At 39.3% G+C, this 72,089-nt stretch overlaps 1 protein-coding gene across 1 annotated transcript; it reads left to right on the forward strand.

Annotated features, from left to right (window-relative positions):
• The first annotated feature begins 14,029 nt into the window (after positions 1-14,029).
• PEAK1 (pseudopodium-enriched atypical kinase 1) lies at positions 14,030-48,435 on the forward strand. The gene is made up of 4 exons (XM_009886673.1): positions 14,030-17,193; positions 27,443-27,639; positions 36,924-37,672; positions 47,278-48,435. Exons 1-4 carry the CDS (start codon positions 14,030-14,032, stop codon positions 48,433-48,435), a joined length of 5,268 nt encoding a protein of 1,755 aa, XP_009884975.1.
• The last annotated feature ends 23,654 nt before the right edge of the window (positions 48,436-72,089 follow it).

Below are 72,089 nucleotides of genomic sequence, written 5' to 3' on the forward strand. Positions count from 1 at the left end.
TGACTTGAAAAAGCTGACGCTTTTCTGAGTGGTTGTTAAATGAGAAATTATTTGAGTAGGGGGTACTTAAAACAGCTATAGAAGGTAAAGTTAATAGTGATTAATTTTCCGGCTATGCCAAAAAATATTTTTACAAATACGTTTGGAAATCTGAAAAATTAAACCTTGACTCTTTATGCAAATTGCTCAGACTTTTTTTCTGTTGAATAACTGCCTGATACTATTGCAAGCCAAAAGGTTTGCTTTTTAAAATAGCTTTAAAATGAAACACCAATTCATTGTATTTGCAAAACCACGTGTCCTCTCTTCCTCATGCCTCTTTATGTCTTCTTTCCAGATGCTGAATTTTAGTGAGCTATGAATGGGTATCTTTGTTAACAAGTATACAAAAGGCTAAATTAACTTTGAAATATAGTATGTTTTAATTTAATTTCATATTTTGCTATATTGTTATTAAGAAACTAAAATGATAGAAGTGCAGTATGTATTATGTGGATTAGGCCTGGCTATAGGCGATAGGTCTGGAACTGATAGTGAGTAGGAAGTTGTTACTGAGTTGGCGAGATGCTATGTATTCATCTTTGTCGTAAAATTAGTCAAGGGGTTTTTTATGAGTAGTCTGAAAGAAAATGTAAATAGGGAAAGCAGGAAATTTAAAAGCAGAGGTACTGATTACATCGAAAAAAGGCTTGAGCAAATATTTTGTATTTATTATGTGCAATTTTATACTGGGAACCAAGAGTTTGGACCAGGCTTGCCTCACTCCACTGAGAGAAGCGAAGATCCTCAGAAGCTTGTGGAAGTCCTGACCACCCCGTTATCATGAGTTCTGGCTAACAGTCTGGACTTAAAAGGACAGTGCCTGGTCTCCACATCTCCACAGGAGGAATCTATTTCGAGAGTAGGAAGGGTTTGTTTCTACTGTGTTTGTCACCGGTGTGAAGCTCCAGGAATGTTGTGTTGTCTTTTGGAGTGCAGCAGTCCAAGGGTGCTCATAACAATTCACAGAAGTCACTAATGATGAAAGGTTTGAGCGGCTTCTTTTACAGAGAAGACTTGAGAGGTCGTTTTGCTCATTTTATTTAAAAAATGCAAAGTAGAACCAATAGTATGAGGACAAAAGAAATGAGTAACACTGTTGCATAGCTGTTCAATTACCATTGCAGTTCACCATTTGACTAACAGTTGGGATCCCATATACTGTTTATATAACGATAACATATGCCACCATGTGTTATTAAGCCAAGTTTGAGCCCATAACCTTGAAATCTGCCGTACAGATTTTTTTCTGTATAAATTACAAGATTAAGTACGGCCGAGAGCATGTAGTCTTTTCTGTGCACCGTACTTGGGAGACCTCGCATACACATCACCTCCTTGTGCATAGCGTTGGGGAAGAGTGATTTAGATTCCTGAGCAATTTCCGTCATTCGATGGAGTATTTATAATGTCTCCTGACCTTTCTATAGAGAGTGAGCCCAGGACCTCAGCAGGGAGCAGTGGGAAGAGTATTGCTACTGCCTTGCAACTTGATGCTGCTTATACAGATGGGGGAGTAGGTCTCGGTCTCTCAGTTTCTCTTAGTCCACATTAGAATGTTTCTTAGTGTTGTTAACAGTTTAGTTCAAAATGGCATAGTGTTGCATACGGTAGGAATCAAACCTCCCTCCAGAATCCCCAGGAGGGCAGGTAATAGTGGCCTTTTGTATTGTACTCGGGTTGGCAGCGACAGAACGTGATTCCCCTGCGTGTAGGGTGGTTTCTGTGAAATACGTTCCTCCACAATGGTGGACTCGTTCCTCCACAATGGTGGACTCGTACCAGCCCTGCGTGCTAATAGAATATACTGTCAGAAAAACCTTGTTTGAAAGGCAAAGAATTCAGATGAGCGTGATTCTACTTTTACCATCAGATCCCTGTAAATTAGTATTGAGTCATCTTAGCGGTACAAGTCTAGAAAATTCACATGGTGTTTTTTTCTGGATAGAAAAAGCTTTGCCTTTTTAGGATTCTGCCAAGCACAAGTAGCAAAATTTATGTTTGGCAATCAGCTCCTTTAGGAAAATGTTTATATCTGTAAAGAAGAACTAAAGAAAGAATTTAAGAATACTATTTCTGAAAACAGTTGTTCGTGTTGATTTTCTTTCCCTTTCCTTTGCTAGAGCTTGTTTACAGTGCTCCAGTTTTGTTGTTTCATACTGTGTCCTGACCCATGAATGAGCGCTGGCGAGGTTTCAAGCTAGTTATTTTCAAGTATGATCAGCAGCCTCTTAATTAGTATCTGAGCGCTCTGACAGCATGGCTGTTCATAGGTGGAAGGAACAGCTTCGTGGGGACCCTGGGCTCACAGGCCGGCTCGGAGCAGGGGGGGCTGTGGGGGGTGCGCCAGCCTCCACTCGGGCTGCTGGTGCTCTTTGTGATAAGCCACCTCTGGTTTTTAAGTGGCTTGATGCAGCTGGATGCTCCTGCTGCCCACAAAGCAGCTTGGTGCTTAGGGTGGGGTTTGCCCGCACGAAGTCAGCCTTCTCAGAAGCAGTAAGCGATTCCTTCGTTCCCTTTCATTGTTTTATAGCGTTGGGGTAAAAATTATAGTGGTTTACATACTCGATAGGCTTAAACATCTACCTTTGAAAATAAAGGCTATTTCTTCTCTCATGAAGTAAACAGAGCAAATTCCCGAGCTGCAAAGAACAGTCCTTGAATGTAAAGATAAAAACTAATACAGAATTTCTGTTACATTTCCTTTCTGATTCTGTCCTTGATGATATTTAATGATGCTTTCACTGCATGGCTCCTCCATGTACGGATTATTTTTAAGTCACGGAATCAGATTTTGTGGACTGAAATAAATTACTGGTTGGTTGGTTTGTTTTTACCCTGCCCTATATCGTGTCTTTTTTGGTAGCCTAAAAATATGATTACTGACTGTTAGATGCCCTGTGTTGTGCTGTAAGTCCTTTTCTGTCACCATGGAGGGATACAGCTGCATCGCCGAGTCCCTCCCAAGGTGCCTGGAACAGTGGTGTGTTGTGGACTTCGAAGATTTTCCAGGGGCTGTGATACTGCTAACTCAATAATCAGGCTAAAGAGCACGAAAACTACAGGGTTCTTCTCAGTGGTCCACAACACAATGTTTTAAATGAAGTAAGGTATTGATTTTCTTGGCTTTTGGGGCTGTTTCCACACCGCTGTTACAAGCACACAAGGATTTTATACTTGGTGAATTATTTATAATGTAGGTAGCTGTATTTGATAACATTATGGTAAATCCGCTTTGCTACGAAATGGTAAAAAGAAGCAGAAGGCTCTCCATTAGCAGAAGCCTTTTTTGTCTGTACAGCTGAGTTCTCTGTGAGAACCTGTGCGCACAGTTACGCAATAGTATCTTTTCCCAAGTCTGACTGCGAGCAGCATAGTGTAGGGGAAATCTGTACAGGTAACGCATGGAGACACTACAGAGAACGCAATCCGAGTGTTTGGGGTGTGTTATCCTAAAAGACAGTCAGATACAACACTTACTCATCTGGTAAGTAAAAAAAAAAATAATTCTTGTTTATTACGAAAGCTAAAAGCATACAATTTCAGTATCTGCTCATTCCTTTTCTAAACAAAATTTCATCTATAATGGTGCTTTTCATCCCTAATAGCATTCTCATCAGTGGTGGCTTCCCATTTTATGGGGATGGATTGTAGGGGAAGCATAAGGAGTACCTAAGAATATCTCTTGTACAGCGTCATTGTTGTTTTCTTTTTAACTTCAACACTAGTAAACAATTACATCGTTAACCTTCTGACTTACAGCTCATCACTCATTTCACTGCTGTGGCTTATGACTGCAGATTAAAATTTCTTGCATTCATCATGCCTGGTAAAGTAGCTTATTGGGATGAATAAATGACATACTAATTAGAAGAGTAGTTTGAGTGAGAATAAGCTGCTTGAACTAGTTTTGATGGCCCAAAAATTACCTGTAGCTAGTTTCTCAAGATTATCAGAGATCCTCAAATTAGAATGTCTGCCTTTGATCGTAGACGCAAGGAACAAGGCAAAATGACTGCACTGCGTGAAAGGCAGCAGGAGGAGAAGGTTGCTGGGGAATGGCAAACTGAAGGAGTTTTTACAAAGATTCAAGCCCTGTCCAGGCACCTGCTCCACCAAATAGGGCATGAGATATCAGTATGTGGCTTACTTTTATTTCTATTTTCCATCATAAGCTATTAATGTATGTGTGAAAGTTAATTTGTTTAAGTTAGTTTAGAGAAAAATCCCTTTTATATCATTCCTTTGTCATCTTCTATCTTGTAGTATGACAACATTCAAACAGTACTAATCTTTTGTAAGACTTCCATCTGGCTTCCTGACCTTTGTGAGTACCACCGTCTTACTTATGCATTGCTACGGATTTGTGTGGATCATTGCGAGCGTAACACGCAGTCGCTTGGCCCAGGTCGTCTATACCCTGAGGTCCCGGTTGCCCAATATCAAATGTGACTGTGTAGTCATAAAATGTAGAAATGAACACAAAGAATGTTGCCAGAGCTGAGATGTAAGCCTGGAACAAGAGCGACAAAACAAAGTGCGGGAGGAGAAGAGAAAGGCCTTACCACTGGGAGATAACAGGATATTAGTATTATTTCAACATTTAGTTATTTTGCTGTATTAAACTAAAAACGCTGAAAGGAAAGAGTAGGATCTGATAAAAAAAGAAAAAAACTGACTCATGTTGTTATCAAAGAGATCAATTTTGAGAAGGGCCTTGCTAAAGGAAGGTTTATATAGGTAAAATCCTAAACAAAGGGACGTGCCATAGAGGGATACGTGGTGCGGGTTGGATGGAAGAGTAGAGACCAGGACTCTTTAAGACAGTGTCTTGCATTCTGTGCTTCTTCAGTGGGTCAGACGTGGTGACGTGGGAGAAGGGGCTCTGTGAAGAGACTGACCAGCGGTGCACCGTTCCCTGGGGCAGGTACCCTGCGCGCAGCGTAGCGCCAGGTAGCGTGCTGCAGTGACCCGGTGCTGGCTGTGGGCTGGTGCTCCCGCTCCAGCAGCAGCCCCCCCCCCCCCTGGGGACCAGAGGAGAAATATTTCTATAAGAGAGGTGAGAGTTTTTGTCTCTACTCAACTAGTTAATGCTTTGTTTAAGCACTGAAATGAGAAGCTTTGCATTTACCCCACCTAATACAAATGTCAATGTCTCATCCGATGTATAAATCTCTAATTGTTTTCTGAATTCAGCTGACCTATTGATCTCAGTGCCAGATTGTTTCAGGAAACATTTTATATGGAATAACATTCTTTTTACTGATTTAAATAATGATGCATTGGGTTTGTTTCTCTTTTTTTTTTTTTTTTGAGAGGGAGAAAGACACGCTAAATGGGAACACCTAGTCTATCTTCTTTGTGATGGATCATTTAATATAATATTATTTTATTTGTCTCAATTCTGAACTAAACTATCCTAATCTTTTTGTTTCACTTAATATGGAAAGCTTTTCATCCCTTAAAATATTTTTGTGGTTGTTTTATGCTGCATTTCATCCTGAGATGTCATAAACAGAACCGATCACAATATTCAGTAAGTCATGTCATTGATTTTTCTTACACTGTAAGCATGTAATCTGCTGGTTGCCTTGTGTATTCTGTTGCACCATTTGCATGTCCTGCAGTTAGTAATTTGTGAGAACTTCTGAAAAATGTCAAATAAATTTGTGCCATTTCTCTTTTGCCCGTTATTTCATTGTTTGGTAGGAAGAAGAGCAAGTTTCCTTCACAGAAGTCAGGATACAACCATGTCCCATTCCTACGGTGCTTAGCTCCTTGCTGTACTGGTGCTGATGATAAGGGGCCACATAATTTTATGTGTAGCTCAGCCACCTGGCTCTCAAGTTTCTCCACAGTTCTTGGCTTTACACAGTCCAGTCCTACTGTGCTGATGCTCTTAGTTTATTAGTTATTTTTAGTATCTCATTTCTTATAACAGCTGATCGTGGTATATTTTTCATAGAATAGCTTAGGTTGGAAGGGACTTTAAAGATCATCTCGTTCCACTCCCCTGCCCCGGGCAGGGACACCTCCCCCCAGCCCAGGTTGCTCCAAGCCCCCTCCAACCTGGCCTTGAACACCTCCAGGGATGGGGCAGCCACAGCTTCTCGGGGCAACCTGCCCCAGGGGCTCATCACCCGCACAGGGAAACATTTCTTCCTCATATCTCATCTAAATCTCCCCTCTTTCAATTTAGAACTGTTACCTCTCATCCTTTTTAAACTTAAGTCTCTCAAGTCTTTATTTAATAACTCATAAGCATCTTGGGGAGGAAGTTGAGACTGATGGAGAGTAATCATCTGGCTTCTCTGCAGTGTGTTTTATCTTCTGTATTATAGCTGACCTCTGACACTGGCTGCAATCCACTAATTTTCTCAGAAGTTATCTGCTCCTGATACTACAGTCTTCTGTTTGTCTTTGGCTAGTTTTGAGTAAGATTCTTCACATCCTTTCTAATGCTATTTTGTATTTTGCTATCCACAAGTTACTTTGCAAAACTGAAATTGATATATTTTTGACTATTGTGGGTTTTGCTGCATCAGGGGTTCAGGGTAAAGATCTTTGGAGCCCGAGGTTGCAGTAGTCCAAGGGAGAGAGTTTTAAGTAAATTGAAGTTGCAGAATGGATGGATTCAATAATGCAGAGATGACATACACTGTTTTCCTTCTCAAGCTGTGCTCAGCAGAAGAATAACCACAACCATTACTGGGGTTTGTAACTGTAGAAGCAGTGTAATGTTTTTCAGGTATTTCATTGTTTATTGTGAATACATTCTGAAGAGGTTTAGTAAACGTTTGGGGAAGTTTATTCTTCTAGATGTTTTTGTGTGCTTAAATAAGAGGCAAAAAAGATCAAAGGGCAGGATTTGAAGTGAGCCCAAGAAAGGTAAATCGAAGATAATGAGATTGGTCAAGGTATAGTTGTACTGGTGCATTTTTGATGTGCTGTGAAGGGCTTAATTCTCACAATTTTGCTTAAACAGAGTTGGGAAAAATTTAAATGCACTGAAATTGAGGATTTTTTTTCTTTTAATTATCATTATTATGCTTGTTCCTGTCAGCTGATGCACTTACCCTTAATTTGCTGCTAGGTCAGAATGTTGTACACAGCCCTTTTCAGGAAGCAAGATAAACAAACTATTTATAAGTCTGGCTTATCTTACTGGGGTTTTCTTTTAAAAAAGTAAAAAATGAAAACTCATTTTCTGTGCAAGTAAAAAGTATCCCTAAAGAATATACTGTGCAGCACTGTCTGAATGATCATTATAATATGATCATATATGTATACATGTCTGTATAGTCTTTATAAATTTAATTTTTATTAATGCTAAATGATGATTTTTTTTTTCCAAAAGGAAAAAAGTATAACAGTTTTCTCCAGCGAAGAGTCTCCTCTTCTCATTGGAACTCAGAAGAGTTCCTATTCAAATACGTGCCTTGGCTGGTCTGCTGGGCCTCAACACCAAACGTGAGAGCTTGTCCTTGTTATTGGGGTTTGCGTTCTCAGTGTGATGATGCAGAATCTAATTAGATTACCCGGGTAGATCCTGAGGATATTTCTTACCTTTTCCCAGCTCTGTGGCATTATCTGTTTGGGTTAGGTAAATTGTAAAGAACTGCCTGTTTTCTTCTGAAGCATTACAGATTGTCTAGCCCTAGGCAGGTTTTTGCTCCAGTTCATTGGTTATTTCTATCATGTTTTATTCTTACAGGTTTTAGGTAGAAAAAACATTCAATGGTTTCCTTCACTCAGTTAGTTTTATGAAATATTTATGTAATTGAAACTCTTTTACCTCTTTTAAACGAGGTAAAATACAGCATGGGAGGTCAAAAACCAGAAATAGTTGGCAGTTGTTTTCCTGATTGTTTCGTACTGTCTTGCAGCAAGTTTGCAACTAGGGGTTTTTTCAGCACTTCAGGTGGAAGCTTTGTCCTCTCCATCCATCCATCATACCCCTTATATCTCAGCAGCACAGCACCACGGTGCTGAAGAGTGGTTCTAAAGTAAGTTGTCAGCTTTTTAGTCTAGGTCATTGCCTCCTCAATATCCGCTGCAGATTCACTGCATTTGCTGCAGAACTGTTATTTTACGGCCTTGGACGGTTCCCAGGGCACTCGGTTCTGACTGGAAGGAAAGAAGAAAAAACTTATCCGCAACAAGATAGAACTTTTCTTTCTGTAACAGAAATGATAATGTCTAGCATTTATGGAAATTTCCATCTGTGCTATCTGCCATAGTAACAGTTCTGGCTTGTTACAACAATGATCCAATATTTGGTGAATATTAGTCTGCTTGGGGAATAAAATCGTGGCAGTCCATAATGCTTTTTGTCGTTACTTAGTTTCACATTTTTTCCTGGCGTACCTCATGTGAAGTAAGTGCTGTGACTGAACAGGGCATCACACTTAAAATTCACGGTCTGTTTCTTGATCTTTCACCAAATTGTGAGTCACTGTTCCTCTCTACAAAAATCTACATTATAAAATACTCATTCACCTTTGTGAAGTGCTGTGGGACCTGTTAGTGCGCTACTCCCATTTTTTAATATCGATACTTTAGCTTTTATTTCCAAACTCTGCTGTGGTACTATACAGCATCTTTTCCCTTCTTTTTTTCTCCCCCTAGTTTGATTGCCATTTCATTAATAAGTGCTACAAGGTTATTCAAAGCACAGTGTTTCCACATACGGAATGTAACCAAGTGTGCTTCTCAACACTCCTTCAGATTGGGACCGTGATTCTCTGGCGGTGAAGCTCTTCTCTCTGCGTTGTATTTCGTGCATCTAACAGATTTTGCAGTTAGCTTCACTTGGGGTTTTGCTTTCCTTTGAATTTGGACAAATGATGTAAAATTTAAGAAAAACTTTTTTTTTTTTATGGCATGAAGAACAAAAAAAAACCTAATTAGCATGTCACGTTTGTTTGTGGTCCCATTTATCTGTGCTAGATGGTTCAGTGGCTCCAAGTCAATAAATCTCAACGCTGTCTGGGAGATGGAGCGTTTCTACAGCCCGTTGCCACCCAAGCAGGACCATATGTGGGAAGCAATGTGGAGCGTTTCCATTTTTCCAAAAAGTCTCTTAAAATGTTTACAATTATGTTCGAGTTTAAAAGAAACAGAAATCAGATACTGGCAAAGAATAACCACAACTTTATTCTTATTCTGTTGGACTTACACCATTGTTTATGATGATCGGTGACCGTCCAGATCCCTGTAAGTGGTTCAGACAAAACCACAAAGCCGTAGTGGTTTTGTGGTGTTTGGGCACTCCTACGTAGGAAACCTAGCCTGGATTGCCATTGCTGAGTTTTTCCGCCTGAGGACATGCCTGTCAATGGCAAGAGGTCGGTGGGTTGTTCAGTAGCAATTTAGTGGCTGTTGTCTGATAAGAAGGCCGATCAATGCGATTTATTCTGCAGCATAAAAATTGCAGTGCATTTTCATGGATAGCAAAGCTAAAGCGAAATGCCTTTTCTCTGGAGGAAGACAAACAAAAGGAAATCTGTACCAAGTATCTCGTGATCTAAGACGAGATCAAAGAGTGATGGTGTTACAGTTAGAAATGATGAAATGCACACTTCTGCATATTGCTCAGTAATATAGCAGGCATTCATTTAAGGGGAGTTTTTTTGCAGCATACAGCATTGAAAACACATGTCTAATAGGTGCATTCATTTTAATATGCTCATTCATTGAGCAGGCCTGATTAATTAGTGCGTGTCACCATCTGGTACTTACTGAGACTATTCATTTTTAAAATGTTGAAATTGTAGGGAATGTTGCACACCAATTAAGTTCCTTTTAATTGGATTATGTTAGTATAAAGTATTACTGGAGAAGGCCTTCATTGTGATTCAGCCAGCATGCATCTAAGGGAGACCCGCCAGCCTGAAATTACTTAGAACAAAGGGAAAATGCCTGAAATGCGTGTTTATTGCTATCTTTGTGCACTCAACAAAGATGATGTCCACAAATAAGAGCCACAAAAATACTTCTGCATTTCTACGCAGGGTTCAGTTTCCTGACATGAGGGTACCTCAGCTGATTACTTCATCCCTGCACTGCAACTCTGCATCTGTCATCTTCTCCCTCTGACCTGGAAAGTGAAATACGCTTTTGCGTTTCTGTTTGTTCGATATCAACTTAACAGGGCCAGACTGAGCCCTCCTGTGTGCAGTTGTGTATCTGCTGAAATGAGGAGCATTATTCTCATTTACAGAAAGAGTGATTTGGCCTTTAAAGCTGATAAACTGTCTGTGCTGACTCAACCATTTAGTGAATGAAGTATCACGATCTGCTGGCTGCAGCACCACATTAGGAGCAGAACTTGTCTGTCTGTACTTGTTCCTGTCACTGACTCACTTGGTGAATTTTAGTTACTTAGCGTCACTGCACTGCAGTGTTTCCGTGTATAAATTGTGAATAGTTATGTTTATCAACTTACAGAAAAGGCTTTGAGATACAGGGATGAAATGCACAATGTTGATATTGCGTATTTACTGCTAATGCTTTCTTTAGAAGCTTAATGCTGTTTTGTATTTAACATCTGAGGTTGTTACCGCCTTGGTTTTGCGGCAGTTGAGTATCTTCAAGTAAGTTCTGTCATCCGAACTACTCATTTCAGAAGAGGCAGGAGCTCTGCAGAGAATACATTCCCCTTCCGTAGCAGTTACATGGGCTGTCATGGAAGCAGGGAAGTTACAGAAGAAAAGAAACATGATCACTGTAGCAGCTTAAGAGATCTGATGTGTGACCGCCTGGATCTCTTGTTGACCTTCTTTGTTTTGGAGAGAAGGGTAAGAATCTAGACATGAACAATGACAGGATATTTTTTTCTTGCTGTATTTGTGTGCATTTTCATCACCTTTGATGGACTCTGCTGCCCCCTGCCAAGATGCAGCTGCTGTTGACAGGAACGGAAGCAATAGCCTGAACACGTGAAGAATATTTTACATTTTTTAATACTGAAAGAAGTATTTGTTTCTCTTATCGCTCATAATCACTCTCACTATAATTATCACTCATCATAGGGAATCTGTAGTTGAAACAGTAAATGTACTTTCTTTAATGGGAGGGAAAAACATCAGAAAAATCATTTTTAGTTCTACAGTAATGAAGAAATTGCCTGAATTTTTTTTTAGAATGCAAATACTCGTTTAGACATACAAAGGTCACTACGAATTTAATTCGTAGTAGCATAGGAGTGCTTCTGATTTCAAAGTATGAAAGTAATACAATGTTGGCATTCTTTTGGTTGTTTTCTTAAGATACATTTCCTCTCGTTTGAAGGTGCGTATTTCCTCTTTTTGCCACTGCCTGCAGCTGTAAGGGCATGCTGCAGGAACTGCTCATCCTGCCCCTGCTGAAGCCAGCTGGAAACCCAGCTGTAGTTTACAATCCTGAGAAGTCAGTGGCTTGTCTGTTTCAGACTGTGTCAAAAGTCACGTTAGAGAGCGTGGTTGTGATTAAACCCTTTCCATTAGGTGCTGAAGAGTGAAAAATCTGAAATGTCTACACGTCTTATGTATTTTTCTGTGTACAAGTTACATGTCTGCATTTACACAGATATGTCAACACGTATTTTATTTTTAAGCTAAATTGCGGCAGGTGGTACTCCTGGGATGTATGTTTGCACAGAGCTATGACTGTGCAGTAGTTTTTACTCCAGCTGGAGCGTTGTGCTGCGGTTCTGCTAAGTTCCTTGTAGTTCACATTGATAAGTTGAGCGTAGCACTCATTTGGGTTAGAGGAAAACTGATCAGTAGCAGTGTATCTGAGCAAATGAGGGTGAGTACAGCCCATGGGAAAACATAAAAATGTAGTCATACGAAGGTGTGCAATAGAGTGCTGTCTCATTTCTACCCCAGCGTTATTAGCAGGAAATGCTTAGCCTGGAAGGCCGTAAACCTGTCTGGTTTGTGATAGGATTCTACAGCAAGTGCAGTTTCTGCAATTTTGGAGAAATAATATCACCCAGTTAAATCTTAAAAACCACACATATATGCACTAACCCTCTTGTTTAAATTGTTTGTTCAGAGGTTTTATGTAATGGAGAAATATATTTTCCAAAAAAAATTTCATTTAGATTCCCATTAGTGCAACTTTACTCCTTCTGTCTGTTAAATACATGAAAAGAAGGAGCTAACTGGAATATAAAATTCTAGTATGTGTGCGATCCTGCTCTCTCTCTCTCGGATTTTAGGGGAAATATTTCTTAATGTAATTTTTCTCCTTACAATATTTGGGCTTGCAAAGTGTTGAAGCAACAAATCTTGGCAGAGATCAAAATAAATACAAAGGCATTTTACTCTGTATATATAAAACAAAGGCTGAAAATTTGGGCAGATCTCTATCTGGCAGACTTTCTATCTCTTACGTCATACAGAGAAAGCTTTTGGCACTGACTTTTTGGCAAAAAGCTTTGTCTGGAAACATATTTAGTCAGCATATGAAATATGATAGCCCTGGTATACCACGGATGTGTCTGAAGATACTCTAATAGAGTTAGACTTCAGCCCCATCTGGTGTTGGAACAGGATTGCTATATTGGAGTTTTCCAGCATAGGACAGCCCTTTGCCAAAACACAGAGCAGTACGTGAGGAGACTGACAAATTCATACAAGTGTCAGTTTTACTAATGGTTTCTATTGTTTGCTACGCTGATGAAAACCAGTTGTGCCCGTGGTGAATTCCAGCATAGCTGTCCTGCTGCTGAGTTACGAACCAGAGCTCTGTAGAGAGCTGCATCTTTAACTGAATGAGTTTATTAATACCCATTCGGTGTACCTGTGTGATCAGCAAGTATATTTTCACCTGAAGCCTGTAAGAATATAAAATTATTGATTTTCAATGCCTGTGTTTACAGAAGTAGCAGTGGACATACAAATTCTTTCACCTCAGTGAAATGTCTCCAATAATTTGAGTTATGAAACAGTGGCGAAGAGACAAGACTTGTGGATTTGGCTTAGAGGGCTTAAAATCTTCAGGCATTAATTCATTAAACTCTCAAATCCTGGATACTCCAATGACTATAAAGCACAGCAGATTCGTGTTTGGTTTTTACTTAAGGCTGATCATTTCAGAAAATAAAAAGGTTCTGTTTGAAAGAGATTCTCAGTTCTTTTTCAATTGTTATTTCTGGAGGGGTTAGGTAGAAAAGCTACACATGAAACAAATCAGGGACTAAAAATCCACAGCTTTGTTTTGAGGATATAAGAATGGTTTATTGTCACTATTGTAAGCCAAAGGAGAAGAAATAGTGACTTTCTAGAAAGGTTTCCCCAGCATTTTTATCTGACTTTTCCACGATTGCAGCCCAGCCTGTCCCTTCAACCAAGATACCTGTCCGGTTTGACTCTGATGAAGAAAGCGCCAAAATGGCAGGGTTTGGAATTGCTTGAACATATTTTGTCACTTAAGCTGATCTCATTCACATGTGAAGCTAAAACAAATGATCATAGTTGCATTTAGGAGAGTAAGCATACTCTTACGTTCCTGTCTCGTGTTTAAGTAGTTATGTTGAAAGCAATGTGCAGTAACCTTTGGTTTTTTATCCTCTTCCTGGCATTTGTTTTATTGGGCAAAATTAAAGGTCAATTGTCCTGAACTAGTCATTGCCACTTCTCTCTTTCTTTCCCCGCTTTCAGTAATACAGGGCCTAGCTGCCAAAGTTTTCATTCTTTATGTATGAGAAGAATGATGTTTGCAACTTTTTTGCGTTTCAGTTACATAGTTCTGTAAACTTACATAAAAAGAGCCAAGACATCAGGAAAAGGCTACTTGCTTATTCCAGGTCGTTCATAGTGTAGAAAATGTAAGTATAACGCTCAACCTGTTTTTCCCCCGTTCTTATCCTCATTCTCTTTTGTGTTTCAGAATGATCACTGCTCTAAACAGTAGCCATACTAAGAGAACAGAGAGGAAGCATATGGATGAAATTCTTACCATGCACTGAACAGCACAGCATCAAGCACAAAGCGCTGGGAAAATGTCTGCTTGCAACACTTTCACTGAACACGTCTGGAAACCTGGTGAATGTAAGAACTGCTTCAAGCCTAAAAGCTTGCATCAGTTACCCCCAGTTTCTGAAAAAAAAACCCTCTCGCATGGAAATCTGAAAACCAATGCAAACCAAAGTAACAGCCATCGTGGGAGAAATACAGGGAATTTCCGACCACCTGTGGCAAAGAAACCCACTATAGCTGTGAAACCCACCATGATGGTAGTAGATGGGCAGGGTGTATGTGGCGAAATGAGCACACCGGATCATTGTGAGAATAAAACAGTGCCTGCAGGTTGGAACCGAAACAAAGCCATCTCGAACAAAAAACCACTGAACAATAATAATGAAGATGAAATTGAAGGTTATAGCCAAGTTCATAGGCCTTATGGCAACAACGACGGTGTAGGTAAGATACCAAATAACAATAACAATGGACTGACAGAAGTTTTGAAGGAGATTGCGGGTTTGGATACCACACCTCAGCTAACTGGAAATGAAACGAACTCAAGAGAAACCTTCTTGGGAAGAATAAATAATTGTTATAAAAGATCGTTGGAAAGAAAGATCCCTCCAAGCTGCATGATGGGCGGAATGAAGGATTCACACAGTAAGCACGTTATTCTGAGTGGAAGCACTGAAGTAATAAGTAATGAAGGTGGACGTTTCTGTTATCCAGAGTTCTCTAGCGGAGATGAGAGTGAGGATGACGCGTTTTTTGGCAGCATGCAAGAAGAGCATGAGAGCTGGGATGAAAGTGATGAGGAGTTGCTAGCAATGGAAATTCGTATGAGGGGCCAACCTCGCTTTGCTAATTTTAGAGCTAACACCCTATCTCCTGTTCAGTTCTGTGTTGACAAAAAATGGAATACTGTGCCTCTTAGAAACAAGTCTCTCCAGCGGATCTGTGCAGTAGATTATGACGACAGTTACGATGAAATTTTAAATGGTTATGGGGAAGAGACTGTGATTTTTTATGGGCAAGAGAGCATGCAGAGCATGGTATCTTCTGATTCTACATCTCCTGATTCTTCCTTGACAGAAGAGTCTCATTCTGGAACAACCAGCAGTTCTTCACAGAGGCTCTGCAATGGAGGGTTATCTCCTAGTACTCCTCAGGACCTCAAAGTGATTGAACCAGAATATGAAAGTCTTTGTGATAATCAACAAGTGAAGGATGTGTCAAAAGCTCCCAGAACGGTTCCAAAAAGTCTAGAAACTCATAAGGCGGTACTCGCGCTTCGACTGGAAGAGAAGGATGGCAAAATTGCTGTGCAGACTGATAAGCCAGAGAATAAAAGTTCTTCAGATGTTGCTGGTCAAGCTGTAACTATAAATTTGGTGCCTGTGGAAGAGCAAGCTAAACCTTACAGGGTGGTAAATATGGAACAACCAGTCTGCAAGCCATATACCGTAGTAGATGTATCAGCTGCCATGACCAATGAATGTAAGGAGAATCAGACTGAAACCTCAGAAACCAAAACTACATCATCTAACCCAAGCTCACCAGTAACTCCGGGCACACCTATTACATCCTCTGCAGCATCACCTGTACGAGTAAATGCTAATCTGAAAAAATCCAGTGCAATCAGATATCAAGAAGTGTGGACTTCTAGTACTAGTCCAAGGCAGAAGATACCTAAGGTGGAGCTAACTGCTAACAGCTCAGGACCTTCTGTTCCTCCCAGGAAGACAAGCCACAAGTCAGCTCCTACTTCACCTACAGCTACAAACATTTCTTCAAAAACTATCCCAGTTAAATCTCCCAATTTGTCGGAGATAAAATTCAACAGCTACAACAATGCTGGCATGCCACCTTTTCCTATTATCATTCATGATGAGCCCACTTACGCTAAGAGTTCCAAAAATGCTATTAAAGTTCCCATTGTAATCAATCCAAATGCATATGATAACCTGGCTATCTACAAAAGTTTTCTAGGGACCAGTGGAGAGCTATCCATCAAAGATAAAACTACTAGTGTAATAAGCCACACATATGAAGAAATAGAAACAGAAAGCAAAATGACGGAAGCCACAGGAAGTAAACCCACTGAATTTTCCCAAGCAAAGGGGGTGACTAATAGCTCTGAATGCAGGCTGGGTTCTGTGGCTCAAAAGGTCCAAGAGTTTAATAGCTGTCTCAGTAAAAGTCAGATATCGCCACAGAGAAGTCATAGTTCTGACCACAGCTCCCCATCAAGAGTTCAAAAGACAACACAAGAGCCTGCAGCAAAAATAGACGTAACGCCAGAGGCTTCTGTTGGCAGCAGCAGTGGTAGAGAGAATGCAAGCACGGTGCTTTCACAGATTGTGGCTTCTATCCAGCCTCCGCAGTCTCCTCCAGAAACGCCTCAGTCTGGACCCAAGTCTTGCAGTGTGGAAGAACTGTATTCCTTACCCCCGGATGCAGATGCTACTAAAAACACCCTGGTACGACCCAAATCTCTGTTTACTTCACAGTCTGAAATAGAGTCATCCAAGACGGTGGAAAATGCTGCCATTAAAATGCAAAAAGATTCACTTTCACAGCCAGTTGCCACTCACTCTCCAAAGCCAGTGAGAGCTATCCCAAATACCACAAGTCCCAAAACAGAGCAAGCACCGCCGTTTCCTCCTCCACGGTCCACTTCTTCACCCTATCATGCAAGTAACTTGTTGCAAAAACATTTCAGCAATTGGACCAAACCAAACAGTCCTACCAGGTCGACAGAGGCTGAGTCAATCCTTCATTCAGAAGGTCGTCGAGCTGCTGATGCGAAACCCAAACGGTGGATATCGTTTAAGAGCTTCTTCCGCCGCAGAAAAACTGACGATGAGGAAGACAAAGAGAAAGAAAGAGAGAAAGGAAAATTGGTGGGTCTTGATGGAACTGTTATCCATATGCTCCCCCCTCCTCCAGTTCAACGTCATCACTGGTTCAGTGAGGCAAAGTCAGACTCCAGTGAGAAGCCGTCGATTGTTTTCATGTATAGATGTGAACCGGCCCAAGCTGAACCAAAGGCCGATCATCACAACAGGAGCGGAGCGGAGTCTGCTATCGCAGGTGCACTAGCAAAAGACCAAGAAGAAATGCAGGAAAAATCTCCAGAGAGCTCTGAACAGAAAGTAGCGAGCCATTCATCACCACCTCAGATTCCCAAGAAAATCCCCAGGTAATCTGCTCATCTTTTTCAGTCACTTACTCAGTTGTGAACTTTCCTGTATATACTGCTGAAAAGGGGAGAAATTAAGGAGTTTTGTTGCATTAGGTGTAAATTTTTCAAAGTATATTTATTTTAGGTAACTTAAAGCATATTTTTAAAATCTTTGCATTACACTGGATATCCTAAAAGATTAAAAAGAATGACGAGAAACAGTCATATTTGGAGTTTGTATTGCAGGTTCACTAATATGTCAAAATAGACATGTTACATTGAATCAGATACATTTTCCTGAATTTCTAGTTTAAGAAAGTGTTCTTATGTTATAGGAAACTAAAGAATTTCTCTGCAGAAATAGAAGGCAGCTATTGAAAAGTATAATAGAAATTAAAAGATCTGTGACTCATAAAAGGTGGTGTGCTAACTTTATCTCCATACCCAAGAATACAAGAGATGCTAATTAACTTGATGCTACACTGCAATATCACTGCATCACTCCGAAAATAATCCATGTTAAAAAGTAGTAATAGAATAAGATTATCTATAAAATAATCTATCTCCATTTTGCAAGGCGTTTAGCGATGAATATACTTTGTTCTCTAACAGTATTGGACTCAGTAGAGCTGGTCGCTCCTTTTCTGCCTGACAAGTTTGTTCAGTGATTTATTTTTTTAAAAAAAAACAGAATTTACTAAAATGATTTGTTGTTTCAATTTCTGTGAAAGTATTTGGCCAGTAGATAGTTATTTTACTCCGATAAGTTCTGACAGTTGAACGTTTTAGGTCTGTTGGTTTAAAGGTCTGTTTGTTCCCTTATCAAGGGTACACGTGCTTTCTTGGTTGTCTCTGAACACGAAGAACCACGTTTATTTCCAAATTTTCGACATACCACTGAGTTCGTGCAGCTCATGACAGTGCATAAGAGGGCCGGAGACATTTGTTGAAGTCACGTGGGCACAGTATGCATTTCACTGAGTACAGACTGCAGCTGTGGATGTATTAAAACATGTCTTCCAATGTTATTATACAAACCCATTCTAAAACAGCTTCAAACTTACATTATTTCATTCATTATAACAATAACCTAGTGGGAGGAAATTAAAAATTTTGTAAAGTTTGAGCTATGTGTGAGCCTCAGAAAATGTATCACGGCAGTGTTCTTTGGTTTTCTTTCTCTCTTGTCTATACAAGACAGTTGCAGTAATTTTTAGTTAAAATGGTTTTAAAGTTGACTTAAACTAATAGAAATCTGCGTGAGCATAGTTTGTGTTTACTATAAACTGACTGCTGTTTCTCTTGAAGTAAAATAACTATGTCTTAAACTAACCAAGAGTGATCATTTGCACCAAGTGTAATTAGATCACTTTTAAATCACATCTTGGGAACACTGATAGAGCATTCTCATGAAGATCAGGACTACTTTTCAGACTGTTTGCCTTTTGTCAGATGTGGACAGTTTTGGGTTTTGTAATGTAAGGTGGTGATAGGGTTTATCATAGTGTGATGTAAAGCTGGTTTCTGTAGATTTACATTTTAAGTAATTGCCCTAAATACAAGATAGGATGGTGTCCAAAACCTTAGTGTAGCATCTGTTTCTGCAGACTTGGTGAATGGCAATCTCAGGGTCAGGAATTTTATTTAAGAAAAAAGTACATGAAAATTAAAAAGTAGCATTTTTAAAAAATCCCAATACAAACAGTGCGTGTGAGTTTCAGAAACATCAAGCACTTTCACAAACTACTGAAGTCAGTAGAAACTGTAAACATTCCGCATCTCTGCAACATGTACAGTACCGCAGTAATACAGGGGTGTGGGCCATGACAAAAGGGGGGTGTCCCTGTATCTCCAGTGCATATTAAAGCTGAAGACAGTGGAGAGTGTACCCAGGGCTGGAATAACCCTTGATAGGAGTCTAGTCTCTCTAGACGTACCCTAAATTAAATGGGAAAAGGTAGGCAGCTTTAGAGAGCAAGTTAAAGCTCTCAACCCCCCTTTAGAGGAACCCATTTTTTCTGTTATCTCCAGGGGAACCTAGAGAAAATGAGGTTGTACCACCCTTTTCTTTAGCAGCATTGCCACATACATTGCCATCAAGAGATTCACTTGCTCCCACCTCCTTAGTGCCCCGCTCTTGTGCTAGCAAGACAGTTCATGTTGTCACCTATCGTGACCCAGACTGGGGAAGTGATCCAAGGGAAAAATAACTTTGCACTTATTTTTGAGCCAGATCAATTCGCTGATGTGACAGGGGGACCAGTCAGGAAGGAGCAGCTGCTTATCTCCATGGTAAAATGGCAGTAAGAGGCTAATGGCTGTGGTCATAGTTGGCACTTGTTCTTAGACTACCCTAGAGATGGTGCTGTTCTAATGGTTTTTTAGTATTTTTGCACTATTAACTGGAATACTTCTGCCCTTACTGTTGAAGGCAGTTGGTCATTCTCTCCTGTCTCATTCACTTACTCCAAAAAGTATGTTTACTCTTTATTTTTCTGCAAGTCATGATGATGTTGGCTAAAACCGTATCTCACAATTTTCCCTGGTGAAAATTGGAATTTTCAAAAAGTTAGAATTGGAATTTCTTCTTTCTAACAATATTGTTCTATGGTTTCGACAAATTTAAAAAAAAAATACACTGAGGTGCTGAGAAATATGTTGTGGGAACACTGGACAGTGGATATCTTTATCCTTCAGTTGTTATATTCAGTTACCTTGATGCAATTTGATGCCTTAAGTTATTTGGGTTCTTACTTATTTTTTTAACATTGTTAAAGAGACCAAGCGAAACCTTATAGTGCCAAAAAATGAAGTTAATTTTTTTTGTTTAAGGGTTTTGTCCTCAGTAGGTGAGAATCAGGATTGTCACCTTTCATTTTTGCACAAGCAGGAGACTTAACAGAGGAGATGCTATACTTGTTTTGTGTTAACACTTCAGGTATTAGTAAGAGGTTAGTGTTAATTCAGGCTAAAATACGTGCCTGGAAAAGACATTTCAGATCTTCAGTTAAGCTTGCAGAGGCTTCGAGGAAAACAGAAGACATGAAGATAACAATCAATGAACGTGACACTTCTAACTCAGAACGCCAACAATAGTAAGCTCACCGAAAAACTAAACTGATGACCTGGAAAAGAAGATAAGCTTTAAAAATGTCAGAGTACTGGGGGGTCTTGAAAGCAAATTAAATGAAGATACAATATTTCCTTACTTTGCAATGGATTACAAAGCTGCTAAAGATTGATAACATAACCACAAAACAGGGCTGAAGGTATTTAAAGTTATCACTAGAAAGGTCAGTTTTTCCCTTTGAACAGCACTTGCAAAATACTCAGTTCTTTGGAAAGCTGAAAACGATCTATAACAATACAAAAGAACTTGGTTTTGTTTCATCCTTGTAATTGTTTCTTTCTGTTTGATGCCAGGATGCGCATATGGTGGTTCAAAAGGAGCTAGCAAATCCCAATGTATTAAATTTACCAAAAATTTGTAGACAAACTAATTTTTGCTAAAACCCAGCAGTCATATCAGCTTTATCATTAATTGGAATGAAAAGCAGGTTGTTAAAACACCTGGAGTTCAAGATGCAGCAGTTGTTCTCAGGCAAAACCGAAAACTGACCTCTAAAAAGATAACATGATATTTCTGGCCTAAGTCACTGTAATTGATGAAGGTGGTACAGCACAGTGTGGAATCCACACAGGCGTTTAAAAAAAAAGATTCTTCAAAGGCTTTGTTATCTAGCGGATCAGACTGTTGCTACTGGAGTTTCACAAGATAAAGGTTTCTCTTCTCCTTCACTGAGAGAGCACTGCTTATGACCCAGTAGAAGCTTTTTTAGATTGAGACATTTCCTAAAAGAAAACTGCAGCACAGCCTTCTGATTCTTCCTATCTTCATAAACCACATCAGAGCTGAACTAAAACCTCATTCAGCGCTGGTTTAGATGACAGTGCCTTTATAAGTCAAGGTACAACTGATTTGTGCACAGCTATTTCCATTTCAGTTATGTATTAAACTGAAGAGTTTTGTTTCATAGCTACTAGTCAGCCATAACTTTTCCTTTATAGGGTCTTTGGGCCACGCTTGGATGAACTAAAGATAAAACTGTATGTTTACTGAAATACTTCCTTGTAGTGAGGTCTGTATATTCATTCCATTCTGTTTTAGATAAAAAACCACTTCTTCATAGCTAAAGTTGAGATTACCAATCTAATTCCTAAAATGATGGTAACTTTGTCAAAAGGATTTGAGCTTAAAATCGATATGTATGAGTTCTGTTGTTCCGTAGCTACAGAAGATCACTATCCTGTTGTTTTATCTTGTTTCCAAAAGGAGTTAAATGCTTATACATATTTTAAAGACTTGTTTTGCGCCTTTTTTCTTAAAAAGCATGCTTCTCTGTTGCAGTTACACACTACCTCAGCAATTTGCATCCTTTTAAGGCTATTTTTTGTTAAAATAGCCCCTGGGCATTTCACTTGATGCTTTCATGGAGTCTGTAGTTATCAGAGGATGTACATATCAGAGCTTTTAGAAATGTCTTGTTTTTCTTCAAATCTTACCCCAGTGCCACACTCATAGTGCAAGCAGTTCACCTTGAGTAACTTCCAGCCAGATTGCTGCTCCGGAAATTAACATGAATGTCAGTGACAGATGAGAAAATTCGCCAAAAACTTGCACAGTTCCTGCCGGCCATGGAAGCACTGCAGTACTATAAGTGATCCTCAAATGCTTCTTGCTGTGCTGATTGCCTTGAGGTTGCTGATGACTGTTCACACTGTTTGCCTTAAATTACAGTAGGCCAAATGTGATCTCAAGAATCTGAGTTAGACATTGAATTTCCATATACAGGCAATGGAGAAAGATAACTCCAGTGAGGTGATTTAGAGCGCTGAGACTTAAAAGGCCCCAAATGCGTAATCTCTTCAGTGGGTTTTTTAGTAATTTCTGTTATGCCACTAACTGTTATTTAAGGAAAAGAAATATAGGTGACCAGGCTAGGGGTGTGCCACAGCACACATCATCTGTGGCCTGGACCTTGAGAACCTGAACAGCGTAGGGAATGGAGCTTACGTGTAGGCTGTCTTGATTCAGTGGGACAGGCACCACAAAGTTGCACTGAGTGCTCTGTATATCTAGAGGAATATGAATGTTGTAACAGATTACTCAGTAAAAACAAGTGGAATCATTGTTCTTCAAAAATGCAGTCATATATTAAGATCAGGATCACATCCAGAGACAGGCAGGAATAACCACCACTACCACATTCCACTTTCTCATTGTCGTTGATCCAATCCTGCAGATTCCACAGCTGCTTCAGAAACTACTTGAGAAGAGAACAAAATCTTTTAAATCACAGTAGGGCTCTGTTTAAAACAAAGTCCTTCCCAGTTTAGAGGACCTCTTGTGTAAGTCTTAAGGTAAGGTTCTCACCTGCATCCAAAATCTTTTAAATGCACCTTGCATAACTTGGTGAGGAGAATTCAAGGATGTCACAGCTGAAAAGAAATTTCTTGCTTGAGCAAGTCTACTGGAATGGGAGAAATTCTCACCTGAAAATTTCAGGTGGAACTGTCAACTCCCCCTTTGCAAATCTATGTTGATTTGCTTTTTTCTAGATATCTGCAAGGTTTATTTACCTTACTCAGCAGTGCTCTACAGTGCTTTTAAAAGCATTAACCATCTGTCTTACTCTGTTTCATCAATGAAAAACTTTTGTGAGATTTTTCTGTAGAACATTTCTACGCTAACAGAATTGGAAATTATGCATGTTCGTTAAGCAAGAAAATTGGTAACATTTTATGTGAAAATTTTTAAACACCGAGCACTCTTAAGGAACCAAGTAGAAGGAATTTTACCATAAATTATTTTATACATTTAGATTAAGAAATGATAAATCACGTATTATTGTTCTTAACTCCTCTAATACAGTCTGTAAAATGGAAAGACTGAGAACTTAAAATGGATAAAGAAAAACGTATTTTTTTATGATGCACAGGTAGTCTGTGGAACTCATTGCCATTAAGTTTCACTGACACTAAAAAGCTTAGCAGGATGTCTTTACTGGATTATCAGACGTATCCCCTTTATCCATGCAAACATCGCATTATACAAGATTTAAAAAAAAATATATAAATTCTCTTGCTTCAAGACTAAGACAACTTCTAAATAATAAGAATTAGGAATAAACTTTATGGTTTAGTTATTTCAGATTGTCATTTGAGAAGTTTCTTTCACTTTCCTCTGAAGTGCCTATTTCTGGCTAATGGTGGTGCTGAGGAACCGAACTGCATGACTCACTGGAACGCGTGTTCTGTACCCGTAATGTACTCTGACTGAAACCTGGGCACTCATCATCTTTGCTCCGTGTTTTGCAGATATAAAGTGGTCTGTGTTCTGAGTAGAAGTTCCTGTGTAAGGTGGCCTTTGACCGCCCTCAGGCCATTAACCTCCCTGCGTTTTTCCTCAAGCCTTGTTCAGTCAATGGAGGCTTTATATTAGCTTTATTAGCTTAAAAGTGTAGGGCCTGAGGGCATCTCAAAGGGATCTTTTTGAAACTAAATGTATCTACAAATTACACAGGTTTTTTGTGTAATACTAAGTCATCTTCCTTGTCTGGCGCTCTCATCTCAAACTGTATGACTACCATTGATTACTGCTTTGCTGTTGTCCACTCAGGGAGGAGATCAGTCTCAGCTGGGTCTAAGGCCACATCGGCTTTTCTCCGTTTCTGTCACTAAGTTCTGCCACTTGGATTTATGTGCTGTCTTACAGAGAACTGTACTCCCTCAGCTTGACCTCTAGATCTGACCCTAATTCGGGAATGCACTCTCAGAATCACTTCTTATAAGTATTCCACTTTATCTCCCTCATATCTCTGCTGTATTAATCACTCTAATTGAGAAGGTGTGCTCTGAATAGAGGTAAATACAGGTCACACAGTAGCTGTGATTCCGCTGTCCTTAAAAAAATTAACATACTACACAGGCTGTTTCTGGATTTTTACTATTCTCAAAAGATCGAGGCAAGTTAGACCACATCATCTTTTGGCCATCTTCCAAAAACTGTGAAGGAGGAGAGCTTGAGGGAGGGAGTTAGGGGCATTTGTCCCTGCAGAAAAAAAGCACTTTAAAAACAATTTTGAGCTTGTACACATGTGAATGATAAGTATGTGAATTCAATGGGATGTTATCGGAAGGACAGTCATTTTTATGGCAAGTTTTTTTTGCTGCACATAATCTCAGCTTCTTAAGAAAACAAATGCATTCTGTATGTGCAGAGGGCTGCTCCCTCCGCTAACTGAATAGTTGTTTAGTTTCAGCCACACGTGCCCGAGGAGCAGAGTTCTCTAAGGTAATTCATTTCCTATGAAGTTTGGTTTTGAAATAAAAAAGGAAAAAGAAAAAGGCTTGGACAGAGGAGACTGCGCCCACTATGGTAAAAGCTAATTATGTGCTCTTATGCAAGGCATCAAAGAATCCATCCTGGCAAAATGGCTATAAATATCCCAAATAAGGAGATAGCTTGAAGTATCGCTTGCTATCAACAAGCAGATACAAAGTTACACCAAATCAGGCTTTAATTATTCTAATCTGGGAGAACTGCTTCTTTATCAGCTGCTCCACTTTTCTCTAGTTAAAACGAGTAGTTTTACCTGTTCAGGCTATTTCATGAAGCAAAAGCAATTGGGACTTCGGTTCTTGTAGCTTACAGGGTGAGGACGTTTTCCCCTTTTGTTCCTCCTGTTTTCTGTTGGTGCTGATTATGGGTTGGCAATTTGCTCGTTGAGTCACTGCACTGCGTATGTGTGCTTCATCTCTCCGTCTTTACCGTGAAGATACAGGGAAGCATTTCCCAACCAGACTTCACGGCCTGACATCTAATTGCTGTGATTTAAAATGTATTAGATTCAGACACTAAAACTGGTTGGAATACAGATTTGAGATATTCACTTACTTTTAACAGTAGGTTAGTCAAAGTTCTTAAAACTCCTCTTGAAATTTGAACCTGCTTTTCCTTAACTAATTAACATGACTAAGACCATAGCTGTCATACCAAAACAGTGATGTAGTAGAGCGTGAACTATTTTTCAAGCACGAAGGCAGTGGAAGAGTTAAGAGGGCAGGGCTGTAACTAAAGTGGTTTCCTGGGGCGCTTTGGCAAGTCCCCCGGACCAACCCCCTAAGGTAAACATTAAGGTGCAGTAGGTGTATCACTCTGTGCAGAGTTCAGCCCTGTTGCTTACAGCTTGCACAACTTGTAGCACATCAGAACACTGTGGAATCAATGGCTCGCCAGAGTTTCAAGACATGATTAAAAGACTCAAGAAGGCCCTGAAAGAATTTCCTTTAATGGGGAATTGTGTGAGTGAGTACAGTGGGTGAGTTGGTATTTTTTTCTTTCTTCCTTTCTAGTTGTTGGTTTACTTTGGCAAAATGCTTCTGAGCTTAGGTTTAGTGTATGTGCTTGCATGTGTCTGGTTTGGAAAATGAGTCTGTTCTGTACCTCACCAATCGATACTAAAAAATTACTCTGAGATGTGATAATTCCTGGTTTGTGGCAATGACAGAACTGTAAAGCTACTAGAAACTACTTCTTAAAGAAAACATTCTTATTGGGGAATGCAGGTATGTATATGATTTACAGCAACTACAAGTCTTTAATGTCTCATCATCTTGAGAGCCTTGTTACTGCTTTAATTTTATCTATGCTTTACTCTGAAATTATAGTAGGTTAACTCTTTAATGTGGATATATTTACGGCACATGGAATGTTCTTCACACTGTTCCTATGCATGGTACTAAAAATGAACAAAACGTTTTATGCTGATTAAAGATTACATCTTTTTGAACTTATGCCATTTTTTCTCTTTTACTAACAAGTTCTAATGAGTTTTGTTTGTATCGGCCTGCAGTTAAAATTCATGAGTCTGAGTAGAAACAGCATGTGCGCGCTGCACCGTACATGGGGTCTTGTGTTATGCAAAGTATTGGCATGTTTTAACCTTTGCAGTCTGGGATTGCTAGAAGATTGTGTATCGTGATTTTCAGTATTTTGGCTTTGGCATAGAGAGATATATGCCTATAATTTATGTTAGCTCTTTGAGGATATAATCTCTCTACTATAAGGAATTTGTATTACAGAAACTCAGCTGCTCTGCCTATTTAAAAATGCATAATTTCTGTTTCTGTTCATCAGAAGGTATATTAAGTTCTAACTCCTTACCACAAAAATTAAATATCTGTACAGATAAATGATGTGGTGATCATCTTTTGAAGGAAGTACGTTACTCCTATCCCTTATGGAAGTCACAAGTACTTAAAATTCTTGCTGTTCTCTTTGATAAGGCTGTAATGATGAGAACTAGTGAATAGGTCATACACTCTTGAGATTTGGCCTATAATGAGTATTTGTCTCTGTGAGTGACAAAGGCACAAAAATATTTTTTGCTCTGACATGTTTTATGTGGCATATTATTGATAATTGCTGGTAAGTTTTCAATAGGATTGGGGTTTTTTAAATAAACCTGAATGTTTTTAATATATCATTTTTAAATCATACTGCAATAAATATATCCATGGAAACTGACTGAATCCATGATTTTCACAGTTGCATCCTATAAGTTATCACAGTTGGATTAAAACTTCATAGCTAAGAGCAAGCACAGAGGAATGTTTTCACGGCCTTTTGCAATTGGCCTAATGCAGACGGATTTTAATCCTGGATAACGTTATATGGGAAATACATTACTGGCTTAGATGAGCTACTGTTCTGTTTCCCAAAGTGTCAGTTCCCAAAATCGTACCAGTATATGAAAATGTATCATTAAAGTTGTATGCATTTATCAAGACTTAACAGCCCCTTTGCTATATCTTGGTATCTTTGATTAAAGCAAAATTATTCTGATTGGTAAAAAGCACCTTAAACTCTGTTGCTGTCCTATGAGTCCTACATGTTTTCTGCAGAATCACGCCTCCATATGTACATGTACATATGTTGATTGTAGTCAGCTGTAAAACACTTTACGACCCTTTTGTATGAAAGGCATGAACTACTACATGTTACTATTTCAGTCAGAAGTTGTTTCTTCTTATTAAGGAAAATAAATATTGTAAGGCAGTCGTTCTTAAAAACCGGAGGGTGAAAGGGGCTTATTTCTTTACAAGTTCATTCCCTTTCCTGAAGATATTTAATGCCTAATCTGGTATTTTGCTGGTAGGATCTAGTAGCTTTGGTCTCCAGGTGATTTTATTTTGTTTGTTTCAGTCAAGTGCCCGATGATACGACACTGGAGGATTTATCCCCTCGTGTTCCTCGAGCGGTGTTTGTGAAGCAGGACAATGGCGGCAGTGCCTCAGTCATACCAGTATCGTCTGTCCGCGTCCCACAAGCGGAGGAAGAAAAGGAAGAAGCTTCAAATTTTCCTGACTTGAATCCTTGCAGTGCTACATACAGTAATTTAGGTAAGTATATTCTAGTAGAGGAAAATTTAAATTGGATCAGATTTTGGATCCTTTCCAGGCTGTGAAGAACCCTGTCTTCTGAACAGCTTGATACACTTTCATAAGGTTAGTTTTTAAAGACAAACTGTTTAATATTAATTCATAGAAAATACAAGTATGTTGTCTCATTCTGAGATACAGAGCTAAGAAAGTGAAGATTCAACAAATTCAAAGGATTTATTTTGTATTATTTTAAAACTAAAATTGCCCTTAGTGATAAACATCTCAAACAGTTTTAAAAGACACATTGTTTTATCTATTTAGAGGAGTTTTTATCAGAGGCTTAAATCACAGAGCAAATTACCTGATTTTTTTTTTAGAAACAATAAGTAGATTTCAATATTTTACCAAACTTCAACAAAAGCTAGGACGTTTTATTTTAGTGCATCACTAACAGCTAAAATATTTGTAGTCATCTTTTTTGACTAAAACCTTTCTCACCCTAGTCTGACAGTTTACTTCTGCTCTTCCAGAAAAGTCTAAGATATGAATGTCCTGAAGGTACTGCACAGTCTATTCAACTATCACTGAATTCCGGACTCATATTAAAAAGATACATGTATGAAGGGCTTCTCTGGAGGATAAGTGAGCAAGACAAATAAACATCTCCCAATATACAGTATCAATATTAGCCTAATTTGCTAAAGCATTTGGACTTGAAGTACTGCAAATTTAGGAATACCTACAGCCAGATTTTCTAAATTTATGTTCAAGAATATCTGAATACATGTTTTTAGGGAACACTCCAATCCTGTAAGCAACCCAACTCATTAAGCATTTGGACAAGAGTAAAGTGACTGCATTGAAATGGCTCACAATCACAGGGGCTTTGGCATGTCCACAAAGGTTTGAGGGATCAAGGACGAAATTTTAACCCCTCTGCTACATACATTCCTTAGACATTTAGTGATATTGTTGCCTTTTTTTGCTTAAATGTTAATTAGTTGCAAGCTTATTAGTGTGTTCTGCTAATTAAACATTAATTAGGTATTGTTTATAAAGCATACAGAAGAAAAATATCCTGCCCAAGAGTGATACTAATATCTACCAAGAAATTGTAACTTCAAGGACGAAAACTAAAATTTATATTTTTATGGTGAATTATGTAAAGATCTAATAATTTTTTCCAATTCATTCAGATATACATATATATCTGTATCTATATATTTTCTGTATTTAGGAAACAGCTGCATTAGAGAGAGAATCCAGGCAGTAGACCTAGCTACATCAGAAGTATTTATAGCATGGTTAGCCTGTGTTCCTACCTAGACTGACATATAAAAGGATCAAGCTTAAGGTATCATTTATTGTATGAAGTATCACTTATTCCTCATGGTGAGATTGCTATTTTTTAGCCAGAGTGCTCATACAGTCCAGAGATTACTTGCATTTCATAGCCAAAGTAATGATATGGTGAATTTTCTGCTTAAATCTTTACTCAATTTAGCTCAATTTTCTTATGAAAGATGTTACACCTGATGGCAACTGCTTCATTGTACAGAGTTAGATGTGCTTCTATTCCTAGATCTCTGTCCTTCCCACAGCATGTCACAAACGAGAGTAGTAAACTTACAGGAAATGTAATAAAATACCATTAAACACAAGGTTGCCTAGAGAAGTTGCACAGTCTCCATCTGTGGAGATACCCAAAACCTGACTGGATGTGGTCCAGCTCACCCTGCCTGAGCAGGGAAGGTTGGCCTTGACCATCTCAAGAGGTCCCTTCCAATCTAAACGCTTCTGTCATTCTGTGATCGCTTCCATCAGTCCTCATTTTTGTCAGTGTTCCTGTGTGTGAATGCTCCTTCATAAAACCGTCTAAAACTGAACCCCTTAGCATTTTATTAAAAATCTTCTCCTCATCCTCGGGTCACTGTCAGATTCACTGTCACCAAAGTAAATTTTAGGTATGAAAGAGTTAAAATAACTTTTAGGCTTGGCTTGGCAAGCTTGCTTCTTGTTGTTAAAAGCAATGCTACCCTAAATGGCACTGAATTCTCTGGCTGCCGTTCAAACTTTTTTCTGGTTTAATCAAGCAACCTCACTTTCTAATTCAGATAGCTATCAAGAGATTACTAGGTAGGGATATAGAATAATTCCTCCTTGTTTTCACATCTTACATCACCTAAGCAGAAAAATCACATATGTTGTAGAATTAACAAATACTGGCGTGTGTAACTGAAAGAAAGGATAATACAAGAAGTTACATCACATTTGACTCTTGCTTCCACTGCAATTGTTTCTAAGTTACCTTTTTATAGCTACATACTACGGTTTGTAGTTTGTAAAATATATCATGCGAGCATCTCAATTTGCAGCATAATGCACAATATTCACTTTCTAAATACTAATCTTATTCATAATTCTATATTTTTTATTGAAAAGGAGATAATATTATGTTGTTACTTTAATAAATGTCTAATCTTCAGTTGTGATGTCGCATGAAATTTTATGAACAGAAATAATGGCAAGCTTTGGTAAATTTTCATCTGCCATCAGGTAGTAGTTTATATCAGGTACTGCCCTCAAGTATATTTGGTTTTGGCCTTCCCCTGCTTCCACAGTAGTTGTCTCATCATCAGTTTACAGTCCTGCCTGGAAAAACTGCAAGTGTGCCAGCAATTATTTGTCACGAAACAAATTGCAGATGCAAAATTTGACAATAGCTCATGTATAAAATATGGGCTGTATCTGCAACTTCATTGAACATGTAAAATCATACATCTAGGAATTCAAAAAAAAAAAAAAGCAGGGGAGCCTTACAAGATAGAGGGTTCTCCTCTGGGACTCAGATACAACATAGAAGACTTGAGGCTTTTAGGAAACATGAGGTCCCACCATGATGATGGTTTTTATCCTTTTATCCTAAGAGCCCAGTATGTTCCTGGGGGTATAAACAGGAGGAACCTTCAATAGGAGTAGAGAAGCTATGTATATGTCATTTTTACCCTGCAACTGCCATGGTCACAGTCAAGCCCTGGTGCCAACAGTTTAAAAAGAACATTTTAAAAAAAAATGTACAGACTCTAAAGAAATGCTTGGAAAATGCCTAGTATTGAGTCTGGCTTGATCATGGTGTGGATGCTCATGTGGCGTGCAGAACTATGATGAGGGATACCTTTGGTATCAACAATCAACAGATTTAACCAAATCCAGTGGCTGCCAGTTGAATCTGGATGCAGAAACAAATGTTCAGATGTGTAAGTTAGGGCCTGGATGTTTCTTTTTTTAAGGTGTGCCCTTATTCTAACAGAAGTTAATTCAGGTAAGCCCTATAGCTTATGATGAGAAAGACAATAGAGACTAGATGATTAAAATCTGTTCCTTTACAAATCTTTATATTTTTCTATCTGTGTCTGAATTTGTTGGAGAAATTGACTCAACTAAATTTGCATTGCTGTAAGCAAAGATATTCTCAATGTACTCGGGATAGTATTTGTATCATTTAAAAAAGAACAGGTTATTTTATTATCAGCAATTTTTCTCCTTACACCTAAACAAAAGGTGAAAAAAGGAGGCTAAGTTTCTAGGGTTTATAATTGCTGACATTGGAAAAAAATTCCAAATCACAGTACCTGCCATGGATTATATTGCCTCAGTCAGTAAGTTAGACCAGGGCAGTTGCTTTAGCCAGGATAAGAATAAGGTAATGAAATCATTGTTGACTAAAACTGACAGTTCAGTGACAGACAGTGATTATAGTATCAGTCTGATGCATTTTGTACTAATATATAATTAGTACAGGTAGTATCTTTAACATGGTGTAATGGAGGGCAGACAGCAAGACCTGACAAGCCACCGAGGCAGACAAGCTCTTGCATTTGAAGCTCTTATTTATCTAGTAACTGCAGCCCATCTTATCATAGTTCTGTGCACAGTCTCAAACTATTGGCGAGAAACTGAACGTGCATCATGAATGTCACTTAACAAATGTTAGCTTTCCTTTCCGTTATATATATTATCATTCTGGTAAGATTTTTTTATCTAATAAGTGTTCTATTTATTTAATCTATTTATGTTCCTGTAAATCTGTGTACCGAATAATTTTTTAGAATGGTGTTACACACCTACTGCATTTGTTGGAATTGGGGCTGTGAAGCATCCTTGTTGCATTTGCAGTGGCTGGAAGATATTTCTATGCACTTGTGGCGTTTTTGATGGTTTGGTTATTTTTATCAGTCAGGGTAAGAATTTATTAAGGCGTGACGGATTTTGTACTGGTATTAAAGATCAGTATAACTGATCTGCTACCTATACAGAGAAATCTTTTCCAGGCTCTATATTACAATAAAAATGCAGATTGCAAAGAATGATCAATATCCAAGTATAAGGGGGATAAAAAGTACTAGGACAAGGGTAGAAAAGGGGAATTTGTACGGTGGAGGTGGCCAACCTGTGGATTTTACTTAGTGAATACTTTAATCGGCCTTTATAAATGGACTTTGTAACGTGAAATGGGATGTACTGATATGAGAATTACTGGGACATCTGACTCCATTCCTGGCTGGGGGAGAAACCGGTCAGCAGGGGCTGCCAAAGCCAATGCTGTTGGACCACTCCAAGATCCAGCTGTGTGGTCAGCTCACCACTGTCTTACAGTGGGTTTCCTGCAGACACGTAAGAGCCACTTGAAATTCCTCTTTCTTGCTGGTCTCCGCTGTAGAGAGTGCACAGTTTTTTTGATTTTTAGTTCTGTTGGGGTTTTGATAGATGTGGTCTTGGAAGATTTGGTTACCCATGTTGTACATACACGATTATTAATTTTTACTGTTCTTGGCAATGCAAAACATGTTTTTTTAATCAAACTGATGTGATAAGTTGTTGAATGGCAGAGGTGAGAGTAATTTTGGCCATTTTAGCCCTCTGTGTCCTGTTCATTCATCTAAATCCCTGCACTAGGGGATTAGGGATTAAGGAGTACTACAGTGATCACTAAAACTGAGAAGAGTTAATGATCGTGGCAATAGCCTAGTTACTACTGTGAATACCAGAGTATTTTTTTCAGCTTCATTTTCTAATTCGCATCTTCCCACAAGGGACGTTATCCTTGGATGAGAGATGGTAATGGCATATAATCAAAAAAACAAGTACAAGAGTAAAGGAGAATGTACTATAGATTACCATGTCAAGAGTAAAATGAGTTTGGAGAAAGTACAGAAGAAACCTGATGTCATTTGTGTATTGGACTAACATTATGTATTACAGGGCAATATTGTAGAGTTATGTATTGTAGGGTAATATACGTCTCGGGAATAGTTCCATTCAGGAAAGGATGGAAGCATGCAGCATGTCACCCACTTGGCCTGCCTATTTCACCATTAGCTGTTTTTCCAATTAAAGAAGCATTTTCCTTCACAGTTCTGAAATTTCTTGACAATGTATACTGCTGATCTGGTCTAAGCAAAAAAGAAAGATACATGGACTATCAAGAAATCTGAAAAATAATTATGCATGTCATTATTCTATGAAAAACATGCTTATGGAATATAAATTTGAATTAAACCTGAGCTCAGTGTGTCAGATTTGATAGCTGTGTGAACTAACATAAACAGGTTGCAATGCAAAGTGTGATGATAAATTAGTTACCTGGATAAATAAAATTCAAATTCTTTTTTTAGGGCTGATTTAGAGTTTCAGACCCCTGCATGGTGTCTAGATTACCTAAGTATTAATATTTAAATAGTGTAGTGAGATTCTATAATGGAAAATGTTAGTGAAGAGTAGAATTACTTAAAGCTCTCTAGAGAGCTGCTGTCTATAAAGAGTTAATTTTTTTTCCTATCTTTGAACAGTCTGAAAGCCACTTCAAAGATCTCTGTAAGTGGTAGCCTAGTATTGTGCCTGTTCCTTCTTTTCATTTGCCTCCGAAGAGTGTAGCTCAGGCTGAACCTTATAATGTTGTAGAGTCTGTGCAGTAGGTAAGCAAATGATGGGTTTTAAGCATGCAAGGGGAGAAGGAAATGATGGGCAAGAAAAAGAAGCAAACGCTCTGCCAGTACTTCTATACAAAAGAACATTCTTGTGTCTTTGACAAGGACAAAATTTAGGACAACTTTTTTCTTTCCTGACAATGAATTTTAAAAAATGCGGGACATGCAGTATCACGCCATGCTTGGGGAGCTGCGCTGGAAAGACTGGCCCAATGGGCACAAAGGAAATGTACTCAGCATAAAAACAGTCCAGATGTGAAGCTTTTCAAACACGTAATAGAGATGGATAGATGTCAATATGGAAAATTTGTTCTTGTGGGGAGAAACAATACTGTAACATGACGTTTTACAAACTCATTTTCCTCAGCTGAGAATACCTGACAAAGTAACTATATAATGACTTCTACATGCAGTTCTCCAGATCCTGCCCCCCCTTTGTCATCTGCAAAGACAACTTCTAGTTATGAAAACCTTCTTCAATTATGTTTCGAAGTCATGGTTCCAATAGCTATGCAAAAGCAACAACTAGCAAAAGTCACTGGTTGCAGTCGCAACACTCTTCTGTATGAATTGCTTGTGGAGGACAGGGCCATTAAAGCAGACAGGAAGTAAGAGAAAGAAGAAACGCTGTTATAAATCTTACCTTTCTTGGAGAGGGCTTCTCCTGCTACTGCTTGAGATGTCCATCTTGCTCCAATGTGTTTTCTTGCTGTTTCCCTCTAGCATCTGTGCAGTCCTTGATTAGCAAGTCACACAAGCAACACGAATTAGGAAACTGCCCCTTGAAATAGTAGCCTTTCTCAAAACCCCAGCACTTAGGCTATTTTAGCATAATGGGGAAGAGGGTAAGAATGAGAAAATAGGCAAGTGATCTTTAACACAGAATGTTGCCGGGGGAGAAGTACATAGGTCACAGATTTTGTAAGAGTAAGCAATTGTGGAAGAGGACACATGTTTGGATGAGTCAGAAAATTGGTTATGAAGTAGAAATGAATTTGTCTCAGAATTAAGCAGACTGGTATTTGGATGCGTGTGTCTGGCATGCAGACATCAGTTCAGCTTTTGAGCCTGAATCATGCCACTCTTCATCTCTGCAAAAGGTACCTTTCTGACAGAGTTCCTGTACTGCTCATCTGGCACCAGTGTTGTATGCTGCAGCATATCAAATGGTTGAGAGGAAGAGCTGCTAGTGTAGAGCACGCTCACTGCAATACCAAGATCAGAAAAGAGCAGTAGAGGGTCCCCTGAGTTTTAAATTTTTTTAAGCAACCTCGACAATTATTTGAGAGATTCTCCAATATTTCTGGCCTTTGAACATTTTTATTTTGTGGGAGCTAAAAAGTGATGACCTAGGGGAGTAGTCCTATTCAATCTTCCCTGATGATCAGGCGTGTACAAAGCTAATAAAATTTCCTGCTCAAAATTCAGTTTTTTAAACACTGGTATATCCAGGCTTACCATAAAATCCATAAGACTCTTCTGAGGGTTTCTTGAGCTTAAACAAAAGATAGAGATATAGCTTTCATTGGGAGGTTATCTCCTGGGAACGACTGAAAACAGAATGATTGTTAAGAATTCAAGAGCCAAGGCTATTCTGTTTGTGGATACATACAAAAAAAAAAATACAGTCCCCTCTGATCTTCTGAAATTAGGAAGTCCTCTTCAGCATTCTAACCCAGCATTCCAGGTTTTTGTGTATCCTGGCCAGGAGGATCTTTTTTCTTTTCATAGACTGCGAAGTCATTTATTATTAATTAGGGACAAAAATAATGTAATTTAAACATGAATCTGTGATCCCCCCCGTTTGGTTCAGCATTCCAGTTCAGTCCTCTCTTGACAAGGATTCACCACATATTACAAATAATCAACTAGTCGTAGTGTCTTTCTAGTTGCTGTTCCCTTATTAGAAAGATGCTCAGGTGCAGTTACACAGAGCATCCATTTCATGTCTGCTGTGTTGCAACTGTAAAAATTGGCTTCTTACCTTACCATGGTAGTCCATGAACCTCACAGGAGTAGTAGAAAACTTTATAAAATAATTTCTCTCAAAAGAGCAGTTGATTTATTAAGAGTGGAAAAATCTCATTTTGATACAAGTAACAACTGTTTAATTCTCCCAAAGCAGCAAGTTGGTCATTTGTATTGTCTGATTTTTTTTTTCTTCTCTCCTGTAGTATTGTCAATTATTTATTCTTTATTTCCAAGGACTCTGGCAGTTATAAAACATATATAACCTCATCTCTAAAAGCCATCCAAAACACATGACAGGAAGTTTATTTTCCCTAGAAGCACGCAAATGTTTGAATGAATCTGTCAGTGGAAATCCCATGCTTTTGTGTGTGTAACCAGCCACTTGGAAGCTCTTGACTGAATCTAGGTCAGGTTTTCTATGAACTTAATATTGCCAACAAAGGTACCCATGGCAAGTGAGTTAAGGGAAATGTATTAGAGAAAGTTATGGTTAGGGAGGAGGTGATGTGAGTTTTAAATTGTAGGGTAAAAAATATTTCTGTTTTTGTAATCTCAAAATATGATCCTACTCTCATTGAAAGCAGTGGCAACACACTTGTCAACTTGAGTGAAAGTACGCTTAACTTCCTTGTTTTCACCTCGTGAGTCTGCTAGGGGAATCCTGACTTTCTGATGTGACCACTGAAGTATCTAAATTACATCATTTGTGTCTGAAGTTTTCTGGTTTACATTCTGAAATAATGCTTTCAGCTTCTTTAGCACATTTCAAATCCAAGTGATCCCAAGTGCTTTACAGACTATCACGAGGATGTATTAAAAAAGATCACCTCGCCTGCCAGAGAAATGCACCTCTCAAAGAAATAGTACACAAAGCCATGTAACAGCATTCACCCATAGTTTTAGCACATTTGAATAGGAAGTAAGAAATAATATTGTAGTCGATTGACTGCAGAAGGAGTTACAGGAGGCCGGGTATAATTACTGAAACTGGAATTTGGCCATAGTGCCAAAACTGACATTTGGTTTTCGCTTGCACTTTTTGTCATTAATCCCATGTGATGTAAAATGCCAGCATTGCTAGCACTGAAACTGATTTTAATATATAGGTCAAGGTCAAACAAAGACTGGCTGTATGTGACAATGTATGTGATGCTGATTTGGTCATTTTGCTTTCTGATTAATTTATCTTTTCAGCTATGTATTTAGATTTTCTTCAAATATTGGGAGGGTCCTAGTCATCTTTTTTTTTTTCCTCTTGCCTTGAACTTCCTTATAGAGTGCAAATATGAGCAGCAGATGCAAAGTATTTTAATTTTCTATTACTATTATGTTCTTATTACACAGGACAGTCTAGAGCAGCCATGATACCTCCGAAACAGCCAAGGCAACCCAAGGGAGCTTTGGATGATGCCATTGCCTTTGGAGGACTACTAGATCAGGAGACAATGAACAACTTGCAGCCAACACCACCTCCACTGCCAAAGAAAACAATTTTGAGAGCTAACACAGAGCCGACTCCCAGAGAGCTCCAGAAGCAGGCTCTGGAGAACAACTTGTGCATTGTGGCCAATCCCACCTATGACATTGACACCAACTGGGAAGCAAGCAGCGCCTGCTCTTCAGTCAGCCTGGAGCTTAAGGTACTGGACAACGAGTCAGGGGATTCCTTGGACAGGCCTACAGAAAAACTAAGGGCAACCACCTCAGCAACTAACAGTGTTTCCAGCCTAACCACTATCAGTATTAAGGACCGGTGTTCCAATAGCATGGAGTCTCTAACAGGGAGACGCATCTTGCAGACTAAGCAGGGCAAAGGTGTCCAGAAGCCACAAAGGCAAGCACTTTATCGAGGAATTGAAAACCGAGAAGAGGTGGTAGGTAAAATCCGAAGCCTTCACGCTGATTCACTGAAGAAGCTGGCACTTAAATGTGAAGACTTGTTCATGGCTGGACAAAAAGACCAGTTGCGCTTCGGGGTGGACAGCTGGTCGGATTTCAGGCTAACCAGTGACAAGCCATGCTGCGAGGCAGGGGATGCAGTCTACTACCCAGCTTCTTATGCAAAAGATCCTCTCAACAATTACGCAGTCAAGGTAAGAGGGGCTTGAGAACTGGTAACCCTGGACTTCAGTGACAAAATCTAACAGCAATAACTATAATCTGCAACACACCCAGTAGTGTTGGGTGTGTAGGTCCTACAAATGTCAGTGCAGCAGCACTGTGTGAAAAGTAAGATTCCCAAGATACAGGCTCTTCTTTCTATCAAGAACCTCGTGTGGCATGGGTATCTGCTGTTTAAATTTCATCTGTTTCTACTGCAGCTCTGAAATTATTAAAGCAACTCAGTCTATACCATGGTCATTGCTTAATGAAATACTGAAGAAAAAGATGTATTATTTTAACAAGGGTCAGCGGTTTTTTGGAAACTTGGGATAACAAAATCCTTAGGTTCATCTGCATGCAGATGATACTAAATCATTGCTCTTAGTTAGGAAAGATTTCAAAGTTTTCTGTGTTCAGAGCCATGTAATTTTAAGTGTAAATTCTAGACTAATGTATCTTTATGTTCCCGTACAAGTCCTTATATTTTCACCAGCGTTCATTACCAGCCTTTCAAAACTGTCTAGCCATCCCTCTTGCCTTATAAGCTATACTTAAAAAAAAAGTTGAACTTGTTAGTGTTTGTTTTGTGGCCTTTTACTAAACAATTGATTTGTGTCTAGTTTATTCTCCAGCTAACCCATAAAAGAAACGAGATTTACTAGATTTACTGCTAATACATTAATGAATGGTTGACAGCTATCTCACTAGATGTTACTTTACAGACTTTTATATAGCTAATTCTTTCTGAATGCTGTATCTCTACAGTTCTCAATGCTTATCTGGTAGGATGATAGTGAGAAAGACAGCTGAGACTCATAGCTCTGTCAGGCTTCCTGTGTGACCTTGAGCAAATCATTGAACTTCTGACTCCTCCTTGTTGAAACAGATAAAACATTTATTACTGAACACAGGCGTATGAGGCCTAATCAATTATTCCTTATAGAGCAAGTTGACTTTCTCAGAAGGGTGGTGCTTTACAGTAACAAAATGTTGTTGCCACTCCTGCATGATTGTTTACAAGAAAGATATAAAAAAATAAAAGGTAAACTTCCCCTCTTCATTGTTTTCTTTTTGAAAATAACAAGCTCTCATTCCTCCTATCGTTATTCCTAATCCTCCAAGGTAAGATTGGTGCAACTGGTATGTTCGTCTGAATCTTGAAAAGGCATCTCTTTAAGGCAGATTTGTGGGTATAAGCATTTATATTTCTTTAGTTATCAAGGACCTCTTTTTGAAAAGATGTGAAATGAAATATGGATGTCTTGTGGATGCCACGTCCAGTGGTACAAAACAGCCGAGAACCGGACCATGAATATATCTGGCAATCTACTCTGGTTGCAGAATCAACAGTCTGGCTTTACTCAGTTTGAGGCTTTTTGGTTTTAATACAATGATGCAAAAATGGTTGCTTCTAGGACCCAAAGTGGTGTTTTTCTATATAGGCAGATTTGGGTTATCACTAATGTCATTTGTATTTGCACAGTATGGATGTGGCCTTAAACTATTCCCAGACAGGCAAGACCTATGTAGTTGTTTTCTTACCTACTGTCCTCCTAAATAGGTTTCTCTTGTACAAAGCCAGTGAGAAGAAAGAACAACTATGTAGCATGGTCAAATATGTGCTTTTTTTTTTCCTCTCATAATTCAGATGTCTTAAAAGTAGTTCTCAGAGTAACAAAAGTTATTGCAGCATAATAGGTGTGATGGTCTCGAGAGTGAGTGAAGTATCCACAAAATTCTTGAGCTGTTGTGCTGTTACAATGAGAGGAAAAGTTACTCTTGAAACTCTCACTACACATATTCTCTGATTTCTTTATAAGCCAAGCTGGACCAGCACACAGGACTACTACTGTCTTTTCATTTTCTCTTTCACGTATCTGAAGTATTACGCATTCAGCTAAGTTGGGTTCTCTTCAGTTGTGTGTTTCTCTGGGGCATGTTTTTATTACTGCATTCTTCATGCTAATATGTTGAATTATATAGCATTCTTTAACTTGTGATTACTAGATTTCTTTCCCCCTACAATTATTTATAGTAAATTTCAACTTTGTCTTAACATCTGCCCCAAGCTGACTTTTGACTTAGAAGTTATCAGTCCAGGGTCAGATTTGTGCAAAGTCTCATAACAACAGATTGCTCTTACATTATGCAGAGATTTGGGGAATTTAGCTTCAATAAATATACCAGGTTTTGTATAAGTATTTTTTTGTAAGTATTTTTTGTGTAAGCCAAATTACATAATCATCTACCTCCAACAAATAAGCTATGTATCCCTCCCATTTTAAATCCCTTGTCCCCCAAACAGGATGGCAAAAAAAGGGAAATTAGAATTACTGGTGTGCTTAGTAAATCCAAAATATAGTCTTCCTGTTATTTTCTATCAAGTCTTAGAAATACACTTTGAAAGTGTATATGGAGCCAAATCTTTGGACAGTGTAAATCTATGTAGCTCTTGAGTTTTGTAGAACTACCCAAGCAACAGTGGCTAACAATTCAGATGCTTCTCAAGTTCTATGATTTTAATTAGATTTGAGAAAAAACATGATAATGGCATTTTTTAATTATTCTCTCTGTAGAATACAATAACACCCCCAAACAGTGTTAAGAGTCCTAATGCATAACTCGAAATTGCGTTTTAATATTGTATCTCCAAAAGAAGAATTACAAAAGCACTGTTAAAAATTAAGCTTTAACCATTTCACTACTGCTGAATTAAATTTAGAAGAATGAACCTTGTGTGCAGATGAATGTACCAGTGCACCTTTACATTCTGGTGGTATTACCAGCAAAAGATGATCTGATAATTTGGTGGAGAACGAGCAAAACTTGTTCTGTTGGTGTGGATATTAGAGGAAACATTGTTTATCGGGGTGTGTTGTTTCAAAGCATTGTATTATCCTTGTTGCTTCACTCTCACCTAATCTCCTAGTAAACATCCTGTGCAAAAAAGTTGCAGGAAGACACATGGAAATTATCTTGACTGAAACATTATAAATAAAAACAATAAATAAGCCATGATCGGAAAACTACTTTTCCAAATGGAAAAAATAGAAGTTCCCTTACAAGAAATTTTTCCATAAAATTCCAGTCCCCAAGGTATTTTTCCTTCGCTAACTGCAGTACCATCTTCTAAGTAGTTGGTACATCTGGGACAATATGGATAAACATTCCCCTGAAACCACAGTCTTATCAGTAATTCCAAATATGTAGTGGAAAGGTTACACTAAAGTAAAAGCAGCAGAGAGCACCACCTTTTTGTACAAAGTGGACTAGATGAGTATCCCTGTACAGACCGAATAAGGCAGTGATATGACAGGGATCTTTTTTATTAAAAAAAGTGATGACTCAGAATGAATAATACTTAGACGAGAAAAATTACTGTGTCAGTGACGTAAACTACTTCCACTTTCAGTATTAAACTCTCAAGGAAATTCCTGTACGATATCATAAACGAACACATAGAAATCACGATTCAGAGTCCATGTGGATCAATACTGGCATAAAAAAGCAGGAGGGTTATGGCCTGCAGCATGTGTGTTCTGGCCACAGGCATGTGTTGCAATGCAGTTCAGGTAGGATGACAGGAATTGCAAAGGTGCAAACAGCTCAAAAGGAGCAGTTAGAATTTATTGCTTTGATTGCTACAGGGCAGCAGAAGCTCTTCTAGCAGTAAAACCTTTGGAGTTCTGATAAGGTTCCTGTCCCAACTATAAAGTAGAGCAATGCCAAAGTAAGCAGTATTGGTCTGAATTACAGTTTCCTAGTTGCAGCTGACAATTATTTTCTAGTTACGTTTAGTTTGTCACAGCGTGCTAAGGTATTTTTTTGGTAATTCAGTTTTCTAGTGGAGCTTCTTGGCAGAAGTGTTATTAAAGGTCATCCCAGAACATCATGCTTCAGATCAAAATAAAGCTGTGTACATACGTTAAACTTTTAGCCCATTCAGAGTTCAGTCACAGCAGCGTAGAATTATGTATTTTGGCACATTGTTAAAAAGTCAAAGCTTTATTCCAAGGCCAAATGAAGAAAATGAGGTCAATCAGAGATCAAACTGGCCTCCTTGGAAAACAAGATTGTGCCAAGAACAAGCTATCAATTTGGGATTAGCAAGCTTTCATTCTACACAAATTTCATTTGCAGTTGTCCCTCTGTGCAGTGGAACAAAGTAGCACAGATGGTGCAGTCTTTGTGATCTTCTGTGTTTCTCATTTTCAGGACTTGTAAATTCATTTCCCACAATATTCATCTTACTTTAAGTTCACTGACGCCCTGTAAAATGCATAGGACAGAGTGGAAATGAGATTCCCTGCTGGTAAAGTGGAAGTCAGCTGATGGCACAGTAGGCTACTGGACCCATAAAAGAAAAATAAAAGCTAATGCAGAACAGTTTTTAGAAGCTCTGAAAGATGAAAATCTTGCTTCTTCAGGAGGGAGGGCATTGAAACGGCAAGATATAAAGAACCCTGTCCCGTCCCTATATATAGACGTAATGGAAGTTTAGTTCATATGGATGCACTACAGAAAATATACATTATGACAGTGCATTCCAGTGAAAAGGAAGATGGAAACTTTCCGTTCCTTCCTACTCGTATCTCTCCTTTTTTCTCATTGCGTTCTTGCATCATATGGAAGGGCTTTTTACCAACATTGCTTCATGTTTTGAACAGCCAGCTCTTTTATCAGCTTTAGAAATAAGGCTTGCCAAGCCCTTATCAACACCTTCCTTCCAGCTATTATCACATACCAGATCTTCATAGCTCAGCTCATTGTGTTTCATTAAAGCAAATGGTAAATGACTGATTGATCCTACTTTCTGTTGGTGTTTTAGTCGAAGTATTTTCACCTTTTGCTTTTCCTGTGCCCAAAAATGAGAATTCAACATCCTATATATGTAAAAGGCAACGGAATTTCCATATTTTTTTAGCGTAGATGACTGGAACAGACAAAAGCTTTAAAAATCATGCAAAGAAAACTGGGGCCATATATTTACTCGCAGTTTTGACATAGCATTAACTGTCACAAACAGAAAAGAAGCTCTGTAACCACTCCTTTGGCAATTCATCACAAGCAGTCTTAAACACTTGCTAATGAGGCCATCAAATTTCACAATTTGTTTCCTAAATATTTTTAAACGTAAATATACAGTTTGGATGCATAACTTACTATAACTCAAACCATTTTGAAAATTTTGAATCTTGGTCAGTCAGATGATAAGTTTTAGGTGATAACAGAGTTATTCCAATACAAAATGCCAGGGTGCGCATCATTACGATTGAACAGTGGCATTCGCTACTCTGTTGCAACATGGTAATATAAAATAGAGTTCTGAGTAGAAACTGCAACTCAGAAAATGATAAAACAATACAATAAATTTGTCAGTAAATAAAATTTGCATTCTATAAACTGTCTTTGAACAGATCAATAAGAAAACTTTGTCTCCACTGTTTTCAGTACATTTTCCCCATTCTAATGAGATGTTGGTAAATCAGAATCTGAACTCTGCAACCTAAAACCCCAGGACTTCTCTGGACTCATGCAGCTGTATTTCACAGCAAAAATCTGAAGAGTAGCCAGACGCTCACAGGAATATCAGATTACTGCAGGTCTGTGCTTTAGAAACTGTTCTATGAATTCAGACAGGTGTCCGATTTGTCCTCATACTCCAGTTTTTGGGTGCTGCTTCTAGACAGCCTAGCTTTCCATTCCCCTTGTCATTTACGAAGTATCTAGTGTACAAATTTTAGCGTTTGTGTAGTCAGCAATTTAATCAGCCTTAAATCACCCCGCTGCCTCTTTAACGTCTCACTTCATGTTGTTTGTAAACAAAAAGCAAGAAGCAGAAAATACATCTCTAATCAGGTCTCAGCTCTCTTGTCTTTGTAGATATTGCACGCATGTTCATGTACCCAGATACTTCCCTGTATTAAACACGAGAAGTAAAAGTGCCCAAAAGCCATCACTATTGGGCATTTGTGGCATTAGAGACTTGTTTTTTTTCTTTATTGGTTATGTTCTTTAACTGCAGGATAAGGCTGTAAAACTTTTCATTAATGCAGTCATTTTAGTATTGATTTCAATCATAATACTATTTAGTCTTTGATTTCTGTTTTGTTGATATAAAGAGAGGAGTCTGAAACAAAAACTCATATTTTATAAGAACTGACATTGGGGAAAGTTTGGCTCTGTTATGGATTCAGACGGACACTGCTCTGAAGGTTTTCATGAACCACAGTAACAATGGAGTTGTTAATGTGACTTGTTCTCCCTGGGAAGAGTTACAAGGATAGAATCATAGAATGGTTTAGGTTAGAAGGGACCTTAAAGATCATCTAGTTCTACCCCCCCCTGCCATGGGCAGGGACAAAACGTCATTACTTATAAAGCTCTGTTCTGCTTGATGCCAGAGAGGTCTTAACTGGCATACTGTATTCATTATAGGGTACCACTCTTCAGAAAGTTGTAATAAATCGTGAGAAACCAGAAAAAAAGCAACAAGAATCAGAGGATTGGGAACAAAGATAGGAGGAATGAGAGCTGGTTATTTTCAAAAAGAAAACAATGAAGAGGGGTAATTTACATTTTCCTGAGTATAAAGGTGTAATGTTAAAGGATGGGAATCAATAAATTTTTAATGTCAGCTAGGAGAAGGGCTATCAGTTCAATCTGAAGTAAAATAGAGTTAGGATTGAATAGCAGGAAGAAAGAGAAAGGAGAAGATGGAGGACGACTCTCTTACGGGGTGTTTTTAGTAGGTTGGAAAGGCATTTCTTAGGAATGGCAATATGCAGCTGGCAACATACAGATCAGATCTGCTTTGCAGGCCAATTCTGCCAGCTCAGAGGAAAAGGGAACGGGTGCAAAGGCAGCGTGCTCTGCCCTAAAGGCTGAATGCCTTTTGGAGCAGATGTGCATGGCCAGTCTTTTCTAAATTACAAGGAAGCACTACCACATCCACAGAGGCCTACGAAAGTGTGCTTTTGTACTATCACAATTCTAGGATTGGTAATATTTTCTAAAATAAGTGAACCAAAGCTGATTTTGAGAGGTGCAAAGGCTATCTTCTATTATTTTAACTGAAATCCCAGTAATAAATTTGAGAGGAAAAAGAGGCTAGCAATAAGTGTTGATTCCTTTGCCTTTCTTTTCTATGACAAGGAGAAGTCCTCCCTTTCAAAAATGTTTAAAAAGGCCTTGTATTCTCCAAACTCAGAAGTATTAATTGTTTTAAGAGCAAATACTTTGTGGATTATATATTCCTAATAGAATATCTTTTTTAGCTGGCAGGTGGCATTAGAAGTCCTCTGTGGGTAACATGAAATATAGTCCAATAGCTCAGGGCAAGTGCTTTTTTGCACTTTTCTTATTAGTAAGTAATCTTGACCTTACAATTAAACTCAGAATGAGTTTATATTTTGGATTAGGTCAGTTAAGTATTTTTAAAAAACTAAAGGCTGGATTACAACACACTGAACCTTTTCTGCAGTTGGAATTGATTATCCCCATGGCTGGCTGTACAAGAAAAATGCCATGGACTTGAAGGACATAGCAGACAAAACTGTTCTCGTTTTCCTTCATAGCTGTTCTCCCAGTCAGATTTGATACACGCTGGTAGGGTCTACACAACCCTTTTCTACTTCTGTCTTCTGTGCAGTATTCATTACTTAATAAATCCAGGGACTTCAGTCTCCAAAACAATCAGCTGACATTTTCTTTTCATATGTAATTCAAAGGTTAATGCTGTATTTATACTGTATTTGTTTAAACTTTTGTAACCCTTGAGAGAAGGATGGGGGACTTATTTTTAACTCACTTCACCTCTAACAGTATAAAATACATTTGAAAATTTAAATTTGCAAGAGCCACTGTACAAAGATAACTCCCAACGTTTCCAGAAAATTACGACTTTCCTCTCTTAAATAAAACTGACTAGAAAAAGTATTTTTCAAATTTGTTTTGTTTGTGCATGGCAGTTATAAACAGGCAGTTTAAGCGATAGTGCATATTAATATGCAGGGAAACTTAAATACGTGTGAAGTATGGAAATACAGTATCAAAGACAGGAGGACAAACAAAATACTGTTACTACTTGTGTCTACTTTTATATGATTAACTGACAAGGTACTCTTCTAATCAACAAGCATAAAAGACTAAATCTCCCATTAAACTATGTGTTTCTTAACCACATAAGCATGTAAAAGATGAAAAAAAGATATTTTTTTTTTTCTTGGTTTTGTTGGGTTTTTTTAGTGAAAGGTAAGTTTACAACTTATCCTACATAAGTTCCTGAGAAGGGGAAAAACAAGAAATGGGGAGAAAAGTCACCTTATGCTTATATTTAGGGCTAGTATGAAATCTGGCACCTTGGTGGTTGTGACTGTAGAATTAGTGCTGCTTTTTACTAACCTTAGTTATCTGGCTTTCCTTGGCTTTCGGAGATGAGTGAAGGGAAGCTGTAACGGCATCTGAAGAGAGATGTCTTCCTATTTTCTCTTCCTCTGAGCATTGAGACCTGTTGGTGCATTATACCAACTGAATACTTGGGCTCTAACCTTGTAAAGATTAAAACATACACTTAACCTTATACACTTTGAATGATCTCACTGAAGTCAGTAGAACTAAGGTTAATATGCAAAAGTCAACACTCTTGAGTCTTTGTAGGGCTGTAATTTTAATCGGTGAATGCCTTGGAATAGAGGCCCTAATAGAGGTTGTGCTGTGACTTGTAAGGGGGTTGGAGCTGCCAGTTGATATGGCAGTGCAAACAATTAATACGGATAATTATTATGGTGATAATGTACGTATCAACGAGGTATTTCTGGACAAAAATTAAATACAGCTATATATGTCAAAATAAAAATATATACTTAGGATCTTGACAAATGATTGAAAGCAATTAAGGTATGACATTCTAATGAGTTTCCATTCATCATCTGAGCAACTATGGTTGCCAACAGCCCCTGCCATGCACACATACATCCCTCACTGCGGATGTGATGTGTTAGCATGACACAGCTGCAGCTAATAGATTTCAGTTTCCAGTTACAGTGGGCAAGGAGCATGCATCCAGTCACTTAACTCAGCTGGCAGGTGGAAACTTGTTATGCCATGCTAACTCAGTCATGTGCAATTGTTTGATCATATGCTGAAATATTCTATGCATGTTTCTTTGCATCTCCTATTGCTATTGATTATTTTTATCTTGTTCAAGCTTCACACAAAGCTGAGAGAAGAACACAGAATAAAATGATGTGGATAAACAAGTACCTGTAAAGTAAGCTTCACTGTGCATTCACCATATATCAGCTGCTATTCTGACTAAAAGCACAACCTGCCTGAACTGTATTTTCCATTGAATAATATAGGCGCAGCGAAAGCTGCCTGCACATATCAGTCTGCAGTTGCTTACTGTCCAATGGAAACTGTTCATGTGCCTTAAGATAGTCTGCCAAGGTCAGCTCAGTAAAAAATTTTTCAGTGCTTGTGTTTAGGGCTGGACTGTGGATACCTATCAATAAGGTATATATTAAAAAAAAAATACAGAATTTACAAATTTAAATTATTATTAAATTATGTCTGTTCTATTTTCTTCCCCCAGATCTGTAAGAGCAAAGCTAAGGAATCCCAGCAGTATTATCATAGCCTATCTATCCGGCAGAGTCTGGCTATCAATTTTAACATCCAACAGGACTGTGGCCATTTCCTTGCTGAAGTCCCAGTTCGTCTCCTTCCATGGGAGGATCCCGATGCACCAGAAGTGGAAGATGAAGAGCGGGAAGAAGAGGAGAAAGAGCCTGAGCAAAAGAACAGAGACAGTCCTTCCAGTACAGAGGCTTCACAGAAAGACAGCTCAAGCAACCAGGGGACCATCAGCAAGCCACGCAGCCGTGTTGTGGTCATCACACGGGAGGTCCCATACTTAACAGTGGCCGACTTTGTGCGAGAATCTGTGCCCCGCCATGCAAAAAGCCCAGATTTATATGAGAGGCAGGTCTGTCTACTCCTTTTACAGCTGTGTTTAGGCCTGGAGCACCTGAAACCCTATCATATCACACACTGTGATCTGCGGTTAGAGAACCTGCTGCTGGTTCATTCCAGACCAGGAGGCAACCCTCTGAGCTCTGAGTCCATGGAGCCCAGTCCCAACACTGCTTGTCCAGCCAGATTAATAGTGAGCAATTTCTCCCAGGCCAAGCAGAAGAGTCATATGGTGGATCCTGAGGTCCTACGGGATCAGTCCCGCCTGGCTCCAGAAATCATCACTGCAACACAGTACAAAAAGTGTGATGAGTTCCAGACTGGCATCCTCATCTACGAAATGCTGCACTTACCCAATCCCTTTGATGAGAATCCAGAGCTGAAGGAGAAGGAGTATACTCGTGCTGATCTCCCCAAGATCCCTTGCCGTTCCCTCTACTCTCAAGGGCTTCAACAACTTGCCAGCTGCCTGCTGAATCCCAACCCTTCAGAGAGGATCCTGATATCAGAAGCCAAGGGAATCCTTCAGTGTTTGCTTTGGGGTCCACGTGAGGACTTGTTCCACGCTCTAAGTACATCTTCCAACCCTGCCCGGAGAGATGCTGTACTTCAAAACTGGCTGGATATCAAAAGGACGCTGCTGATGATCAAGTTTGCAGAGAAGTCCTTGGACAGGGACTGTGGAGTTATTCTGGAAGACTGGCTTTGTTGTCAGTATCTGGCTTTTGCCACTATAGACTCACTGCATCGCATTGTGAGAATCATGCAGCAGCACTAGTTTGTAGAGCCTGTTGATTTTCGTGAAGCACCCCCAACCTCCACCCTAGCCCTCACTCCAGCCTGCCCTAGGGCTCACAAGTGTACAAGTGTTAAAAAATAGCCTAGATATCAAAGCCAGCAACTCTGAGCAAATAGGTTCTAATTTGAGAATTTGCATCCTGTACGCAATATGACAGAAACGCATTTTTTTGCCAGGCCTGTTAGGGATTGATTATATATACATGACTGCATTTGTTTCAGACAGTATGTAACTTGATTAATATCTGGCTGAAAAGGAGAGCAAACTTTGATACCACTATTTCTACCACCACAGTAAACAAATTGCCCTCCTCTTCTGGACAGTTTCTGTCATTTCCATATGTAGCATTGATTAGTGACTAGCAGTGACCATAAGCAGAGATGGATGTGTTGTAAATGTAATATGAATGATCCACCATGCCTCAAAACACTCATCTGCCTCCATTCCACACAGCAACTTAGTCCCCCACAAGTGGGCTGGACTCCTCTTTCCTTTGATCTCAACCAAACAGATTCTGATTTTTCTCTTACACTTTACGCCTTCTTTTTTTCTTCCCCAGATGTGGTTATCCTGCTGATTGTGGCACGTGTCAGTGGGCAGTAAGCATCTGTGTTCAGTCCTCTTCCCTCCTCTGTGTCTGACTACCCATGTCCATTCTAACCACAGATCTATGATATCAACAATGCTGCCGTAATCAGACCATTACCCTTAGCTTAAGACCTCTGCATTAAAGAGCAGAATATGCACACTTTGTCTCTCCCATTTCCTATGTGACATTCACCAGTCTGGACTGTTGATGTACTGTAGCTATAACCACGTTTATACAAGAATGATACAACCCATGGCGGGCAATTGAAATTCCCCTTCCATCGCAAAAGGCACTAACGCCTGACTTGAAATGGATAGGACGTACATAACCTTCTCTGACAATCACTGCTATGAATCAGGGATGAAAATAACAGCCGCCTCTTTCATTTTATTTTGGTTTGCTCTTGTCACTTGTGCCATATTGCAAAGTGGGACTGAAATTGGCTCTGCTGGTATGTTGGCAGGAGATAGAAATGTTTAGAGCTTGTCTGTGTGTAGCTAACAGGCCACATGGAGACACTTTTTACTGCAGACACAGTTCTCTGAAGGGTAAAAACAAGGGGGCAAAAACAGTGTTGTTTAATTATTGAGGGAGCTGTTAAGTTTGGCAGCCACAACTAACAGTATCATGATCCATTTTTCCCACAGCGGTGTTTGGCTGCGTATCTCATCTGTTGTAGCTACTGTTTTCTAATGTTGCTACAGACAACACCCTAAAAATGGAGCGTTGTCAGAATAGCTCAAAGAGCATTGCAGACAGAGTTTTGGACTAGAGCAGGAACTAGTGAGGATCAAAGAGACAGAATTTTTAAAAACTCGACTTGAAGGAGCTTTTCACTTTTAGAGGCCACTGCTGACTTCCTTCCCTGACCTAACAGCCGTTTCCTATGGAATCTCTGCAGTTGTACAGACGGTATCTTTGCTCAGTATTGCTAGGCTCTGAATTGTTTCCTGAATGACTCTGAAGAATTTATCTGGATGCAGGGGAAAAAGTGATACTGAATATTCTGACCCGGGCAATAGAAAGCAGACAGCCCTAGTTATGAGCCTGTGCTTCTCTCCTATGGATCTATGTGCAATTCTTGTATGTATTTTTTAAAGCTGTACATTACAGTGTTCACTTTACACACCAGCCTTTACCTGATGCTAGATCTACAGCCCCTTCCTTTACTTTCCTGGCACATAAATGCACAGATATCCATGTGTTCTTTTTATGGATTGATGTTTCATTTTAATTGTTAAAACTGTGAGGAATCAGTTCACTTCAGCCTTGAAACAAATAGCCACTTTATACAGCATATGCATGCTTGGACCAGATGCATGGAAACTGAACAAACAGTCCTGCAGGCTTAAAGTCAGCAAAACTAGCTCTGGATCCACACTGTACATTGGGAGGGGTTGAAATGTGTATATTATTCTTTTCTGGCATCTATCAGAGCTAAGCTGAATAGTGTGTGGAAGCCTACATCGATTGTGCCATAGTATATAGACTGTCTTTGTGACCTTTCTAAAGACTTTTTTTTTAAAACTTCTGATTATTATTCTTTTGTTTGATTCACCTGTATCAGTGAAGGATCAGGCAAGGATAAGGATAATATATTTTAATGTGATATGTATTTTTTTCTTTCTCTTCTTGGCAAAAAGGTTAGGATGACGGCATTGATGCAAAAAAAAAGAGGACAATGCATTAAAAGTGCAATGAATGTAGTAGAGGTATTTCCACTACATCAGGAAAGAAAGTTTCTACACTACTGCTGAGCAGCTCATAGAAGAACCTTTACAAAGAATCACACACGTTCGGTGCAGCCCTGCTTTATCTGGACACAGGAGGGCAATGCTCTCATAGCTTAAATATGCTGAGCATGACAAGTCACTTGCATACTATCTGCTAGCTATTAGTCACAATGTGTTGAGCTACAAGTAGGGCTTCTTGTTCTCTGTGGTCTGGTTTTGTGTTTGTTTCGTAATGCGTGTGCGCACATAACTTCTCATCTGACTCATACAGGCTGTACAAGCAATTCTTGGACCATTTGCCATTGCAGTGGGCTCATTCCTTGAAGCCGGTAGGTGTTTCCGTGTTTATGGACACATGTTCTCAGTGTCACTTTCATGTCAACGCGCACATGCAAAGTTGAATTTTGAATGTTTTACAACCATACATATTTAATGCAGCTGGTCCGAAGCCTTTGTATCTCTAGCTATCTAATTTCAGTTTGTAGCTTTTGTGATGAACCAATACTCATTTTAGCTCTGCAGTGTAATCAAGCATGGATAGATGTTCACTACCAATCTCTTTCTTGTGCAGCACTGGGTAAACTTTAGCAATTTGTAATGTTGTGTGTTTTTTTTCTTTAAAAAAGAAAGAATGGTCAAAGTAGTTAAACACAATCTGGCCTGAGCTGTTCCTTGGGAAGCTTGAGGCTGACTTTGCAGATATGCCCATAACTGATGATTGTAACTGTGTGTGTGGTGATTCTCCATCCTGGCAACAGATTGTGCCGCATAAATATCCAAGAATGTATGCATTAAACTGATTGTAAACAAATCCTAAGGATGCTACAGCATAATTGCTAAGCAAAAGGAAAAAAACCCGCTCTGTTTGTAACTGGGATCCTGTGTATGACAGGAACAAAACCCTTGGCTGTGCATGTTATAACTTACTTGAATATGTGCACAGATCTTGAATTTTTTTTTTAGCAATGTCGCACTTTCAGTTAAGCTCAAGAAATAGGAAGAGCTGCAAATCTAAGGTAACAGTATTGACTGTAAATATATATTTTTCTATTAATAAAAGCTGTCATTCAAATATTTTTAACATGAACTCTAAAGATTTTTCCAGTGGAAACTAATTTCTGGAAAATCAAATGCTTGTTTGAAGAATTATGATGAGTGGTTTCTGATCCTATTAGAGCCATTAAAAACCTCTCTAATGTTACAGAGAGAGCACAGTGATTGGATTCACGGTGTTTAGTGCCTTGTCAAAAAACTAAAATGTAGCTTGTCAGTTGGTGGAAATCTTAATTCTTTTCATAATAGCCCTAGAAATAATACTGCCCACAATAAAATGCAAAAGACTTTACAAAATTAAATGCTGTACTTCATAGGGTACTGAGTTGATCTATTCAATGAGATTTGGTTTTGGAGTTGATGTGAATGAGTTCCTCTAAGTTGCTTGCAGTACAGCATAAACCTGAAGTAACAAAATCGTGGGCTTTCAAATTTGGGATCTGCAAAGGGAAAATAATAGTGGATAACAGGTCAATTGGTCTAGACTGATCACAGCATCAAAAGAAGCCTATTGCTTTGACAATCTACTGCAGACACTCAGCTTCTAGGAGATGAGGAATCTGATTAGTCTGGAAGAAGCGGTGAAGGTAAGATGTGCTGCTTCTGTTGTATGTAGGTAGTGGATGTACTGCACACTGTAGTCTGGTGTGAAATGGAAACCTCTGTTAAAATAGGAGTATTTAAAAACTACTCCTGAGATGTTATGGAAAATGTTTGGGTTTTTCCTGTTTCTTTAACAGGAGTTACTTACTTACTAAATTATCTTTCAAACCTCAAATCTGATCCAGGTGAATATAGAGAGAAAATACCAGTAAAAACTTGCTTACAAATTTTCAGGAATGAGGGAATCCAGAATTTTATTCTGGAGCCTCCGCAGTGTCCAAATATAGAAGCTTGGTCTCACTTCAGTATTCAGACATGATGAAATCAGTAACTCAAGCTAGGATATCATGTTGCTGACCCACAGACAAGAACGCATGTAGCATTTACAGAAATGTTCTACCTTAAATCTTTTATGTTCCACACATCCTGGCAGCACCCCACAAGGTATGAAGGGATCATCTTGACATTTTAACACAGGGGAATTCCCACATACTAGAGAGAAAAATATATTATTCAAATAAATCAAATGTGTGTTAGGGTTCAGCTAGTTGGAGAATTTATTCAGCAGCTTCATGGTGTAGGTCCTTAACTTTAGCATGTAAAAATAGTATTTGCTGCTGAAATAAAATGTATCTGTTTCTCAATTCTTGTGCTGAGATGCGCCACCTAAATTAAGTTCTTCTTGTTTGTAATAGCAATTAAATTCATATGTAAATATAAATTAAGTAGTCCTGTTTCTATTTAAATCAATTGTAACTTTTCTGAGGGATACAATGGAAACTGAATCAGACCTTTTAATGCACCTTCCTTTCCCCAAATAGGAATTAAGCTGCTTCTCTGTAGAAACAGTACATGACCATTATTCCCTGCATGACTAGACCATCTATTTTACTCTGATTTTGCAGAAATAGTGTTGGTTCTGCTAAAACTCCTGTAAAACCTACAGCACAGTCAGACCCCTTCAGTCCATGAAGAAAGAGATGTGATGATGATTTAGTTATGCAATAAGATAACATCAAAGAATTGCAGAAGAGAATTTTAAGTACCTCTATAAAAATACACCTGTGGAAATGTTCTATAAACAACCATCTGGATTCCAAACACTTCAAGGGAGAAATACACAAAAAAAAAACTTTTCAAAAGAAATACCGGGGAGAAATTTCGTTAGAGCTCCCTTAACTCCAAAAGAAGGAGCAAGTCTTTCCCACTGCTGTGTTGCAGAGAGATTCTTGTAAACGTTTGTATGGATTTTATTATTCACCTGGATGCAGTATTAGAAGGATGATGATTTTGAATAGATGTAGAATGTAATTTAAATAATGTCCTGTAAGTGTTCTTGCATTGGTGCTCCGCTCAGCATTTAGTTGAAAACTACAGAATGCTTTCAGATCAAGCTGAGTTGCCAGTGAGAAATAAATTACTCAACTTACCTGTACATTAGCATTTTACCACTCTACAGAATTTGAGAATTGGGTTTGTACTTCAGACTATAAAGATTTTATTTTTTTTCCATAAATCCAAGGGGAAGATTTCAGGGATTTAGAAGAGGTCGGAACTTCTTTTATACGGAGGAAATATTTGTTCATATGTATATATACATACATATATATATGAGTGCGTATGGGCATATTTTAATATATATGTATGTATATGAATTTTTGTATCCCAAAAGTATTATTTGCCCCTTTTTGCTTGAAAATATATATATATTATATTGTATATATAATATATATTTAAGAGTGCGTAAATTTGAATGTAGTCATCTCATAAATAACACCTCTTCAAAAAGACTCGAAAAAGCTTCTGTTTCTTTGTCCTTTGACTTGTTGGTATTAGAAGGTTTTGCAGTTGAAATCCTTGGGTTTTTTTCTTTTAAAACTTAATTATGCTGAGCATTTAAGAATATGTTCTTGTTTTTAATAAAAGGGGGAAATTTATTTTTAAATTTAGGGATTCCAAAATTGATGGACTTTTATTAATGGGATTTCTTTAAATCCCTTGAATAAGGGATTTTTTAAATTTTTTTTTTTTATTTCAACTTCCATTCTTGTGGTAATATTTCAACTCCATTCTTGTGGGTAATTTGTATTTGGAATTCCTGGTTGCATTGCTTTATCTGGTGCTTCATATTGATATTTACACGTTTTTATCTAAATAAGTATATAAACTTCAAGCCTTTGTGATCAGGGGCAGTTACACTCTGGTTTGCTGTGGTACTTTGCTGTGTACTCTGTGGCATTCATGTTACTGTGTAAATAAACTAGTTTTATTACACTTTAAATCAAACTTGCAGTTGTCGCATTCTTCTCTCTTCCTAGGCAATTAGACAAAAATGCGTATTTCTGAGGAAAATGCATGTGGCAAGTCCAGCAAAAGATTTTTCTACAAGAATAGCTGGCTGGTTTGCAGCAGCAGCGAGTGCGCAGGCATGGCAGATACAAACTTCAGTTGATGAGACTGATGCTCAGCACCTCCAGTCATGCCACCACAGTGGCCGAGCATCCCAGCCGCAGGAATTTCCAGTGCTTGGGACAGTGCGCCACCTGCCACCTCTGGTGTTTTCCCCAGAACTCTCACCATGGCTGGCACTATTTCAGCTCCATCTGGACAAGTGGCAGCGGCAGCCCAAAAATAAACCGGCCACCAACAGCTGCTGTTGATTGAACCACTGTCTTGTAAGGCCTTCTTGGAGAGAGGTGACTTGACACACTAATGAAAACGGAGACAGCCGCATGTCCACACTAGGACAACCGTTGTCACTAAAGGAGCTAAGCCAAAGTTAGCAATTTCCCTAGTGCGGACAGGGTTTAAATGACCTGCTGTGAAGGAATAAAACGACTCTTAAGTCAAATTTTTATACGCTGTGACTAAGCAGGATGCCTCTAAGGCAGTCATCTGCAGTGGAATTCATTTTGTGTCTGATCCGTTACCTTGAAGCATACAGCCCTGATGGAGCGTCTGTGAAAAACAGATGGGATAATATGCATCTTCCGTGATCATGCAGACACACTTCAGTGGCAGCGAGATCAAACAGCTCAATTTTGTACCCAGATTTGATAGGCAGCAATGGTGGCTGCAGATGCTAATTTATTAGCATAGAACAGATGACACCGTATACATCGGAGTAATGCTGTGCTTCTGCACGACAATCACACTGCTCACAAATACTCTTAAAAAAAAAAAAAAGGCACCCTGAGGGCTCTATTCTTCCCACAGTTCAAGTGGCTTTGCACAGGTATGTCATCAATTTCAATGTGATCCAAATTACTCTAGAGTGTAACTACTACAGGCCTTTCACATTTTTCCTTAGACATTTCAAAGGCTTTTAAAAAAAGCGTAAGCTATTGCCCTCGTCCTTTTTAAAAATGCAAAGCTGAGTCCAGAGGTGTCTGTAAACATGCAACATATTTAACAGCCCGAAAAATATTTTGGCTTTGCCAGAGTAATCCCCGTTCACTTCAACAGAGTGCCATGGACTTAGCTAAACAGTTAGATTATGCCATTTGTCAGTGGCAATCACCATTCTGGAGGGAAAAGACATTCAAAAATAGACTGAAACCTTGTCAAGACATGATAATTACACTAGTTTAACTAAAATCTGTTTGAAATCAATTTAGTTATCTCAGTGCAAACTCTCTTGTGTGTGTCCGTAACTGGTCGCAGTCTGGTGCTCTCATTTCAGCTTGTGCCAGACATGAATGCAAGTGAAGCCAACAGATGCCTGGTTTCGATGATGCAAGAATGTCTGTACCAGGTTTTCCACCAACTCAGAAATTCACCTTATGGTAGGAAGGCCCTAATGATCTATGTCCCTCTACATGGTAAACCTTTATTTTCTAAAAACTCTTCATGAATCATTTGAGTTCTGCAGGCTGCTTCTTTTGCCCAAGTTAGTGAGGGAGCTTCTATGCTGCCATATATGAATCACACCATGCTCATTACCCCACAGTGGTTTTAACCAGAATCAGATAGAAGCAGCTAGCTCACAATGCAAACATTTACCACAGTCTGTGCTGCAGAGAAAGGCTGTAGTTTCCTTTCCATTCCGAGTTAAGACTCGTAGCTCTGTGGAGAAAGATATACATTAAAACACTGTGCTGGGCCTTCAAATCTACTGCACTTCACTTGGTACAGCTGCTGTCTCAGGAGGTAATGCTAGAGCCTGCCTGTCCACTTGGAAGATGGAGGCAGGCTTCCTGCTATCAATTCAACACTTTCAATTGAGCACTAAAGTTATAGTCAGGCAAACACACTGGGGGAGCCACTGGGAGGGCAGCTTGGAGAGTCTGAAGAAGATTTCTGTGTATCAAATCAGAGAACTCAAAATTATGGCTATCGAATGTGCATTTTTATTAGCATGTCCTACTCCCACCCCCTTGTTTTGGTGTCATTAAGGTGTTATTTTGTCACATTGCAGCCGGCAGAGCGAGGACGTGCACAGAAGCGGACACTGGAAGTAAATGACAGTCATTTAAGGTAAAGCTACAAAACCCTCTACTATGTCTTACACTCCAAAAGGGGAAGGAATGGGAATGGGGAGGATTACTGCAAAGGTATTTACCAAAGTCTGTTCTTGGTACCCTGTTCAACAAACATATAGAAAGCTGCTTTCTCAAGCTGTTGCGTGGTGTTTTACAGGTGCTGGGATGTGCCATGTCACTGGTATCACCCAAAGCCCCTGGTTTGGCACCCCGGGGTGGGGGAAAGCCCATATTCCCCAGCACAGCACTATGCTGCCATTTCGAGACAGAGACAGGTGCCCCAGGGACACCACCTGTGTGCCGCAGGGCAGGGGGCAGTTACAGATCTAATGTCAGATGCTAGGTTTTGCCTGATTTCATTGGAGTCTTAATGGTCCAGATTAACGGTAGTGAACAGCAGAAGATTAACCTTAAAAAAACATGAAATCCCTGCAGTTTATCTGTAAGAAGCAAGCTATTAACTTTGCACCTCTTCAAAGTGCAAAGGGACATAAATGTTCCTCTAAAGAAAATGGAGAATTAAATCAAGATAATAAAATTCTCTTGGTTCCTACATGGGCACTAAATCTAAATCCAGTTACTGTTGGAAATGGGCCAGCAGTTTGCCCATGTATAGCCACTACCTCAACGATTAAAAGAAAAGGAATGCCCCATAACCTGCGAGCCAGTCATGCAGCTTCTCTTGTCAAGGGGAGAAAGTCTCCTTCCAAACTTTTTCCATTTTTATTACTGGAAAAAAGGTTTATGCTCTGCCATATTAATGGTCTGGCTTATGGGTTTGTACAGGAGTTACTGTTAAAGTTGCAATCACAAGACACGAGAGTGTGCTTCGGCTTCAAACAAGAAGGAGCAACAGGATGTCAGATGATGTTGTGGGATACCGCATGACAATTTTTTTTAATAGCATTAGTTACAAATGTTTTGATACTGCTTCATAAAACCCAGACCCAGGGCTTCACCATCACTGACCCTTTTGCAGCAGTGAACCATTCAAATCATGTCCCTATGGCAGGAAGCATTTCTCGTCATGTGCATCATCACCTTGAAGGCTTCAACATCTCCTTCCACAGAAATGTCACCACACAGCCCTACATTGCTGTAAGACATTTTTTGTTTGTATGTTTTTGAGGTGATATGGCTGCAACTGAGGAACTAGGAGTAAGGGTATCAGTATTATGTAGAAATATCAGAATGTGATATTCATCTGCAGCCCATCAGCACCCTATTTGCTTGTCTTGGGCAGACATCTCCATGCCTAGAGCCTTGACTTTTGAAAATTCTGCATGTTCGCATTAGACTATTTAGTTTATTATTTAATTAGGAATTAGTCTGTGTTTATCCAACTCAAAATTTCCTCTGCTTTTTTTGTCCGCTTTTTCAAATACTTCAAATCCATCTGGAGTCTTTTACAACCTTCTGCAATTTATGCTAATCTTGAACAGATTTCACTTTGTGATTAATCACTTCTTCCTGCAAATCAGCTAATCAGAAACATTGAACTAAGACTAGTTCTTGGACACAGTTGTCTGTCTTCTCTAAAGAATTTGTATTTGTTACAGACCTTTGTTCTCTATCCATGATTAAAAGGGTTTTCTTTTTCTCAAGTCACCAGAAGTAAAGTAAAAATACAATGTGAGTTTTGTGCTGATCTTAAGGCACTTTACAAGGAGGGCACAATTCCTATGTCACAGATTCAGGAACCGATGTACAGCATGGCAAAGGAATGTGTTCAAGAACACGCCAAGACATTTGGAGGGGAAAAGTATGCAAGAATCAGAGGCTCATTCAACTAAACCATCTCCTACAGTATTTCTGCTTACATGCTATTCACCACTCACTGACTCATAACTGTCCACTACAACTTGGGAGCCTCCATCCATTAAGTCTATCACAGAATGATTTTTATAAAATTATAAATTCATTTTGTCAATTTAAATAATAGTTGCTCAAACAAGGAAATAACAAGATTATGCAGCCTCTAAAAAGAAAGGAATTCAAATCTATACCACTGGAGTAGCAGATCAAGCTGTTCTGACATCCATTTCATCTCCAACATACATCTAGATTGAGACTAGTGTCCTCTGCCACTTCACCATCCTCTCTTGTCTCCCGGTGCAGTGTCAATACCTCTGTCTTGTAGGAAGCAATTCTGCCTTGGAGCACCTCTCTCATTTGGATCAGTCCTGTTCCCAGGCATTGTCGAGCAGCTTTCTTGCAAGGAGGTCATGGGAAATGAGCCTCATTAACAGGAATAGAGAGTCCAGTGGTCAACCGCCTTGGCACACCATCAGAAATGTGTGGATTGGCCTGTGGGTTTGTTTCTTAAGTCCCAAATGTGCTACATTATTATGCTGATGACTTCAAGCAGACTCTACCATGCTTCAAAGGCCCTTGTGTGATTAGCACATACAGCTCATATTACTCCCCAGAGGAGCTCGGTCCCTTCTGAGAGGGTGTAGGATACCTTTCATCACCGTATCAGCATAAAATACAGTGAATGGAGATTCAGTGAGAACTCTGGGAACTTAGGCAGAGGGTAATGGCATACTGGAACACGTCAGGACACTGCCTTTGTCAGGACACCTTCTTTTTGCTATTGGGTAACTTGGAAAACAGCAAACTGTCAAGGCTCTTTCTTCTGCTTTAGTCAAAAAGCAGACTCTTTAACAGCTTGGGATCCCTCATACTGTGCTGGGTATCGTTCCAATACTGATGTACTGGAAAAATGCCATCTGCTGAGCAGCAGACCATGGGCTCCATTCAGCCTGATCACTCAGGCATCAGGAGCAGTCACAGGAGAGGGAGGTGGAAAATAACCAGTCCAAGTCTCCTCTGGAGCTACTGGCTGACCAGAAGGGCTGTCATTACAGCAGTATTGCAAATTTGCCAAGAAAAGACAGTGGACAATAAACTACCTACTTCAGATGCATTCCCAAGATCATATTTGTAGGAAAACAAGAGAAATACAGCACAATACCCTCAAAGTACGACCCTGTCAGCCTCTGTCAAACACTGCCAGATCTGGCAGTCCTACAGCTAGCAGCTCTCAGTCTCCAGAGAACTGGGGATCTTGTAACATAAGTCAGCCAGGGAAGATCAGAGAACTGGCCAGTGAGCCTAACTGGCGACTTTCCCACAAGCTGGTACGAAGCAATTGCAGAGCTGCTGTATGGATTTTATTATTCACCTGGATGCAGTATTAGAAGGATGATGATTTTGAATAGATGTAGAATGTAATTTAAATAATGTCCTGTAAGTGTTCTTGCATTGGTGCTCCGCTCAGCATTTAGTTGAAAACTACAGAATGCTTTCAGATCAAGCTGAGTTGCCAGTGAGAAATAAATTACTCAACTTACCTGTACATTAGCATTTTACCACTCTACAGAATTTGAGAATTGGGTTTGTACTTCAGACTATAAAGATTTTATTTTTTTTCCATAAATCCAAGGGGAAGATTTCAGGGATTTAGAAGAGGTCGGAACTTCTTTTATACGGAGGAAATATTTGTTCATATGTATATATACATACATATATATATGAGTGCGTATGGGCATATTTTAATATATATGTATGTATATGAATTTTTGTATCCCAAAAGTATTATTTGCCCCTTTTTGCTTGAAAATATATATATATTATATTGTATATATAATATATATTTAAGAGTGTTTAAATTTGAATGTAGTCATCTCATAAATAACACCTCTTCAAAAAGACTCGAAAAAGCTTCTGTTTCTTTGTCCTTTGACTTGTTGGTATTAGAAGGTTTTGCAGTTGAAATCCTTGGGTTTTTTTCTTTTAAAACTTAATTATGCTGAGCATTTAAGAATATGTTCTTGTTTTTAATAAAAGGGGGAAATTTATTTTTAAATTTAGGGATTCCAAAATTGATGGACTTTTATTAATGGGATTTCTTTAAATCCCTTGAATAAGGGATTTTTTAAATATTTTTTTTTTTATTTCAACTCCATTCTTGTGGGTAATTTGTATTTGGAATTCCTGGTTGCATTGCTTTATCTGGTGCTTCATATTGATATTTACACGTTTTTATCTAAATAAGTATATAAACTTCAAGCCTTTGTGATCAGGGGCAGTTACACTCTGGTTTGCTGTGGTACTTTGCTGTGTACTCTGTGGCATTCATGTTACTGTGTAAATAAACTAGTTTTATTACACTTTAAATCAAACTTGCAGTTGTCGCATTCTTCTCTCTTCCTAGGCAATTAGACAAAAATGCGTATTTCTGAGGAAAATGCATGTGGCAAGTCCAGCAAAAGATTTTTCTACAAGAATAGCTGGCTGGTTTGCAGCAGCAGCGAGTGCGCAGGCATGGCAGATACAAACTTCAGTTGATGAGACTGATGCTCAGCACCTCCAGCCATGCCACCACAGTGGCCGAGCATCCCAGCCGCAGGAATTTCCAGTGCTTGGGACAGTGCGCCACCTGCCACCTCTGGTGTTTTCCCCAGAACTCTCACCATGGCTGGCACTATTTCAGCTCCATCTGGACAAGTGGCAGCGGCAGCCCAAAAATAAACCGGCCACCAACAGCTGCTGTTGATTGAACCACTGTCTTGTAAGGCCTTCTTGGAGAGAGGTGACTTGACACACTAATGAAAACGGAGACAGCCGCATGTCCACACTAGGACAACCGTTGTCACTAAAGGAGCTAAGCCAAAGTTAGCAATTTCCCTAGTGCGGACAGGGTTTAAATGACCTGCTGTGAAGGAATAAAACGACTCTTAAGTCAAATTTTTATACGCTGTGACTAAGCAGGATGCCTCTAAGGCAGTCATCTGCAGTGGAATTCATTTTGTGTCTGATCCGTTACCTTGAAGCATACAGCCCTGATGGAGCGTCTGTGAAAAACAGATGGGATAATATGCATCTTCCGTGATCATGCAGACACACTTCAGTGGCAGCGAGATCAAACAGCTCAATTTTGTACCCAGATTTGATAGGCAGCAATGGTGGCTGCAGATGCTAATTTATTAGCATAGAACAGATGACACCGTATACATCGGAGTAATGCTGTGCTTCTGCACGACAATCACACTGCTCACAAATACTCTTAAAAAAAAAAAAAAAGCACCCTGAGGGCCTCTATTCTTCCCACAGTTCAAGTGGCTTTGCACAGGTATGTCATCAATTTCAATGTGATCCAAATTACTCTAGAGTGTAACTACTACAGGCCTTTCACATTTTTCCTTAGACATTTCAAAGGCTTTTAAAAACAGCTTAAGCTATTGCCCTCGTCCTTTTTAAAAATGCAAAGCTGAGTCCAGAGGTGTCTGTAAACACGCAACATATTTAACAGCCCGAAAAATATTTTGGCTTTGCCAGAGTAATCCCCGTTCACTTCAACAGAGTGCCATGGACTTAGCTAAACAGTTAGATTATGCCATTTGTCAGTGGCAATCACCATTCTGGAGGGAAAAGACATTCAAAAATAGACTGAAACCTTGTCAAGACATGATAATTACACTAGTTTAACTAAAATCTGTTTGAAATCAATTTAGTTATCTCAGTGCAAACTCTCTTGTGTGTGTCCGTAACTGGTCGCAGTCTGGTGCTCTCATTTCAGCTTGTGCCAGACATGAATGCAAGTGAAGCCAACAGATGCCTGGTTTCGATGATGCAAGAATGTCTGTACCAGGTTTTCCACCAACTCAGAAATTCACCTTATGGTAGGCAGACCCTAATGATCTATGTCCCTCTACATGGTAAACCTTTATTTTCTAAAAACTCTTCATGAATCATTTGAGTTCTGCAGGCTGCTTCTTTTGCCCAAGTTAGTGAGGGAGCTTCTATGCTGCCATATATGAATCACACCATGCTCGTTACCCCGCAGTGGTTTTAACCAGAATCAGATAGAAGCAGCTAGCTCACAATGCAAACATTTACCACAGTCTATGCTGCAGAGAAAGGCTGTAGTTTCCTTTCCATTCCGAGTTAAGACTCGTAGCTCTGTGGAGAAAGATATACATTAAAACACTGTGCTGGGCCTTCAAATCTACTGCACTTCACTTGGTACAGCTGCTGTCTCAGGAGGTAATGCTAGAGCCTGCCTGTCCACTTGGAAGATGGAGGCAGGCTTCCTGCTATCAATTCAACACTTTCAATTGAGCACTAAAGTTATAGTCAGGCAAACACACTGGGGGAGCCACTGGGAGGGCAGCTTGGAGAGTCTGAAGAAGATTTGTGTGTATCAAATCAGAGAACTCAAAATTATGGCTATCAAATGTGCATTTTTATTAGCATGTCCTACTCCCACCCCCTTGTTTTGGTGTCATTAAGGTGTTATTTTGTCACATTGCAGCCGGCAGAGCGAGGACATGCACAGAAGCGGACACTGGAAGTAAATGACAGTCATTTAAGGTAAAGCTACAAAACCCTCTACTATGTCTTACACTCCAAAAGGGGAAGGAATGGGAATGGGGAGGATTACTGCAAAGGTATTTACCAAAGTCTGTTCTTGGTACCCTGTTCAACAAACATATAGAAAGCTGCTTTCTCAAGCTGTTGCGTGGTGTTTTACAGGTGCTGGGATGTGCCATGTCACTGGTATCACCCAAAGCCCCTGGTTTGGCACCCCGGGGTGGGGGAAAGCCCATATTCCCCAGCACAGCACTATGCTGCCATTTCGAGACAGAGACAGGTGCCCCAGGGACACCACCTGTGTGCCGCAGGGCAGGGGGCAGTTACAGATCTAATGTCAGATGCTAGGTTTTGCCTGATTTCATTGGAGTCTTAATGGTCCAGATTAACGGTAGTGAACAGCAGAAGATTAACCTTAAAAAAACATGAAATCCCTGCAGTTTATCTGTAAGAAGCAAGCTATTAACTTTGCACCTCTTCAAAGTGCAAAGGGACATAAATGTTCCTCTAAAGAAAATGGAGAATTAAATCAAGATAATAAAATTCTCTTGGTTCCTACATGGGCACTAAATCTAAATCCAGTTACTGTTGGAAATGGGCCAGCAGTTTGCCCATGTATAGCCACTACCTCAACGATTAAAAGAAAAGGAATGCCCCATAACCTGCGAGCCAGTCATGCAGCTTCTCTTGTCAAGGGGAGAAAGTCTCCTTCCAAACTTTTTCCATTTTTATTACTGGAAAAAAGGTTTATGCTCTGCCATATTAATGGTCTGGCTTATGGGTTTGTACAGGAGTTACTGTTAAAGTTGCAATCACAAGACACAAGAGTGTGCTTCGGCTTCAAACAAGAAGGAGCAACAGGATGTCAGATGATGTTGTGGGATACCGCATGACAATTTTTTTTAATAGCATTAGTTACAAATGTTTTGATACTGCTTCATAAAACCCAGACCCAGGGCTTCACCATCACTGACCCTTTTGCAGCAGTGAACCATTCAAATCATGTCCCTATGGCAGGAAGCATTTCTCGTCATGTGCATCATCACCTTGAAGGCTTCAACATCTCCTTCCACAGAAATGTCACCACACAGCCCTACATTGCTGTAAGACATTTTTTGTTTGTATGTTTTTGAGGTGATATGGCTCCAACTGAGGAACTAGGAGTAAGGGTATCAGTATTATGTAGAAATATCAGAATGTGATATTCATCTGCAGCCCATCAGCACCCTATTTGCTTGTCTTGGGCAGACATCTCCATGCCTAGAGCCTTGACTTTTGAAAATTCTGCATGTTCGCATTAGACTATTTAGTTTATTATTTAATTAGGAATTAGTCTGTGTTTATCCAACTCAAAATTTCCTCTGCTTTTTTTGTCCGCTTTTTCAAATACTTCAAATCCATCTGGAGTCTTTTACAACCTTCTGCAATTTATGCTAATCTTGAACAGATTTCACTTTGTGATTAATCACTTCTTCCTGCAAATCAGCTAATCAGAAACATTGAACTAAGACTAGTTCTTGGACACAGTTGTCTGTCTTCTCTAAAGAATTTGTATTTGTTACAGACCTTTGTTCTCTATCCATGATTAAAAGGGTTTTCTTTTTCTCAAGTCACCAGAAGTAAAGTAAAAATACAATGTGAGTTTTGTGCTGATCTTAAGGCACTTTACAAGGAGGGCACAATTCCTATGTCACAGATTCAGGAACCGATGTACAGCATGGCAAAGGAATGTGTTCAAGAACACGCCAAGACATTTGGAGGGGAAAAGTATGCAAGAATCAGAGGCTCATTCAACTAAACCATCTCCTACAGTATTTCTGCTTACATGCTATTCACCACTCACTGACTCATAACTGTCCACTACAACTTGGGAGCCTCCATCCATTAAGTCTATCACAGAATGATTTTTATAAAATTATAAATTCATTTTGTCAATTTAAATAATAGTTGCTCAAACAAGGAAATAACAAGATTATGCAGCCTCTAAAAAGAAAGGAATTCAAATCTATACCACTGGAGTAGCAGATCAAGCTGCTCTGACATCCATTTCATCTCCAACATACATCTAGATTGAGACTAGTGTCCTCTGCCACTTCACCATCCTCTCTTGTCTCCCGGTGCAGTGTCAATACCTCTGTCTTGTAGGAAGCAATTCTGCCTTGGAGCACCTCTCTCATTTGGATCAGTCCTGTTCCCAGGCATTGTCGAGCAGCTTTCTTGCAAGGAGGTCATGGGAAATGAGCCTCATTAACAGGAATAGAGAGTCCAGTGGTCAACCGCCTTGGCACACCATCAGAAATGTGTGGATTGGCCTGTGGGTTTGTTTCTTAAGTCCCAAATGTGCTACATTATTATGCTGATGACTTCAAGCAGACTCTACCATGCTTCAAAGGCCCTTGTGTGATTAGCACATACAGCTCATATTACTCCCCAGAGGAGCTCGGTCCCTTCTGAGAGGGTGTAGGATACCTTTCATCACCGTATCAGCATAAAATACAGTGAATGGAGATTCAGTGAGAACTCTGGGAACTTAGGCAGAGGGTAATGGCATACTGGAACACGTCAGGACACTGCCTTTGTCAGGACACCTTCTTTTTGCTATTGGGTAACTTGGAAAACAGCAAACTGTCAAGGCTCTTTCTTCTGCTTTAGTCAAAAAGCAGACTCTTTAACAGCTTGGGATCCCTCATACTGTGCTGGGTATCGTTCCAATACTGATGTACTGGAAAAATGCCATCTGCTGAGCAGCAGACCATGGGCTCCATTCAGCCTGATCACTCAGGCATCAGGAGCAGTCACAGGAGAGGGAGGTGGAAAATAACCAGTCCAAGTCTCCTCTGGAGCTACTGGCTGACCAGAAGGGCTGTCATTACAGCAGTATTGCAAATTTGCCAAGAAAAGACAGTGGACAATAAACTACCTACTTCAGATGCATTCCCAAGATCATATTTGTAGGAAAACAAGAGAAATACAGCACAATACCCTCAAAGTACGACCCTGTCAGCCTCTGTCAAACACTGCCAGATCTGGCAGTCCTACAGCTAGCAGCTCTCAGTCTCCAGAGAACTGGGGATCTTGTAACATAAGTCAGCCAGGGAAGATCAGAGAACTGGCCAGTGAGCCTAACTGGCGACTTTCCCACAAGCTGGTACGAAGCAATTGCAGAGCTGCTCCACACTGCTCCACGTACAACCTGGATTTAGCTGCACACCAGAAGTTTTCTTGTCAGCCCTGACTCCTGCCCTGGCCCAGGACTCTGCCAGGTAGTGCATTCTTCCCAGACAACACACTGGACAACGAGAAGAGTGGCTTTCCCATAAAAGGCAGCCAAATGGTGTCTACCTATACCATCAGAAAGAGAAGGCTGCAAATGATGCAGCCAGAGTTCAGTGGAGCTATGCCAGCTTATACACTAAGCATCTAAACTATAAATCCCATTAGTAAGTTTAAATAAGTCTAAGAGGAAATGATGTTAGATTTACCATAGACCTCATTCTATTTGGAGTTCTGTGAATACCCTCCCTGCTGAGCTGAGCCTGTCACCCATGGCTGACACCACTGGCTGTGCATCTTAGAGGCTTGTACCAGTAACATTCACTGGCAAAAATAGCTTCCATAATATTTTCATTAATGTTGGGTGTATGGCTCTCTTTTCTCTTCCCTCTTTCTCTTTTTCTTTTTATTTTTTCTCCTTTGATTCTTTTCCAAATTTTCCCTGTTAGTTATTAACTAAATGCCAACTCACTGTGTATTTGGTAATCAGATTATCTGCTAATACCTGCCTAAAGCAGTCAACATTGATTAAAAGAAAGGGTGGCCATTGTGTTATTTTTAATACAAATGATCTAGGTCCGGAGGCTGAAATTGAATTAAAGGCGAGATCAAATTAATGAGGGATTGAATTAAATTAGAAACATCTGATTACAGTATTTCCTACGTCTCCAAACTGCCGAAAGAAGATAGTGGTCTGGCTGTGAATTTATGTTATCCCATGAAAAGGTACGAAGAACAGCCTGTTTTAACTGCATCTGGGAAGTGGGCCTTATCACGGGTAGAGTTAGATAAGCCCTCAAAATCTGTAGCAGTTTTGAAAGGGAATATAATGTAATAGCAAAAGGGTCTATCTGAATACTAGCCACAAGGTCACTGCTAATTTCTTATTTCACACAACGTAGGCTAGATTTCCGCAGTGCTATATGTTCACCCACACCCTCCCACATACACTTGTGCACACAATTGCTACGATAGAGAATTGGAGATGTGGGTGCACGCAATCCCTGAAAGCAAAGCTGTATGCCAGATTGTGGATGTAGGCAAATTTAATATAGTTATCCAGTGATTAAGATGCTTTTTAATAATTTCATCTTTCCACACTTCCCAAAGTGTCCTAATGAGCAGTATGATGTGAAAACACTTCACTAGTTTCTAATTTGGATGCATTTATTAGTTCTAAATAGCACACAGAATGAAGATTTCTAGTTGCTCTCTACAGGGAGCGATCAGTGGGCTCAGGACATTGTCGGGACTGAACTGAGCTCCTCAGTTTTAAAAGTGGTCTTTCTAATCCTGCTTCTTATCTTACTAATCATCAAGAATCTCATTGCTATTCCTGCCCTGAATCTGACTTTGTCGCAGAAGTGCTTGTGTTGCCCTATGTTTCAGTCATTTTAGTGAGATTCTAAACTGCTTCTGAGAAATGCTTTAACTGACTTCGATTGATTGTTTATTATCTCCCGATCATAAATGCTAATTACACAGCTGAGAAGATTGGTTTGTCTTTATTGCCACTCTTTCACATAGAAATGGAGAAAATTAATTTTTTTACAATTTCAATGAATTTCCTTTGTACTTTGATCCAGTGAGTGCAGAAAAGAGATTATTCCTTCCAGTGTGGTTAAATGTGAGAGCCTGCTTTACAAAAGCAATAAGTAAATCAAGAGAAAAATCTTGGCATCCTGAAGTTATGACCTAATTCTATCCTTCACTGCATTTCCTCCTCGCTCCAAAACATCGTAAGTTCAAAATAGTTGCCCTTATACAGAACAGTTCTTCTCTCTACTCAAATAGGTCACTTAAAGAATAAAGGCCATAACTGCACATAACCCTCTGAAACACAAAACTGCGATAGTGCTTACCCAAGCAGTGCATGGCTACGCTCTGGAATGCTCTACATCTCTGGAAAAGGCCTTCCTTGTGGTTAATGTAGCTGTGTTTTACATCAAAGACAGAATGACTTTTCCCTGTTGATTTGAAAAATCAATTGCAATTACAGTCAGGACAAATGCCCAAGTTCAGTGTGCAACTCACTGGACTCCAGACCCAGAGAATCTCCCTGCATATAGTAGATCCTTGGCTTGGCAGGAGTTCGCATGCACAAGGAGGCTCCATTTTGGATGGACACCTGCATTTTACAAAGGTGCATCTTTTGTCTGTGGAGGTCTGAATGTAAATCAAGATAGCTCCACTGAAGGCACAGAGCTATACTGATTCAAAACATCTCAGAGCCCAGTTTATGGCATGTAGGTGAAAGATAAGAAAGGAGCAGCTGTAACGTATTCTTACATATGTGCTGAGTGTGTCAGATGGTAAAACAGCACGGCCATGAGCCTGTGAACCCCTAGACAGTTAAATGACTTAACTATAAACCCTCAGAAGTTAGAAGCTCTTAATAAAAAGGCAGCAGATCCCTGGCAAAGCTCTCCTATAGCGGGACCCACGGCTGGAGGTACCAAGGTTCAGTGGCTGGCCATCCTGCAAGTATTTGCCTCAGCATCTATACCACACAAAGTGAGGTGAGTTATTGGGAGTATTAGTACTCCAACTGTAAACAAGAGAAAAGAGAATAAATGTTTATTGGACAAATCCACCATGACTCAAGACTGTCCTTGTAAGTGTATTTCAAAGGGACTGTGTTATTACAGTTAGGAATTTCCAAATTCGATCTTTTGTCTTGGTTTTCACTGGGTTTTATAGTTGCTTTTTTAACCAAAAATCAATCAATAACAGTAGCATAGCATGTGTTCTCCCTATTGCTTATATATAAATATATTTTAAAAGCCTACACTACTATATGCCGTGTCTTTCACTACAGAGAAGTTCCCAAGGGACTGAAACAACAAAAAATGATGATGAAAGTATGAGCTTTCAAATGATGAAATATAGATTTCTTCAATTGTTTGCGGAGCTACTGGCTTCTGTATTTAAAATGGGGTTGACTCCTTATCAAATTAAATCTCAGTATAAAGCTATATTTTAACATTCAGCAAGTTCTCTTCCAAAATATCCTCACAGCCTACTTGCAGGCTTCACAGCCACGCAAGCTGACATGTATGTCATTGCAGCTTGTCTCATCAGAAAGCAAGGACTTTCGACACTGTTGGAGGGAAATTTTATACAATGCAGTATCACTGGCAAATGATCTGGCAAAATCACTGATCATTACTCGCAAAATCTCTTGATCTTCGTCCTTCCCATACTGCTAAAATAGATACACCTGTCTGCTTCAGGAGAACAGGCCATCAGATAAACCGCCGGCACTCTACTATGTCTAACCTACAATACTGAGTGATTTTGTAAACAGCTCAGTTCACTGTGCCAAATTATAAGAAACTGTTCTCTAATGAATTAAGAAAGCTTCTACCTGAAAAAAATGAAATGAGCCTTAATAACAGCATTTAATTCCTGCAGCATTTGTGTGATTACTGCTGGAGGAAGAACTTCATATGCTGTATCTAGACATAGACGCATGATGTTTTTGCTAAGACCATAGGCTATTCTGCTGAAACAAAGGAGATATATTTTCTTCAGTGGTAAGGAAACTCATGTAAGTGATTCAGAGATCCACGGCTGCTGAGGTGATTGCCTGAGATGTATGGGATATAGAGGATTTATGGGTTAAAACCGTGATATTCCAGTCAATTACCTTGGGTTTAAGATAAAATGGAACGGCACTGAAATCAATGGTACTATGGTATGATGCATTGGAGAACTGAGCCCCAAATCTTTTTACCTGCTCTTTGCTTACAGGAAAACTAAAACCTCTTGGAGTCTTAACTGTTTCTGTGACAAGACTGCTCAAAATCCATGTATCCCCAAATAGTTAAGGCACCCAAGGATTATGCTTACAAATGGATCACCCAGTTCATTGGTTTTGTGGAAGTAAACACCAACAGCCACCACCCTAGACTATCCACACCCTACAGCAAAGTGGCAATCTAGACAGATTTCTCCTGTGTGTGTACTGCAGCGAAGTGAATGTGGCATTATTATGGGACAGCTGCAAAACAGAGGACAGACTGGAACAGTGGGCAGTAGAAGTGAAAGGCACAGACTGAACTGCTGTGTCAGCCAGGCAGGAAGACGGGCAGCCAAGAAAGGCTGGGTGCCAGATAATGATCTATGTGCTTGCTGACTACTACCAGGACTGGGACTATAAACAGTGAGCTTTGCCTGTGGAGCCCTTCCCAGATAAAAGGAAAGCATGCCTATATAGCGAGACATGAGGAGGAGGCCACAAGCACCAACAAATCTTCCTGCTCATCTGCACAAATAAGAATTACAACAGCCGAAGCCTGGAAATGGGAATGAAAGTGTATTTCTGCATTTGTGAAGAAGTTGTATCTGGCAGTGAGAACATACGGAGCAGGTCTGCTGGGAGATATCGACTGACTCACTGTCTATGATGTGGCAAGGTACATAAATCCCTGCTTTGGGATCCTGCTGTGCAGAAGTCACCAGATGGTGCTGTACATACAGCCTTGAAAGTTCTTTATCTTAATGTGGGAACGTACACGGTCTTTGAGGAAATACATTGTTCTTAATATTTTTGTGAAACCTTCCCTTTAAAGTTTAATTTGCAACTCACTTTTTCAATCTCAAATCACGTTTTGGTTAAGCTGTTTATTCAGAACAGTCTTGGTGTTGGGATTTTTGAAAAGGAATTTAAAAGTGTGACATTTGCAGCCAGGTCTGCAGAAAGTATGGAAACTATGGGTGAAATGCAAATGCATAAGCTGCACTAAGAAAATATTTAGTCATATAATTTTTATATCACTTATTTTGCCTGCAATGGGAAATACATAAGTAAAGCCTGAAAATCTTCTGCCTTACAGTGAATAGGTGACATCAGTCCATAAAACTGGTACCATGTAATAAAAGAAATCTTCTCAGGATGTGGTGAGGATTAAATAATACTAGTAAGGTACTGAGGCTTCCCAGATTAAAATAACTACAGAATAGCATAGCATTCTTATCTATTATTAACATAATGCCAATTGTATCCATCTCCTACACATCTTCCCTCTGAAATGCTCTAACCATCCTGCTTCAACTAATCAATAATTTTAAGACAATCAACAGAAATATTCAGAATATGTATTCCTCTCTTTCTCCTTCATCACCCTTTAAAAAAGGATTCAGCTCATTAAAATATATATTAGAAGTCACATGCACACAGCTTGGAATATCAGAAGAGAAATTTATTAGAGCACGGATTTGACCGTCACCTTGAAATTTCGAGAAATGTCCAGTAGATGGCAGCAAATAGCACTCCAGGTAGTAAGATCCCCTGAAGGTGAAAGCCTGCGAGCTGCTGAAACACACTCAAGTGTTGGCAATTATACGGTTTTTATCTTCTACCCATTACAAACTAAACTAATTTATTTTGTTCCTTCCAGAGAGGCAGAGAGAAAAAAGCCACATTAGACGCTCACAATGTTACACTCAACCAGTCTGTAACATGGTAAAAATATAGTGGCACTTTAAACTTGTCATTTTCATAAAATTTATAATTATTTG

The sequence above is a fragment of the Charadrius vociferus genome, unplaced genomic scaffold, assembly GCF_000708025.1.
Source record: "Charadrius vociferus isolate BGI_N301 unplaced genomic scaffold, ASM70802v2 scaffold356, whole genome shotgun sequence".
Lineage (NCBI taxonomy): Eukaryota > Metazoa > Chordata > Aves > Charadriiformes > Charadriidae > Charadrius > Charadrius vociferus.

Coding starts and splice junctions, on each gene's coding strand:
- PEAK1 (XM_009886673.1), top strand. CDS start 14,030: ATGTCTGCTTGCAACACTTTCACTGAACACGTCTGGAAACCTGGTGAA. Junction 27,640..36,923: donor TGCTACATACAGTAATTTAG/GTAAGTATATTC, acceptor CTTATTACACAG/GACAGTCTAGAGCAGCCATG. Junction 37,673..47,277: donor TCAACAATTACGCAGTCAAG/GTAAGAGGGGCT, acceptor TTCTTCCCCCAG/ATCTGTAAGAGCAAAGCTAA.